The sequence below is a fragment of the Helianthus annuus genome, chromosome 8 (assembly GCF_002127325.2).
Source record: "Helianthus annuus cultivar XRQ/B chromosome 8, HanXRQr2.0-SUNRISE, whole genome shotgun sequence".
Classification (NCBI taxonomy): domain Eukaryota; kingdom Viridiplantae; phylum Streptophyta; class Magnoliopsida; order Asterales; family Asteraceae; genus Helianthus; species Helianthus annuus.
This window is the reverse complement of record NC_035440.2, coordinates 23,239,559-23,311,647: the sequence shown is the minus strand read 5'-3', so window position 1 is coordinate 23,311,647 and position 72,089 is coordinate 23,239,559. Positions and strand designations below refer to the sequence as shown.

General features: G+C 36.8%; 3 protein-coding genes and 1 pseudogene across 5 annotated transcripts; all 4 read left to right on the top strand.

Moving 5' to 3' along the window:
• The first annotated feature begins 6,908 nt into the window (after nucleotides 1-6,908).
• On the top strand, nucleotides 6,909-9,603 carry LOC110869736 (annotated as a pseudogene).
• A 13,525-nt stretch (nucleotides 9,604-23,128) lies between these two features.
• On the top strand, nucleotides 23,129-42,349 carry LOC110872401. Of its 3 annotated transcripts, none has more exons than XM_022121189.2 (25): nucleotides 23,129-23,375; nucleotides 24,876-25,060; nucleotides 25,150-26,847; nucleotides 27,112-27,187; nucleotides 27,506-27,628; nucleotides 27,737-27,992; nucleotides 28,330-28,758; nucleotides 28,861-29,046; nucleotides 29,141-29,434; nucleotides 31,888-32,535; nucleotides 33,277-33,673; nucleotides 33,774-33,916; nucleotides 34,028-34,195; nucleotides 34,302-34,517; nucleotides 34,616-35,170; nucleotides 35,255-35,314; nucleotides 35,407-35,735; nucleotides 36,311-36,740; nucleotides 37,651-38,112; nucleotides 39,124-39,240; nucleotides 39,328-39,449; nucleotides 39,539-40,211; nucleotides 40,341-40,595; nucleotides 40,770-40,952; nucleotides 41,015-42,349. In XM_022121189.2, exons 2-25 carry the CDS (start codon nucleotides 24,886-24,888, stop codon nucleotides 42,104-42,106), a joined length of 9,087 nt encoding a protein of 3,028 aa, XP_021976881.1. In that variant the 5' UTR covers nucleotides 23,129-23,375; nucleotides 24,876-24,885; the 3' UTR covers nucleotides 42,107-42,349. The 3 variants fall into 3 exon arrangements, with proteins under 3 accessions (XP_021976881.1, XP_021976882.1, XP_021976883.1); XM_022121190.2 differs by having other exon boundaries at nucleotides 24,879-25,060; nucleotides 41,015-42,315; XM_022121191.2 differs by having other exon boundaries at nucleotides 25,153-26,847; nucleotides 41,015-42,315.
• A 603-nt stretch (nucleotides 42,350-42,952) lies between these two features.
• Nucleotides 42,953-43,587, top strand: LOC110872403 (60S ribosomal protein L27-3). The gene has a single exon (XM_022121192.2). It carries the CDS (start codon nucleotides 43,012-43,014, stop codon nucleotides 43,417-43,419), a length of 408 nt encoding a protein of 135 aa, XP_021976884.1. The 5' UTR covers nucleotides 42,953-43,011; the 3' UTR covers nucleotides 43,420-43,587.
• Nucleotides 43,588-61,395: 17,808 nt separating this feature from the next.
• On the top strand, nucleotides 61,396-61,979 carry LOC110872404 (histone H2B.3). The gene has a single exon (XM_022121193.2). It carries the CDS (start codon nucleotides 61,460-61,462, stop codon nucleotides 61,871-61,873), a length of 414 nt encoding a protein of 137 aa, XP_021976885.1. The 5' UTR covers nucleotides 61,396-61,459; the 3' UTR covers nucleotides 61,874-61,979.
• Nucleotides 61,980-72,089: the final 10,110 nt, after the last annotated feature.

The following is a 72,089-nucleotide window of genomic DNA, read 5'->3' as shown; positions in this document are numbered from 1 at the left end:
TTGATGTTGGGCAAAGACTTGGGTGTCGAAGAATATGACAAATATGCCGATTCGGTTGAGAAGGTCATTCAAGATGAAGGTTTTCAATTAGTGAACCAATGAATGTTCTTTCATGGAATGTTAGGGGTATGGGTTCGGATTCTAAGGGTTCGTGGTGCAAGAATTTGAAGGTTGCGAATGAGGTGGGATTTAGCATGATCCATGAAACTCCATTTGAGTCATTGGATAATGTTAATATTGGAAGGTTTTGGGGTTCAGAAGACTTCGAGTTTGAACATGTGAATGCGACGGGTAGATCTGGAGGCCTTATTTCTTTATGGAATCCAAAGATCTTCGCTAAGTGCTCGGTTTATAAAGATAGAAACATCTTGGCTGTGTCTGGCTCGATAAAGAACGACGGAAGGAAGCTCACTTGCATTAATGTGTATTGTCCTCAACGCCTTAATGATAAACGGTTGGTTTGGGAGAAGATTAAATCGTTGTTTTCGGAAGATGATGGGTTTCGAATGGTGGGTGGAGATTTTAACAGTGTTAGAGATAGTGTGGAACGTCGTAACTCTTATTTTAATGCAGCGGAGACAAATGAGTTTAACGACTTTGTTAAGGATGTGGGTTTATATGAGTTCTCGTTGAAGGGACGTAAGTTTACTTATTTAGTGGGAGATAAAATGAGTAGAATCGATCGTATTTTTGTGGATTGGGCATTTATTAACGAGTGGCCAAATGCAGAGTATCGAGTTTTAAACCGGGAGGGATCCGATCATTTCCCGCTCTTGTTAAAAGTTGTGTCCAGGAACTTTGGAGCTAAGCCATTCAAGTTCTTCAATTCTTGGCTCCAGAGGGAAGGGTTTGATGAAGTTGTCAAAGAATCCTTGGCTAGTGTGGAAGTTGAAGGCGATCCTGACGTGAAGTTAATGAAAAAGTTCAAGTTTCTTCGATCTAAAATCAGGGAGTGGAAAGAGGCTTCTGTGCGTAGCGAGTTAGAGGAAAGGGACTCGTTGCGTGCTGAAATTAATGACTTGGAACGGGTTTTGGAGGAGAGAGATCTTACTGAAGAAGAAAGTTGGGTTCTCCAGGAAGCGACTTCAACGTTCAAGCACTTGGATTTTTTGAAGTTAAAAGATGTGAAACAGAAATCGAGAGTTTTATGGGCGAAAGATGGCGATGAGAACTCCAAGTTTTTTCATGGTTCGATTAATGCTAGGAGAGTCTCTAATAATATCATGGGTTTATCGGTTAATGGCGAATGGGTGACAAATCCTAAGGAGATTAAAAAAGAAGTTTTACGTTTTTTTAGTCAGAAATTTGTTGAAGATATGCAGGTTAGGCCGAGGCTTAATTGCTATGGTTTGAAGAAATTAAGTGTGGCAGAGGCGGATTTAATTACTAGTCCGTTTGTGGAGAAGGAGATCAAAGAGGCGGTATTTAGCTGTGGTAGTGATAAAGCCCCGGGCCCGGACGGGTTCAATTTCAGATTCATTAAGAGGTATTGGGACTTTTTCTCAGCTGACTTTGTTGTTATTTTGCGTCAGTTTGAAGCCACTGGTAAGATAAATTGTGGGGTTGCATCTTCTTTTATTACCTTGGTTCCAAAAGTTAAGGATCCGGTAAACTTAGGAGAGTATCGGCCTATAAATTTTATAGGGGTGGTTAGTAAAGTTATCTCTAAAGTGTTGGCCAATAGATTGAAGGTGGTCATGGATAGTATTATTAACGAGACCCATTCAGCTTTTGTGGCGGGAAGGTATATTCTGGATAGTCCGTTGGTGATTAGTGAGGTTTTTTCTTGGTCAAAAAGGAGCGGGAAGAAGATTTTTATGTTTAAAATTGATTTCGAAAAGGCATATGATAATGTCAACTGGGTCTTTTTGATATCAGTTATGAGGCAAAGGAATTTCCCGGAGGTGTGGTGCATGTGGATAGAAGGGGTTCTAAAATCGGCTCGGTCCTCAGTTCTGGTTAACGGGTCGCCGACTTTTGAATTTAATTGTGAGAAGGGTATCCGTCAAGGAGACCCGATTTCGCCATTCTTGTTTATCATGGTCATGGAAGCTCTCTCAGGTATTATCAAGAAAGCGTGTTCTATTGGTACGTTTCGGGGGGTTGGGCTCCCAAAGGAGGGTCCGGTTCTTTCTCATTTATTATATGCAGATGACGCTATGGTGATGGGGGAGTGGTCGGAAAGCAATTTTACGTGTCTGAGACGGATGCTTCGTATTTTTCATATGTGCTCAGGTCTCAGAATTAATATCCATAAATCAACGTTATATGGTGTGGGTGTTGACAGGGAGGCGGTAGATGGTATGGCTAGCGGGTTGGGTTGTCGTTCGGGTGATACACCATTTAATTATTTGGGGATTCAGGTAGTCGCTAACATGACGAGGATTAATAACTGGGACCCGGTGGTTAAGGTATTCAAAACTAGGCTTTCAAGATGGAAATCCAAAACTCTTTCGATTAGAGGTAGGTTGACCCTCATTAAATCCGTCTTACAAAGCCTTCCATCGTATTATTTTTCTCTTTTTAAGGCTCCGGTGGGAGTTGTGAATGTTTTGGAAGGATTGATTAGAAGGTTTTTGTGGGGAGGTAGTGAGGATGTGAAAAAAAATGCATTGGGTGGGTTGGGATAAAGTCACTAATCCTATGAACCAAGGCGGTTTGGGTATTAAAAAACTTGAAGATTGCAATAATGCGTTTTTGGTCAAGTGGTTATGGCGGTATCGCCAAGAAGGAGAGGCGCTTTGGAGGAGGGTAGTTGATTCTATCCACGGGTCTAATAGGAAACGGGAAGTTTATCCAAAGAGTTCAACCTTTACGGGTACGTGGACGAAGGTGGTTAATAGTGGGATTCGGTTAAAAGTGGATGATGTGAACTCCATTAGCATGATTCGGGGCCGCCTTGGAAATGGTAGGGACATACGTTTTTGGATTGACCCTTGGGTGTCTCGTAGCCCCCTTAAAAATCTTTTCCCGGAGTTTTTTTGTCTAGAAAGTAATAAGGGGTGTAAGGTGGGGGATCGGATCAATGGTGATCAATGGAACTGGAGAAGACCATTGTCTGCTGATTCGGAATTAGATCAGCTGCAGGCGTGTATACAGATGATTGAGGGGCAGGTCCTGGTGGCGTCGAATGATCAGTGGTATTGGGACAGAGGTGCAGTCGAACATTTCTCAGTTTTAGAAGTTAAGAAATGGATTAATAGTGGTTACCCTAGTGATAATAATGCGGTGTTTTCTTGGAGTAAATGGGTGCCAATTAAATGCAATATATTTATGTGGAGAATGTTGATGGACCGGATCCCGACGAAGCAAGTGTTAGCTAGGTGGAATATAAACGTGGGGGATGGGTTGTGTTCGTTTTGTGAAGATCAAGAGGAGAGTGTTGATCATTTGTTTTCTGCTTGCATCATTGCTAATGGGGTGTGGAGTGGGATTGCAAGGTGGTTGAAACATCAACCGTTCTTTTTCTTCTCTGTGGCCGACATTATTCATGAGTTCACGTCCTCCTCTTGGCCCCCGAGTAAGAGGTTTATTATAAAGGGCATTATGATCATTGCTTGCTGGCGTATATGGAAAGCTCGGAACGAGAAGATTTTCAAGAATGAAAGGCGAAACGTGGCTGAGATTATTGTAGATATTAAAGTTTTAAGTTTTCTTTGGTTTTCTAATCGTTGTAAACAGGGTTCCGTGGGTTGGAGGGATTGGCAGTCTTTTAGTTTTGATGTGATGTAATTTGGTTTGGGAGTCTCCGCCTTGGAGATTCCCGTCGTTTTGTTGTGTGTTAATAAAGTTCGCCTTTCAAAAAAAAGTAAATTTGATTTATCCATTGTAGCTGATTTAAGCAAGACATCTTCAATGGTTACTCCTCTTCAACCATCAAACCATAAAATTTATAGAAGTCCATTAACAGATATTACTAACTGTATGCTATATACACTTTTGTTATTACTGTTAATCATTTATTGAATGTTAATGTAAGTTTGATAACATTTATAAATTTTGTCTTGCAAGTGGATTGTGTTACAGTAAGGTCCCGTCGAAGTGATATTCCAACTCCTCAGAATATTGACAATAGAACTTCTCGACAGCTGCCAAAATGTTCCGTAGTAGTGTTTAGTGGTATGTGTTTTACTTTTAATACAAAACTAAATATAGGTTTCTGAGTCACTATATTTGTCGAATCTATGGCTTATCTTCCTATCTGTTGTAACCGATGTTAATTTGCCTTTTCCAAAATGAAATGGCAGGAAAAGAAAATTCCTACCCTGGTGAGAGGTCTAACTTTGATGATCCCGATTCAGAGGATTGTTTACCATATTCTATCGTAAAAAAGATTTACGGAATTGCAAGAGGTAACTACCCTCCTTAAACTTATCAAAGTATCTTTCCAAATAACAGTTTAATCTCCTAATATTTCACTTATATCATCGTTTTTTTATCTGCCTATATAATTTTGTAGAATACGTTAATCATGGAGATGCTATTTATGTATGTTCTTACTGTCATGCAATGATTTGGAAAGATGAAATGCTTAGGGGTAATTTGGATTCTAAGAAATCTTCTTTTTCTCTTTGTTGTTCGAACGGAGACGTTCAATTCCCTTCCTCACCTGCTCCTCCTCCACTGCTCGAAAGACTTTACAAAAGAGTTACTCCTGAAAGCCGTAATTTCATGAATAACATTCGAGCATATAACATGATGTTTTCCTTCACATCCCTTGGTGGCAAGGTTTCTAAAACTTTTCAAAAAACCAAAGGTCCTTATGTTTTTGGACTGCAAGGACAAAATTACCATCGCATTGGTAGTCTGCTACCGAAAGATGGTGATGAGCCCAAATTTTCACAGCTTTATATTTATGATTCCCAAAACGAGGATTTTAATCGTCAAAAGGCTGTAAGGTAAATTAAGCACTCAGTAAATTCTGATTTATGTCAAGTGTTATATATATATATATCTGATCTATACAATAATGTCGTTTTTTACACAGTGTCGAGTAAGGTTCGAAGACAGACAATAAACAACAACTTGATCTTGCCATCATATCGAGTCTTAAAAAAATGTTGGATTCATGCAATCCACTTGTGAAGTCATTTAGAATGGTACGAGATTGTTTTAAACAAAATGATTGGCAAAGTGTAAGACTCAAGCTCATTGGAATAAGGGATAAGGATGGTAGAGTTTTTAACTTGCCTACTGCTGAAGAAATTGCTGCCTTAATAATTGGTGATTTTGATGGAGCATTTGATAAAAGGGATATCATAGTTCAAACAAAATCAGGCGATCTTCAGAGAATCAGTGAGCTTCATCCCTCTTATCTTGCATTGCAATATCCACTTATCTTCCCATATGCAGAAGATGGATCTAGACTTGGTATTAAACATCGAGGTGTTTCAGTTGATTGTGACATACTTAGAACCAGTACCACAATGAGAGAGTTCTTTAGTTACAGGATACAAGACAAAGCCAACCAATTTTCGTTGTTACTCAATGCCCAAAAGCTATTCCAACAGTTTGTAGTTGATGCGTATACAATGATAGAATCTGCACGGTTAGCTTACATAAAGACACAACAACCCAAACTTAGAAGTCAAACATTTAAGAATTTAAATAAAAGTGTTCAAAGTGGCCAAAGCGATGCGTCAAATTATGGAAAACGAATTTTGTTGCCATCTTCATTTACCGATGGAGCGAGATATATGATGCAAAAGTATCTAGATGCTATGGCAATCTGCAAAGCTGTAGGATATCTGGATCTCTTCATAACAGTCACTTGTAATCCTAATTGGCCTGAGATTTATAGATGTTTAAAAGACAAACGGTTGAACCCTCAAGATAGACCGGATATTATTGCACGGTTATTCAAAATTAAAATCAATCATCTAATTCAAGATTTCAAGAAACATAAATTCTTTGGTGAGATACAAGCAAGTAAGTCATTGTAAATTGTTTTAATTAATTTCTCAAATAATACTTTTACTAACACTTTTTTAGATGTAATATTTCAGTTATTTATACAATCGAATTTCAGAAACGTGGTCTACCTCATGCTCACATATGTTTGTTCTTAAGTGCCGAGAGCAAATTTCCAACGGCTAAAGAAATCGATTTGGTTATTAGTGCTGAAATACCTGACAAAGAGATGGATGCTTCACTGTATGAACTTGTCAAACAATTTATGATCCATGGTCCTTGTGGTACAGACAATCCTCATTCTCCATGCATGGTTAATTTAAAATGTTCAAAGAAGTTTCCGAAAAAATATGTAGATGAGACTTGTGTTGATTCTGAAGGATATCATGTCTACCGACGTCGTCAATCATGCAACACAGTAGAAAAAAATGGCGTCTTACTTGACAATAGGTGTGTGGTTCCGTACAATGCTATGCTACTAAAAAAGTATCAGTGCCACATAAATGTTGAGTGGTGTAACCAAACAGGATCCATCAAATATCTCTTCAAATACATTAATAAGGGTCCGGATAGAGTGACAGCTTCTGTTTACGAAAGTACCTCCACTGCTAATGTGAACCCTCAAAACAAGGAAATGACAAATAATGAAAATCTCTCAAACGAAACAGAAGTAGATGAAGTTAAAGCATATCTTGATTGTAGATATATTTCAGCATGTGAAGCTGCTTGGAGAATCTTTAAGTTTGACATACACTATCGGCATCCATCTGTTGAAATATTACCTTTTCACAGAATGGATGAAATGTAATCAAACGGATGCATTTGCTAGAACTTTGAAGTATATAGAGTTCCCCAGATACTTTGTATGGATACGCAAAACACGAAAGTGGGTACGTAGAAAAAAACATTTTGGTGCAGTTGGTAGGATACATTATGTACCTCCATCACTTGGTGATTGTTATTTCTTGAGAATTTTATTGAATCATGTTATAGGACCAATGAGTTTCAATGATATAAAAATAGTTGATGAAAAAATATATCATACTTTTAAAGATGCATGTTTTGCTCGCGGTCTGTTGGACGATGATAAGGAGTATTTAATGGCCATTAATGAAGCAAGTGCATGGGCTACTTCTGATTTCTTGCGTACATTTTTTGTAATGCTCTTGATGTCAAACTCCATTTCTAGGCCGGGTATTTTCTAGAAGGAAACAAAATCTGTATTATGTGAAGATATATTATATCAGCAACGGAGGATTACTGGTATTCCTGGTAATTTTAAAAACTTAAATAAAATTTCAGATTCCATTTTACTTTAATCAAGTGTTTAAAAAATCTAATTACTAAACATCTGTTGTATTTTTTAGATTTGGTTCTTAAAGAGGAAGAGATTGAAAACATTTGCTTAGCACATATCGAAAAACTGTTACTTGGTTATGGAAGTACGTTAAGCAACTTTACTGACATGCCAAATGTTCCTGACAACTACACTTCAGGATTGAACAATCAATTGATAATGAAGGAACTTTCGTATGATCGGGCTATCTTAAAAAAAGGAACTTGCAGCTTCCCTAAAATCTTTAACTGATGAACAGCGAAAAGTGTATCAAACCGTAATTAGGGCTGTAAACGAACCGAACGAACACGAATAAGGCCTTGTTCGTGTTCGTTCGTTAAGGAAATAAATGTGTTCATGAACGGTTCATGAACACTTACCGAACGAGATTTTATGTTCGTGTTCGTTCATTAAGGAAATGAGCGTGTTCGCGAATGGTTCACGAACACAAATAAATTTGGCGAACGCGACGAAGGATAAAGATAGATGGCCCAGAGAGTAGCACTCGAACTTGAATCCCTTATTGTGGAACGGAGGTCGATCGTATTCGCCGATGTAAATAATGAGAAATGAAAGGGAAATGATGCATAAACAAGGTGAAAGTGGGTTTCCTAGTTTAATTGTTAGGATAATAAAATAAATAAAAGTTTAACAATATAAACAGTACAAATAAAATATAAGAAAGTACAAAGATCTTCAATTAAAACACAAACATATGAATATAAACGAATGCAAATCAATGAATGTTCACGAACACCTTACCGAACGTTCACGAACACAATCAAACGAACGAGACCTCTGTTCATGTTCGTTCATTTAACTAATCGAACGAAATTTCTTGTTCATGTTCGTTCGTTTATTAAACGAACGAACATAAACGAACTTCCCGCCGAACGGTTCACGAACTGTTCGCTGAACGTTCGATTCGTTTACAGCCCTAACCGTAATGAATGCAGTTGTTAAAGGAAGTGGATGAGTTTTCTTTCTATATGGTTACGGTGGAACTGGTAAAACATTTCTGTGGAAAACATTTGCAGCTGCGTTACGTTCCAATGGTGAAGTTGTGTTGAATGTTGCATCCAGTGGTATTGCATCACTTCTATTAGATGGTGGTAGAACGGCTCATTCCAGGTTTGTAATTCCGATAAATGTTAACGAGGATTCTATATGCTCTATTGAACCAAACAGTGAGCTAGGAGGCTTAATCAAACAAACTAAGATGATAATCTGGGATGAAGCGCCAATGACACATAAGCATTGTTTTGAAGCTCTGGATAGAACAATGAGAGATATAGCCTGTTCCTATAATCCGTCCTTGCAGAACAAACCTTTTGGTGGAAATATTGTGCTTTTTGGCGGTGATTTTAGACAAATCCTTCCAGTCATTCCAAAAGGTACCAGAAGCATGATTGTAAATTCTTCATTGAATTCTTCTTATATATGGCAGGATTGTCAGTTACTCAAGTTAACTGAAAACATGAGGTTAAAAATGGGTACCAAATCAAGTAATTTTAACGAGACCAAGGAATTTGCTGAATGGATTTTAAGGCTTGGTGATGGTCTACTTGGTGGTCCAAATGATGGAGAAGTGGAAATTGAAATTCCAGATTATTTAATTTTACTCGATGCCGTCAATCCTATATCTTCATTGATCGCTTTCACATATCCGGATATGCAAAAGTTTTTATGCAATTCAAATTACTTCCAACAAAGAGCCATTCTTGCACCCACAAATGAAGTTGTGGATTCAATAAATACAGAACTGTTAAATAGTATGCCTGGTGAAGAAAAGATATATCTCAGTTCAGATACTTTATGTGAGTCCGAGGATCAAACCGACCTTAACATGGCATTGTTTCCTCCGGATGTATTAAACAAATTGCATCTGTCAGGATTACCTAACCATAAATTGGTTCTCAAAGTTGGAGCTCCGGTAATGTTACTTAAACATTAATCAAACAAATGGTCTGTGTAACGGTACACGACTTCAAGTAACAAAACTTGGAAAACTTGTAATCGAAGCAAAGATTATTACTGGAAATAATATAGGTCATCATACTTTGATTTCAAGATTGAAAATGACACCATCCGATAAAAGAATACCGGTGAAAATTGCACGAAGACAGTTCCCATTATCTCTATGCTTTGCAATGACCATCAACAAAAGCCAGGGACAATCACTTGAACGTGTAGGCTTATATCTTCCAAGGCCGGTTTTTAGTCATGGACAACTATACGTTGCTGTATCACGAGTAAAGAGCAGGAAGGGTTTGAAGATCTTGATATGTGACAGGGGAAAACAAGTGTGTAAAACCACAACTAACGTGGTCTACAAAGAAGTTCTACAAAATCTATAGTCGTTGTAGAAATAGCATTTTGAAGAAAAGTCTTTTAATGTTTGAAGTTATTTGGTATTATGTTTTGCACATCCTATCAACATGTTTCTTTTATCTAATAATAATGGATGTTATTTTACAGAATTGTTTTAAAATATAATATACATTTTTTTTTAAAAAATGATACCTTTAACAATTATAAAATAATGAAAGATAAGTAATAATAACATATATCTAAAAGACAAGAAATAACTAATACAAGTAATACTTTCAACCGTTTGTTTGTGGTTCAGTAACATATGAATTAAAAACTTTTCAGTAGCTAACCCTTCGTACCACCAACATCAAAACTAAACTACCAATCTTTACAAAAGTGTTTTGAGCAAACCAGTAACCACAAACAAAAAACATTGTTTCCATACAAAATAACATTGTCTAAAAAAGCGCCACAACCATTCAGTCAAACAAGAAAATACCTTTACCCATGACGAACTTAAGGGTAAACTCTTCACGAGGAACCAAGTTTTTATCCTTCACAAACTGTTTCATGTTTTTTATGTAAAACCGATGATCAGTAGACTCGATACCAACTCGAACATCCCAAACATTTCCAGCAGCATATAGAATCTTTAAAGTTCTTTTCCTATCCAAGCCAAGTTTTTTAGCAAGAACTTTTTTAATGCGCTGTAACAAACCAAAAATAATGTTAACAAAGATGGTATTATAATATGGTTAACACAATGTAAGGTCCTGTTACTACTTTTTGGTTACAGAAACTTACAAAATGATTGTCCACACGAAAAACTACTGGAATAGTTTCGTTGTTCGTAGTTACAGCGAGCATTTCGGTTTCATTGTCCTTAGTTATGTCATCCACATCTTCACCATCAGAGATACTGATAACCTCTTCTACCACTTCTTCCTTAATAGCAGCATATAATTCCGGTGGCAAGATTAAATCAGCATCCTTGGAACAATTGAAAACATACATATCAAAAGTGTGAAGATCAATCATTTCAAACACGAGAAGATGTTCATCACTTAGTGAAAATTTCTTCTTAATCTGATTCCATCCAGTTGTTATGTAAAGCTGATTGTCACTAACATCCATTCGAACAAAAAATTTATGCTTCCCAGGACCTCTAATAACAACCGGATAATTTGGAATGGTATTGTCCATCTTGTGATGTACAAATAAACGATTGATATGCTATAACGAGAAAAAAAAATATATTAGTAGTTTCATATACGGAACCATAATAAATAAGAAACAATAATAAATATACCGAACCCAGATTGCGAACTACATACCATAGCATCAGGTTTATCAAAATCGCCATTGGGTCTGTAGTAAAAATAATCAGATGGAGCAAATGCAATATTGTCATAGAAATAAAATATCCGGAAACTTTGTAATGCTTCTTCATACTGAAATACGAGCCATGATCCAGATTGTAGTTTCAAAGTTTGAACTACGGAATACCACCCATTGTAGAGATAATAGAAGTTTCCTATATCATATATCTTGACTTCAAAGACTTGCCCATTAGTTGTCCGTACTTTGACAAACCCAACAGGATAGTTAAACTCTTTTATCCATCGTTTATACTTTTTTGGCAGAACCTATGTATAAGTATATTAAAATCAGAACTGTCTAACATGATGTTATAAAGAAAATAAATTCGACATATCTGAGATTAAAATACTAACCAAAGATTTCCTTTGGTTGTCGGTCATGTAACAAGCAAAACCATACATCTTTCTATAAAAAGAGAAAAACGTTAAAAGATGGTAAGTAACTGAGAGAACATGATGAAAGGAAATAGCATTAGTATGCAACCTCTGTTTGACCAAAGTCAACCCACTTTTTAAAAAAAAATCTGTTTGACCAAAGCCTGTTTGACCAAAGTCAAACCACTGTTTGCAAAACTATGACTCTTAGTGGTTCAAAAGTCTGCTTGACCATGGTCAAACCACTGTTTGTCCAATTACAAACCACTGTTTTCTCCTCAAAACACTGTTTAACCCAACAGTGATTTTAAACATATATTTTCATCCATCTGTTAACCAAAGTCAACAGATGTATCAACAACAATGATTTTAAGTTGATGAGCATTATTTATGAAAAACGTTAAAAGATTATTCTAATTAATGCAACTAAAAAGAGTATAACTAATAGACTAAAATATTATATAACGTTAAAAGGTTATTTGGGTATATTCAATGTCAACAATGTGAAATACCAAATTTTGATCCCGAGAGTTTCTAAAGCTTATTAATATGTTTCTATTTTTGACAGTGTGATACACAACCCTAAACATGTGAAATATAATCTGATAAAATCTGTCAAGAACACCAACTGAAAGTTTACTAAACATCATAATCTTAAAAAATGTTTATACAACAACTGATAAACAATCATTTTTAACATAGCCCTAAATATCTACACCTCAATCGAACATCCATACAAAAGTAAAAACTTCAATCGAACATCAATACGAACATTCATATGATGGAATCTGAAGTATAACAAATCAAATAAACAAACATGATCACAACTTACAGTTCATATAAAAGAACAAACCTAAGATCAAAAATCATACATGGAAGCGTGGTATAAAAAATTACATGAAGCAAAGATTTCAAAAAAAACAAAATCGAATCAATACGTTTTCGATTACCTTTTGCTGATAAGGAAAAATCTTTAACACTCCCTGTCGTTGCTTTGTCGCCCTTCGAAGTTCGGAGATGGAAATGGAATGGTAGATGAGTGGTTAGAATTTGGGGCCGGATTTGATATAAGGGTTTTAATGGGCCTACAAAATCTAATCTATTATTAAGCTTAATTGGATCAAATATAAGGGGCTTTATTGAACTGATCAATAACATTTGATTAGTTGTATTAAATACAAACAATATAAATGATGTATTATAATCTATTTCGATGGTTATTAAAACTACCGTGTGGTCACACATACTGTTTTTAACATTACTTTATAAAGATATATAACTAAAGACCAAAATTTAAATGATATATTATAATCTGTTTTTTAGTATTTGATTTCGATCATTACTAAACCTACCCGTGTGGTAACACGGGTGCTACACCTACTAAGATAAATAAAGAAAAACTTGTCATGACCAGAAAGACACACGTGTCTTGCATTGGAAAAAACAAAAAGACAAATAAAAACCCAAATGAGCTTCAAGGGTAAGACATTAGACTTTAAGTTTAGAATAAGACAAATCAAATAGCTGAGCGAGGGTTGGTGGCATTGTAGCCACCGACCATTCTCTTTAATATATTTTCAAACAAAATTTACGACAATACAAGGTGCAACTCAAAACATAAATCCCAAACCAATTACTTTTGTACTTGGATATTTTATACCTGTAACCAAACCTGACCCTACCCGTAGGGTATATGTAGAGTATATATTTTGAGCTCAGTACTCATATTCGAAACCTTATCCGATTTATACAAAAAAAAAATCTGGAACGGGTTATACCCTATACCCCAACCCGTTGTACCCTATACCCGATACCTATTTTTCTAATACCTGAATTTACAAAGCATATGTTTACTTTACAACTTTTATATTCAAAGTTTTTTAAATGCATATTTTAAAGCAAATAATTTTTATTTTAGTGAATTTATGTTATTTTAATTTATTTTAATTATTTTTTACAAATTACAAACCAAATTGAATTTATAAACGAATTTATTTTTGTGTGAAGTAATAAATAAAAAACTTACTTTTTAAAATCTGGTATTAATACTCGAACCCATACCCGATTTCAATACCCAGTTATATCTGAACCCGATCATACCCTACCCAAGTACATAAGGAATGGTTTTTCTCCTTAACACTCGTACCAGAACCCTATCCGCTTTCTCTCGATACCCAATTTTCCAATACTCGATCATACTCGGAAACGAGTCATCAACAAGAAAACCGGTCAATAATTCGAAAATCTCAACAACAATCAAAACCACCATTTTACCTCTCAGGTAGTTAGAGCTTTCGTCACGTCGCCTTTGTCATCAACGCCAGGGGTTTACTATGTTCCCTTCTTTGTTTTTCTCGTTCACGTGATGCATGGTCGCGATGATGCTGAAATCGAATTGCGTTATTGTCTTACAACAATGAATCATTGGGTAAATGGTCAAAAATTGCACGAAGACAGTTCCCATTATCTCTATGCTTTGCAATGACCATCAACAAAAGCCAGGGACAATCACTTGAACGTGTAGGCTTATATCTTCCAAGGCCGGTTTTTAGTCATGGACAACTATACGTTGCTGTATCACGAGTAAAGAGCAGGAAGGGTTTGAAGATCTTGATATGTGACAGGGGAAAACAAGTGTGTAAAACCACAACTAACGTGGTCTACAAAGAAGTTCTACAAAATCTATAGTCGTTGTAGAAATAGCATTTTGAAGAAAAGTCTTTTAATGTTTGAAGTTATTTGGTATTATGTTTTGCACATCCTATCAACATGTTTCTTTTATCTAATAATAATGGATGTTATTTTACAGAATTGTTTTAAAATATAATATACATTTTTTTTTAAAAAATGATACCTTTAACAATTATAAAATAATGAAAGATAAGTAATAATAACATATATCTAAAAGACAAGAAATAACTAATACAAGTAATACTTTCAACCGTTTGTTTGTGGTTCAGTAACATATGAATTAAAAACTTTTCAGTAGCTAACCCTTCGTACCACCAACATCAAAACTAAACTACCAATCTTTACAAAAGTGTTTTGAGCAAACCAGTAACCACAAACAAAAAACATTGTTTCCATACAAAATAACATTGTCTAAAAAAGCGCCACAACCATTCAGTCAAACAAGAAAATACCTTTACCCATGACGAACTTAAGGGTAAACTCTTCACGAGGAACCAAGTTTTTATCCTTCACAAACTGTTTCATGTTTTTTATGTAAAACCGATGATCAGTAGACTCGATACCAACTCGAACATCCCAAACATTTCCAGCAGCATATAGAATCTTTAAAGTTCTTTTCCTATCCAAGCCAAGTTTTTTAGCAAGAACTTTTTTAATGCGCTGTAACAAACCAAAAATAATGTTAACAAAGATGGTATTATAATATGGTTAACACAATGTAAGGTCCTGTTACTACTTTTTGGTTACAGAAACTTACAAAATGATTGTCCACACGAAAAACTACTGGAATAGTTTCGTTGTTCGTAGTTACAGCGAGCATTTCGGTTTCATTGTCCTTAGTTATGTCATCCACATCTTCACCATCAGAGATACTGATAACCTCTTCTACCACTTCTTCCTTAATAGCAGCATATAATTCCGGTGGCAAGATTAAATCAGCATCCTTGGAACAATTGAAAACATACATATCAAAAGTGTGAAGATCAATCATTTCAAACACGAGAAGATGTTCATCACTTAGTGAAAATTTCTTCTTAATCTGATTCCATCCAGTTGTTATGTAAAGCTGATTGTCACTAACATCCATTCGAACAAAAAATTTATGCTTCCCAGGACCTCTAATAACAACCGGATAATTTGGAATGGTATTGTCCATCTTGTGATGTACAAATAAACGATTGATATGCTATAACGAGAAAAAAAAATATATTAGTAGTTTCATATACGGAACCATAATAAATAAGAAACAATAATAAATATACCGAACCCAGATTGCGAACTACATACCATAGCATCAGGTTTATCAAAATCGCCATTGGGTCTGTAGTAAAAATAATCAGATGGAGCAAATGCAATATTGTCATAGAAATAAAATATCCGGAAACTTTGTAATGCTTCTTCATACTGAAATACGAGCCATGATCCAGATTGTAGTTTCAAAGTTTGAACTACGGAATACCACCCATTGTAGAGATAATAGAAGTTTCCTATATCATATATCTTGACTTCAAAGACTTGCCCATTAGTTGTCCGTACTTTGACAAACCCAACAGGATAGTTAAACTCTTTTATCCATCGTTTATACTTTTTTGGCAGAACCTATGTATAAGTATATTAAAATCAGAACTGTCTAACATGATGTTATAAAGAAAATAAATTCGACATATCTGAGATTAAAATACTAACCAAAGATTTCCTTTGGTTGTCGGTCATGTAACAAGCAAAACCATACATCTTTCTATAAAAAGAGAAAAACGTTAAAAGATGGTAAGTAACTGAGAGAACATGATGAAAGGAAATAGCATTAGTATGCAACCTCTGTTTGACCAAAGTCAACCCACTTTTTAAAAAAAAATCTGTTTGACCAAAGCCTGTTTGACCAAAGTCAAACCACTGTTTGCAAAACTATGACTCTTAGTGGTTCAAAAGTCTGCTTGACCATGGTCAAACCACTGTTTGTCCAATTACAAACCACTGTTTTCTCCTCAAAACACTGTTTAACCCAACAGTGATTTTAAACATATATTTTCATCCATCTGTTAACCAAAGTCAACAGATGTATCAACAACAATGATTTTAAGTTGATGAGCATTATTTATGAAAAACGTTAAAAGATTATTCTAATTAATGCAACTAAAAAGAGTATAACTAATAGACTAAAATATTATATAACGTTAAAAGGTTATTTGGGTATATTCAATGTCAACAATGTGAAATACCAAATTTTGATCCCGAGAGTTTCTAAAGCTTATTAATATGTTTCTATTTTTGACAGTGTGATACACAACCCTAAACATGTGAAATATAATCTGATAAAATCTGTCAAGAACACCAACTGAAAGTTTACTAAACATCATAATCTTAAAAAATGTTTATACAACAACTGATAAACAATCATTTTTAACATAGCCCTAAATATCTACACCTCAATCGAACATCCATACAAAAGTAAAAACTTCAATCGAACATCAATACGAACATTCATATGATGGAATCTGAAGTATAACAAATCAAATAAACAAACATGATCACAACTTACAGTTCATATAAAAGAACAAACCTAAGATCAAAAATCATACATGGAAGCGTGGTATAAAAAATTACATGAAGCAAAGATTTCAAAAAAAACAAAATCGAATCAATACGTTTTCGATTACCTTTTGCTGATAAGGAAAAATCTTTAACACTCCCTGTCGTTGCTTTGTCGCCCTTCGAAGTTCGGAGATGGAAATGGAATGGTAGATGAGTGGTTAGAATTTGGGGCCGGATTTGATATAAGGGTTTTAATGGGCCTACAAAATCTAATCTATTATTAAGCTTAATTGGATCAAATATAAGGGGCTTTATTGAACTGATCAATAACATTTGATTAGTTGTATTAAATACAAACAATATAAATGATGTATTATAATCTATTTCGATGGTTATTAAAACTACCGTGTGGTCACACATACTGTTTTTAACATTACTTTATAAAGATATATAACTAAAGACCAAAATTTAAATGATATATTATAATCTGTTTTTTAGTATTTGATTTCGATCATTACTAAACCTACCCGTGTGGTAACACGGGTGCTACACCTACTAAGATAAATAAAGAAAAACTTGTCATGACCAGAAAGACACACGTGTCTTGCATTGGAAAAAACAAAAAGACAAATAAAAACCCAAATGAGCTTCAAGGGTAAGACATTAGACTTTAAGTTTAGAATAAGACAAATCAAATAGCTGAGCGAGGGTTGGTGGCATTGTAGCCACCGACCATTCTCTTTAATATATTTTCAAACAAAATTTACGACAATACAAGGTGCAACTCAAAACATAAATCCCAAACCAATTACTTTTGTACTTGGATATTTTATACCTGTAACCAAACCTGACCCTACCCGTAGGGTATATGTAGAGTATATATTTTGAGCTCAGTACTCATATTCGAAACCTTATCCGATTTATACAAAAAAAAAATCTGGAACGGGTTATACCCTATACCCCAACCCGTTGTACCCTATACCCGATACCTATTTTTCTAATACCTGAATTTACAAAGCATATGTTTACTTTACAACTTTTATATTCAAAGTTTTTTAAATGCATATTTTAAAGCAAATAATTTTTATTTTAGTGAATTTATGTTATTTTAATTTATTTTAATTATTTTTTACAAATTACAAACCAAATTGAATTTATAAACGAATTTATTTTTGTGTGAAGTAATAAATAAAAAACTTACTTTTTAAAATCTGGTATTAATACTCGAACCCATACCCGATTTCAATACCCAGTTATATCTGAACCCGATCATACCCTACCCAAGTACATAAGGAATGGTTTTTCTCCTTAACACTCGTACCAGAACCCTATCCGCTTTCTCTCGATACCCAATTTTCCAATACTCGATCATACTCGGAAACGAGTCATCAACAAGAAAACCGGTCAATAATTCGAAAATCTCAACAACAATCAAAACCACCATTTTACCTCTCAGGTAGTTAGAGCTTTCGTCACGTCGCCTTTGTCATCAACGCCAGGGGTTTACTATGTTCCCTTCTTTGTTTTTCTCGTTCACGTGATGCATGGTCGCGATGATGCTGAAATCGAATTGCGTTATTGTCTTACAACAATGAATCATTGGGTAAATGGTCGATTTGAGATAAAACTAGTGAATTAACACTATGTTCCCGAGTCTCGTTTAACAGGGAAGGGGAAATAAAAGATATGAAAATATAAAAAAAATCATGTTCTCGAGTTTTTTTTAAGGATATAAGGGGAGGGAAAAGGATGGAAAAGAGAAGAAAATTTGTGCATATACTCATCCTCCTAAATTGCAGAGATTAGAAGAGAAAATATTACTAATTACTAAATTGCCCTCATATCTAATTAAAATGTTTTATGTTTAAAGGGTATAATGGTAAAATTGTTTCTTTCTTTTATTTTCCTCCTAACTCGGGAACACATTGATTTATTCTCTTTTCCTTTACTTTTCATTAAATTCGGAAACACGAAAAAAAATCACATCTTTTTTTTCTCTTTTTCTCTCTTAATTTATTTTCCTTTCACTCCTATTAAATGAGAATCAATAACACAGTGTAAATGTTGTATGTTTTCAACTTACGAGTAAAATGAAAGAAGTATATATCAAATATTCAAAAACCTTAAAGCCGGCCACAATTATTTTTCACGTACCTAATACGTGTTATTCTAGTATCGAGGTGGTGACTTGGGCGTTTGTACCCAACCCACGCCACAACCCCCGCCCCATACCCCATATTCTAATATTTCCTAGATCTTTTTTTTTAAACACATAGCCGTTGGCCAACAGCTAGCCTAAACGGCTACTTGTCTTGGCCAATGAGATCCCGCAATGTCATCTTGATAGCCCCGCTCAACGCCCGGGCTGAAACCCCTGCCCAAGGGGCCACGCCGAAACCCAACCCACCCGGGGTGGTGAATTGGGCATTTGTACCCAACCCACGCCACAACTCCCGCCCCATACCCCATACCTCATATTCTAATATTTCCTAAATCTTTTTTTAAACACATAGCTGTTGGCAAACGGCTAGCCCAAACGGCTACTTGTCTTGGCCAATGAGATCCAACCATGTCATTTTGATAGCCCCGCCCAACGCCCGGGCTGAAACCCCCGCCCAAGGGGCCACGCCGAAGCCCAAGCTCACCCGGGGTGGTGACTTGGGCGTTTGTACCCAACCCACGACACAACCCCCGCCCCATACCACATATTCTAATATTTCATAGATTTTTTTAAACACATAGTCGTTGGCAAACGGCTAGCCCAAACGGCTACTTGTCTTGGCCAATGAGATCACGCCATGTCATCTTGATAGCCCCGCCCAACGCCCGGGCTGAAACCCCCGCCTAAGGGGCCACGCCGAAACTCAAGCCCACCCGAGGTGGTGACTTTGGCGTTTATACCCAACGCACGTCACAACCTCCGCCCCATACCCCATATTCTTATATTCCCTAAATCTCTATTTAATTAATATATATTCACTGTTCATTCCTTTCTAATTTTATCAGTATGTAATTGTGATTTATTCGATATATTGATTATTTATAAAATAAAAAAATTGTAAAAAGTACTGATATGCTAACCAAAACCAATGAACAATATAAATTATTATTTTTACGTGTTTTAACTTTAATCTGTCTTTAACAAAAAACTAAGTTTTCTAATTTTTTAACCAAAACCAATGAACGTGTTTTAACTTTAATTTGTTTTTAACCAAAAACTAAGTTCTCTAATTTTTTAACCAAATGTCTTACCAAAAACTAAGTTTTCTAATTTTTTAACCAAAACCAATGAACGTGTTTTAACTTTAATTTGTTTTTAACCAAAAACTAAGTTTTCTATTTTTTTTACCAAACCCAATGAACAATACACATTATTATTTTTATGTGTTTTAACTTTAATTTGTTTTTAACCAAAAACTAAGTTTTCTAATTTTTCATAATACGGGCTAATGTTATAAAAAAAACCCAACATACATATTCGTTTGTATGAAAAAGTTTCACAATTTAATTTTGTTATGTTAAAGTCCTAGAACTTGTTTAAATACATATGTTAACTTGTTTTAAAACGTGCTTGTGCTTCGCCCATATATATTATTCATGCTATTTTAATGAAGATGTAGAAGTTTATATTTATTTGTATTTAGAAAATTAGATATTTGGTTGAATGGAATCTTCAACTTTATGCTCTCTTGTTTTAGAGTAAATTGCTAAATTCGTCCCAGAGGTTTGACTCAAATTGCTAGATCAGTCCAAAATCAAGTTTTGTTGCTAAAATAGTCATTGGCCCTAATTTATGTTGCTAATTCAGTCCACTGAAAGGGAAAATGATTGGACTAAATTAGCAATAATTTAGCAATTAACTCCTATTAATTGGACTGAATTAGCAACACAAATTAGGGCCAATGACTATTTTAGCAACAAAACTTGATTTTGGACTGATCTAGCAATTTGAGTCAAACCTCAAGGACGAATTTAGCAGTTTACTCCTTGTTTTATTATGAAGGGTTGGTGTCTCGTGATATGGAATTTGAAGATGGTGATAGATTTTTCATCCCCAAAAATGAAAAATCTTCAATATGTGGTGATATAGATAAAACGATTACTTAAAAAAAACAATAATAAATTACAAATTATATTATATATATATTGTTAGTGAAGGATCATGAATAGTAATTTTAATTTTATAATAATATATAGCTTTTTATTATTTTTTATTTTTAATAACATATTTTTAATTATTTTTCCTTTTTTCAAAACCATATATTTCCTATACCGTTTTTTTAATAATTCTATTTTCTTTTTAGAACATATATTATCGATTAATTTGATACTTCTTTAATATTATACGTTTATAACTTTTTTCTTAAAACTTAAGTACGTAGTTATGATTCATTTTTTTCTGAACATTTCGTTATAAGTTTTGTTAAAAACGAAATTGTACTTATAATAAAGTATTTATTTGGTATCATAAAAAACTAAACCGTTCTAATGGTTTAGCTTTCTAACAACATGCTTTATTTTCAAATCATGTTGTTTTACATTATCATTTGCTCGGTTTCGCCGCAACGCGCGGCGACAAAAAAACTAGTTATTATTATTTTTGTTATTTGTTAAACTCTAATAAATTTGGAACACATGTTTAAACATTTGTTAGGGGCTCTTTGTTTAGCTACTAATGAGTCTCTTAATGGTTTAGGTCTTTTACTGGTTCAACAATTAATGGTTTAGACTGATTGTTTTGTGAGTGGATGACTGAATGATTCAGACATTTGCCTCTGAATGGTTAACCATTATACAAAGTCTGAATGGTTAAAACTTCTTATATGAATTGGTCAGACATTTGCCTCTGAACGCTTAATCATTATATTGGCTCAGATCTTTATTGATTCATCACTTAATGTTCAGACCTCTTACTGGTTGAGCACTTACACATTTAGAAGTTGCCAAACAATCTTAATGATAAATTGTTACTAAACCATGAATCAAACGAAAATGGTTAAAACCTCTCATTGGTTCAACATTTAATATTCAGATCTCTTAATAGTCTAGCATTTACCCATTCAGAAGTTGTCAAACAGCCTTAATTATAAATTGCTACTAAACCACGAATCAAACTTTTTGTTACCTTTTTTTTTTTAAATCATAAAACGAATAACACAAATCTTAAACTAATTCATCAATTTCAGCTATTTATACACTCACAATCCCTTTCAAGTTAAAACATACATTTTTTCATCAAGAGTAAATTGTTATTTTAGTCCTTGAGGTTTGTCTAAATTTATCATTTTAGTCAAGTTTCAAGTGATGATATATTCGATCTAATCAAATATGTTATACAAAACATTTGCACTTAATCTAACTTATAATAAAAAACTCTAAATAATGTCACGTGCCATTATCTCCTTCAACATCATAAATTTTATTTATATTTATTTAATAAATTACCTTTAATATTAATATTAATTAATAACCTATATATATAGATATCATTTATTATTATCCTTATCTTTATCTAAAATTAATAAATAACTTCAATTTTACAATTTAGACCCTTTGTTTTTTTTACTTTTAACTCAAAGTTTTTCATCTTTTATAATTTAATCCTAACTCTATTTTATTTTCAATTTTGGTTCGCCATACTTTTCATGTTTCCCAAGTTTTTCATCCGTTCTAAATTTTGTGAGTTAACGCACCGCAACGTACGTGTGGGGTAAAACATTTTTTCGTATATTTTTTCCCATTTGACTGGCCCGTCGCGTCACATCTATTTTTATGCGTTTGACAATTTCGTCTAACACGCGGGTCCTGGATGGGCTTAGTTATTTTTTTCTGTGTTTTACGTTTCGATTTAATTTCTCAGCAACGAGTGTGCATGATTCAAAGATTTTACGTCTGCTTTTCGCCCGACTTTATTTTTCACCCGTTTTTATTTATTTTGTTTTTACGAGGAGTAAATTGCCAAAATCGTCCCTAAAGTTTGGGTATGTTTGCCAGTTTCATCCAAAACAACTTTTTGTACTAAATAGTCCTTCACTTTTGAGATTTTTTTTTTTGTCATTTTCATCCAAAAGTCTAATTTGCTTTATTTTTTCTGTCAAATATTTGGATGAAAATGACAAAAAAATCCAAAATCTCATGGACGATTTTGGCAAAAAGTTAGATGTTTGGATGAAAATGACAAAAAAAATCCCAAAAGTGAAGGGCAATATGGTACAAAAAAATTGTTTTGGTTGAAATTGGCAAACATGCCCAAACCTTAGGGACAATTTTGACAATTTACTCTTTTACGAGCTTTTCTGATGTTGGTGGTTGCTGACAATGATATATTATTACTACTACTTAACACAATTTTATGACAACCGCTACAACGCAGGGACATAATACTTGTAAAGTAATAAAACAATTCTCAAGCTAAATAAACAAAGATAAAAAATCCTTAATTACTTAATTACATTTACAATATTCAATAGTTATAATCAACATATTAATTATCATTTTCATTCCTTTTGACTTGCAAAGATAAAATTTAGGTAAAAAAAACATAAATCTACTTATTAACATTTCAATTTTCCCCAATATGAAATGGAATCAACATCAAAACAAAAACAAAATTCGTGTAGCTCTGCAACTCCAGACTCCACTATATCATTCCAGTTTCATCTGCATCGTCGTCATCATCATCAACATCCATCACATATCAATTCATGCTTTCAAATCCAGAATCATCCTCTATTCTATTGAACATCCTCATCGATTCAACGTTCACACCTATTCGGATAAGCTTTTCGCCTCATCAGTTCACAATTACGAGATTTCTATCCGTCATCTTCGAACGAACGGTAACTATCTGTTGACCTAGTTTGTTTTTGCAGAATTATGATGATATTCGTTTGTTTCGATTCGTTTGTTAGTTTGATAGTACCTGTTTGATTCGTTTAATTGTGGAAAGAGGTGTAATTCGATGTCAGATGTGTGACCTAGGGTTTTATTTGATTGAGTATTGATGTTGATTTGTAGTTGATGGTGAATTTAGTGTATATATGGACTGTTTGGTGTTGTTTAGGCTGTTGTTAGTTTAATGTTGCCTAATTAGGTATGATAGTGCATTGAAGGAATTGAACTTATGTAAATAATTGATTAGCTATTTCAGTTTGCAGTTAGATTTGAGTTTACGAGAGTATTTTATTGCATAGCTTATGTTGAATTTATGTAAATAAAGTAACAAATAAATGATACTATGCTTACGGTAGAAGTAAACGTCATATATCTTCCAGAATCCAGATCTTAACCACTTCAGTTTGTGCTTTGCGTTTCTTTCATTTCATGCATGATTTTTAGGCAATGTTTGTGTAAAATGGTATTCAGAAGCCATTGACCTTATTATCTATACCGAGTTATCTTAAAATGTCTTGTATGTTTCTCTTGGTTCAGTTTGTTAGTTTTATAAACGTATCATATTATCATGATAAGAAAAATGGTATCCATTTTAATTTTTAATATCCGATGTGGTGTATAAGAGATAAAACTAACGGCCATCACATATGAGTTACATCTTGTAATTAAGTTATGTCCTTACCGGATAGCTGCAAATTTAAATCCAAGTTTGCAGTTATGTCCTTTTACTTTTGCTCGAAACAAATGTAACACAGTAGGATTCAGGGACATGCAACATAAAGCGGTGGTCCAGGGATCAAATTATGGCCCCGTGTTCTTTGTTTTCACTTTACATAATTTACCTCTTTCATGTTGGCTGTGGGACCAGTCAGTAACGTACTCCCTGGGGTACCAAAAAAACACAGTAGGATCCAACCCAAGGCCTTCAGTTTGAATGTTTGATCACTAATGCCTTATTGTTTCGTCAGTGGATCAATAATCTTCAGCTCCTCTTAGGTTGAAAGTCTGATGCTACAGTCGTTAAGCCTTAACATAATTATGTTGGGTGTCAGCTGTATGCAGTTTGACTATCTCATGCTGTCTCAATTCTTTCAGTTTTAATCAACTTTCTAATGTTTGAAAAAAAAAGGCCAAAAAGTTAAGCCTCAACCATTCATTCCATCTGAAGGTATTAGCACCCATAAACGGTTCTAAAGGATAGATATGCTGTACTTGAACATCTGAAAATTAAATTCTTCAAATTTAAACGGTTTTGCTAAATTTCACATAGAAGAAGCTTGGTATATTTTGCCGAGGTCACCTTTACCGTAAAGTTACGACTTTCGACTGTTTATTTGTTGTTGAACATTCGGAGGCATAACCGCATAAGAAATACCATAACTTGGTCGGCTGGTCTACATCCCCTTCTTTTTTTTTTAATTTGTTTATCTCTTTTGCTTCTCTAGTAGACGCGACATGACTTCTAGCTTTGGTGAAGAGGGCCCCGCTATTGTGCAATTGCACAAATGGGAACCTTCTTGTTTGCAATTGAACTTGACACAGTTCCGTGAAGCTTTCCTTTCCCCAACCAGAGAACTTATATTGTTACTTTCATATCACCATGAAGCTCTACTTCTTCCTCTAGTCAAAGGTCAACATCCTATCTTAATTGTTTAATGCTTATGATACGATCAAATCAGGTTTTTGTAAATTTGAAAATGTGAGTTAATCTTTTCTTAGCAGGTGTAAGGGTGGATGATCATCACATCAATTTCGATCCTGTAGATACAAATTCACTTGTAGGATCTAATAGCTATCCTATGCTTTCTGATATAAATTCACTTGCTTGGGGTATATGTGAGGATTCAAATAATGATCACGAGGGGGCTTCATTTAGAGAACTTTTATTTGTGGTTGGAGACCATGGGTTGACCGTCCATGCATTTTGTCAACCGAGTCAATGCTATGAGTCTGTTGAACCTACGCCAGATCGTCAGGATGACGAAGGGATATGGGTCGAGTGGGGTCCATCTACCTCAAGAGATGCAATGCATCTAGATAAGGATGATGATAATGTTGAAAATGGTGAACCAAGAAAGTGGTTGAAAACGTTCCTTACAAAGGTCAAAACAGTCAAAACTGAAGGTAAACTTTATAGCAGATTTCCCGACAAGTCACAGTTCCCATCCTCAACTAAAGTTGTTTCCTTTAACATTTTTGAAAATGATTCTACACTTCTGAGGTTCATATTAAACAAGAATACTGAATTAGATCCTGAGGGGGATGAAAATGAAATAAACATTTCATACAAATGTTGTAGAGTGTTTGTTAACAATTCACATGACCTAATTGGGTTTGTTTTAACATGTGCTGATGAATCCGATAGAAAGCAGAGAAAAAACGTACTTGTTGGTAAGATAGTCAGCTGGGGCATACAGTGGATCACCTCAGTGAAGCTTGATGAGGATGTATATACGGTTCCCGTTGATCAATGGACAGACTTCAAATTTTTAGATAAATATCTTATATGCCTTAATTCTACCGGCCAAATACATTTTTTCGGTGATATAACTGGTGAATACATGGGATGTGTTAATCTTTTAGAAAAGTTGTCTTATCAAAACAATGATATTGTTGGTAAAAGTGTGTTTAGGACACTTCTTGTTGCTTCGCGTACCTCATTGTTGGCTGCAGTTGATGATTACGGTATAGTTTACGTAACGCGTGCGAGTGATCTTCTTTCAGAAATAAATAACACAGTTGAAAAACCACTGCCACAATTTCAACAACTGAAGTACAGGACATTGGTTGGCTGGGAGGTTGGTGGTGCTGACATCAGCCACCAAAGGCTATACGATAATCTTTCTCCGAATATAAAATTTGTAACGGAAAGAAGTCTTTCTAAGGATGAAATTGAAGATAATGAGTCGGTTATTACCGGTTTCTCTGCTGCTTCACAGATAGTGGGACATAGGACCACCGACAGTACCTTACGAAGTATATTTCTTCCTCCAGATAAATATAGCAAAGATGATGCTATATGTCTTTCTCCATTTGGAATCACCCGTCTTCGTAGAAATAGAATTATTCATTTCAACTTGCATTTAAACTCAGCTGTGAATGATGATACGGGATCAAATATAGGTCGGGAAGTAACTATCGCTGATGCGGTTGGTTGCGTGTTTCATGGATGTTTTTATTTGGTGACAGCAGATTCTCTTTCAGTAGTTCTCCCTTCAATCGCTGTAGCTTCTGGTTGTATTCCTGTTGAAGCCATTGGATTCCGCCAGAATAATTGCCGCTTAACGGATCAAAGTGTAAATCTTATTGAAATAAAAGGATTGAAGCAGCCCTGGCCAACTTGGAAATTGGAGGTTTTAGATAGAGTCCTTTTATATGAAGGTCATGAAGAGGCAGATCATTTATGCTCGGAAAATGGTAATTTTTATTTATTTATTATAATATTCTCTGTTAATGGAAATATCATGTATTTATAGCCTATATATCTTTGGATGCTTCTTTGTAGCTAAATTATTGATATGATTCATGACTGCTTACCAAATAGTTATATTGTTATATGCTCTAGTTTAAAATTATTTAGCCATATTGTTTATGTTCTCGATGTGACACATAGTTACACTTTCTAAAACATCCAAATAGAACTTATCATCTTAACTTAAGATTTTTGTTGATATCTGTCAGGATGGGACCTGAAGGTTTCTCGGATTCGTCGCTTGCAACTTGCATTAGATTACTTGAACTTTCAGGAAATCGAGATGTAAGATTTATAACTTTCTATTTACTCACTTGCATATGTTATTGCTTTATCTTTGGTTTCTTTGATTGACTCAAGCATTTTACAAAATGTAAATACATTTTAATACTAATGAGGAACTGATCATTTCTAATTCTATTTCTTTTATTATTGGCAGTACCTAATAGAATGTAATACATAGTAGGTGTCTTTTATTTCATCAGCATCACATTTTCTCAAAGTCTATAACTAATTTAGTATAATAGAAAATACTTGATTGCTGATTTACAAGATGCATGTTTGTATAGAAATATAATTATGTTCTTTTTCATTGATAATCAGATCATTAGAGCTGCTCGCTGGTGTGAGCTTAGCAGAAGAAGGCATTCTGAGATTGGTCTTTGCTGCCGTTTATTTAATGTTGAACAAAGGTGGAAATGATAATGATGTATCTTCTGCATCAAGGTATGATTCATTTTACTCTGGTTGATACACTTTTTTATGTTGACGTGAAGTGCTATCTAGTTTTCTTTCTTATCTTATTGTCTTACGCTATTTAAGTTTATGATTCAGGCTTTTGTCTTTGGGCACCCGTTTTTCTACCAAAATGATACGTAGCTATGGATCATTGCAGCATATGCAAAATGAGGTTATGTCAACAAGTATTTCAGGAATGAAAGATTCTTCTCATCCGTTGCTTTTAGCAGATAAAGAACACAATGAAACTGAAAATTTGAGAAGGCTTCAGGAAATGGCTCACTTGTTGGAGATTATAAGAAACATGCAATGTCGTCTTGCTACCAAATTTAAAAAATCTGTTACACGATTGGTATGTTGTATTATTATTATTATCGTTGTTGTTGTTGTTATCAGAGTAAAATGCCATTTTTGTCCCTGAGGTTTGGCCAGTTTTGCGACTTTTGTCCAAAGGTTTGTTTTTCCGCATCTGGATCCAAAAGGTTTAATATCTTGCCATCTTTATCCGGCTCGTTAACTCCATCCATCTTTCTCCGTTTGGATCCAGATGCGAAAAAACAAACGTTTGAACGAAAATCGCAAAACTGGCCAAACCCCAAGGATGAAAATGGCATTTTACTCTTATTACTATTACTGTTATTATTTCTTTAATTTACTCGAGTTATGAAATCATATGGATGGTGTCACAGGGGGATGGTTTAAAGCCACTGGAATTTGTGGATTCAGAACTATCACAAGACGATCCAAATGTCTCATCAATTGAAACAAACGAGCAGGAAAGGCATGCTTTGAAATCGATGGAATCACTTGACTCTAGATCATATTCAGATCTGGAGAGCTTAGGGGGGGCATCTATTTCTCAAATAGAAACAAGTCTTCTTGGAAGGAGAGGCATTTCATTTGAAAATCCTAAGGATATGATTAGACGTTGGGATGTAGATAATTTGGATCAAAAAGAAGTCGTGAAAGACGCGTTACTTTCTGGTCGTCTTCCATTAGCGGTCCTTAAATTGCATCTTCATAATCAAAAAGGAAGGGATGACAACCAAGAGCTTCATGATACCTTTGAGAAAGTTCGTGATATTGGAAGGGCTATTGCTTATGATCTGTTTCTTAAGGTGCTTCTTATACCAGTTACCACATTCTAAATGTAAATAGTTTTTGTAATGGCTTTTATTTTTTTGTTAACTCTAATGCTCATTACCTGTTATGCTCAAAAGGGTGAAATCGAACTTGGTGTGACGACACTTCAAAAGCTTGGAGAGGACCTGGAAAGTTGTCTGAGGCAATTGGTTTTTGGCACTGTAAGGAGATCTCTCAGAAAGCAAATAACCGAAGTGATGAAAATTCATGGGTATCTTGGACCATACGAGTCAAAGATATTGGAAGGGATATCATTTATTGAGGTATCTGTCATCTTTAATTATATTTTCCTTTATCCAGTTATGTAATATTGTAATTGCCTCATTCTAATCGTAATACTTGATTGTTTTGTGAAAGAGGGTGTACCCTTGCAGTAGCTTTTCCGGAACATTCCGTGCCAGACAGAAGGAGTTGATGGCAGTTTGTGATGTTAATTCACCAGAAGAAATCAAGCTTTCTTTGTTGCATTCACTATCCGATAAACTTACGATTGAGTGTGGTGAACTTGATGGGGTTGTGCTAGGTTTATGGAGACATGTCAGCAAATATCCAGATGTTTCCGTTATTGATGATGATGATGACACCCATGATTCTTACTGGGCTGCAGCTGCCGTATGGTCTGATGCTTGGGATCAGAGAATTATTGATCGTGTAAGTTTGTATCTTATTCTTTAAACATGCTACACCAGGAATTGAGTTTTACAGATTCTCTTAGATTTAGTGGTTAGTTTTGGTTGAGAAAGTAATTTGGTAGGAAAAGTAAAAACACAGTGGCCTTCACTAAGGATCAGGCTAAGACCAAATGCCGTGTAATCATTAGGGGTGAGCAGAAAACCGAAAAAACCTGGACCTAAACAAAAAAAATAAATAAAATAAAAACGATTTAACCGAACCGAAAAAACCGAACCGCTCAAACAACCGAAAAAAAAACCGAACCGAAATTTACGGTTTTGCATTTTATGAAAACCGAAAAAACCGGACCGAACCTCAATTTTTAACGTTTGTTATATAACTAGTGGATGCCCCGCCCGCGTTGCGGGGCGATGACCGAATAATTCTCAATCAATTAAAAAAAGACTACTATAATTTTGCTAGAAAAAAAAACGATGATAAGACCGTAATTTTGGGCTCAGGGCAAAACTGTAATTTTTCAGGACTAATGAGCCAGTGTTAGGCAGCTCCTTGACACGAAAAAAAAATTAAATTGAGTAAACCAATTAAAACAAAAAACCTTTATAGTTTTGCTAAAAAAACTAAAACGATGGGAAAAAACGTAACTTTTAAGTGAGGGCGAAATCATAATTTTAATTCAGGGATAAATCGTAAATTAAATAGACCAATGGGGGTGTGCCAGGAAGCTGCCGGCATGACTGTAATTTTACACTGGGGGCAAAATTGTAATTTCACCAGGAAAACAAACAAAAACGATGGGCAAAATGTAAATTTAAGTTGAGAGCAAAATCGTAATTTGGCCGTGAGAAAAAAAAAACTAATGGCAAAATTATAAATTTATACGGGGCAAAATCGTAATTTTCAACTGAGGGCAAAATTAGAATTTTTAGCTGGGAGCAAAAGCGTGAATTTATTTTTAAGTGGGGATAAAAACATAATTTTGAACTGATGGCAAAATCATAATTTTAAGGGAAAAAAACTAATGGCAAAATTGTAAATTGAAACGGGGCAAAATCGTATTTTTTAACCGGGGGCAAAATAGAAATATTTAGCTGGGAGCAAAAGCGTAAATTTATTTTTAAGTGGGGGCAAAACCATAATTTTAAAACAGGATAAATTCGTAAATTTGTTGGGTCAATAGAGTAGTGTCAGGCAGCTAGTAGTGCCAGGCAGCTGCCTGGCACTATTAACTCGGCCGCCCATTTAGGCCAATAGAACGCAAGGACTATTGCCCCATATTGAATTTGTAGATATTGAATGATTTAGGCATTTTTAATTTAATCTTGAATGTTAAGTATTCATATGAAAAACAATAGCATGTTTATTTATCTTTGAAACGATTTATTCATTGCCTACAAGAAATAACAAAATTACTAATACTCTTAAAAGACAAAGTCGGTGGAAACCCCACCGGCTTTGCCTCCCCCTTCCCCATACCTTTCACGATGTTGCAATTTTAGCTCCTTGACTTTGGTACCTTCAAAGTTTCATAAAATGACAAATTTAGTCTCTAAACTACTACTCCATTTTACAAATAGTTCGCTTTTGACGCCCCAACTTGGTGGTAGTTTTCTTTTCAGCCCCAACTTTGTTATAGTTTCCTTTTTACCCCAAAACTTTATCAAATTTTATCTTTACCCTTTCTTAGCCCTTAAGTTTAGGAAATGCAATTTTTAACCACTTAACTTTTTATGAACTTTGTAAATGCCACTTTGACCCCCTCGAGAGTTTTTGGCTTGACGGTATAAATTCGAGTTAGTCGGGTCGCGTATAATACGTTATGATTGTACGATACAAATTCGATTTACGTTACGTTTTTATCCAATCACAATGCAACTATAGGATACATTGAGTTCAATCGGATACGTCAAAACGTGCATTTTCATATAGTTAACACATCACATGACGCTTGGACTAATCCGTTTGATATTTGCGAAGTATCCGCGCCGCAACGCGTGCGGGTCTTATTACTAGTTTAACACTAAAATTAAATGATTTTTAAAGTATTATAAAAGAAAATGTCTTAATAAAAACTTTGGAGAATAATAAAAATAGATTAGAAGGTTGGGTTTATGTGAACAATATTAATTAATCAGGTTAAAATGTTAAATATAATAACTTAAATGTAAACATCTAGAAAGATTTTTAAACCTTGGATTATACTTTTTATTTCTGAATCTTATGTAAATTTGTTCAAAAAACCGAAAAAAACTGATAAACCGAACCGACCCGTTGCCAAAACAGAAAAAAAAAACCGAAACCGAACGACTTTTAAAAATCGAAAACCAAACTTTTCGGTTATGGTTTCGGTTTTACCATAAAACCGAACCGTGCACACCCCTAATAATCATTGTTTGCGTATAATCCTTTTTTGATGTAATGAATTGGTTCGTTAATCCAAGTAAATTAGTTTATATGTTTATCATTTACAGATAGTGCTAGACCGACTTTCGGTTATGGATCTCAATGTATCATGGGAGTCACAATTTGAGTACCACATATCCCACAGTAAATGGGAGGAAGCTTCCAGACTCATAGATATCATTCCGTCATATTCATCATCACACGGAAATCTTCGAATCAGTTTGGATGGTATACCAAGCACTTCCGCTGGAATCAAAAGTGAGTTTGGTGATTACGGAAACTACATATATTCTATACAAGATTTGGATGCTGTGTACACGGATGTCCCAGATATTAAGATACTAAGATTCCCATCCATTAATACATCCTCCATATGGTTGAAATCACTTGTGGAATCTCAACTCGCAAAGAAATTCATATTTCTCAAAGAATTCTGGGAGGGTACTGAGGAATTAGTATGTCTTCTAGCGCGGTCAGGCTTTGTCACGAACTCCAGTGATATATCTCTTCCTACTGAGAAGTCAACAAACGAGTCAACCGAGCTGTATTTAATAAACGTTGATGATGTCATCAGTGATGCTTCTTTTCAGGGTCTGCATAAGCTTTTTCTGCACCATTGTATTCAACTTAACTTGCCATACCTACTCGATCTTTACCTTGATCACCATAAGTTGGCTATAGGTCTTGATCTTGTTTCTACCCTTCTTGAAGCTGCTGTAAGTTCACATTATATTTTCTTTCATTTTCGTTTTTGTTATACTGTCTCACTATTATATATGCCTGTAATGAACCGGGCGTTCATAAAGCGTTCGTGAACTTGTTGGCGGGAAGTTCGTTTATTTAATAAACGAACGAACACATGTTTTGCTCGTAACGTTCGTTTGTGTCCGTCCATTTATGTTTGTTTATTTACATCTATTTATGGTCATTCGTTTATGTTCGTTTCAATTTAAATACATAAGTAGTTATATTATATAATATTAAACATTAAAGGAACTTTCTAACTACTTTTATAAACATAAGTAACTGGTAATTGGGCTTTCTAGTAATAAAAATGGGTTTTGCAATGGAATATATCGTAATCAATCACTAATTCATATAAAAAATTATTTAATGTTCGTTTATGTTTAGTCAATTATGTTCATTTATGTTTGTTTAGTTATGTTCATTTGTGTTGTTTATCGTTTGTTAAATAATGTTCGTGTAAATCTATCTGTTTATGTTCGTTTACGTTCGTGAACTGTTTATGTTTTAAACGAACGAACATAAACGAACATGAACATGCCCCATTTTCTTAATAAACGAACATGAACAAAAAATGTGCTCGATTATATGTTCGTATTCGTGTTCGGTTAAAGTTAAATGAACGGACGCGAATATGCTTCTGTTCGTGTTCGTTCGGTTCATTTACAGGCTTACACTACCATGTTTATGTATTGTGTATCATGTCTACGCAGGGAGATTGTCAATGGGCAAAATGGTTACTTTTATCAAGGGTCAAAGGGAGCGAATACGAGGCATCATTCTCAAACGCTCGTGCCGTTGCATCACACAATTTCGCTTCTGGAAATACCCTTGGTGCAGTTGAAATCGATGACATAATTCATACAGTTGACGACATTGCTGAAGGAGCAGGTGAAATGGCAGCTATAGCCACATTAATGTACGCACCTGTTCCTATTCAAGATTGCTTGAGTACTGGTAGTGTGGATAGGAACCGAAGCTCTTCAGCTCAGTGTACGTTAGAAAATCTTAGGCCAGCTATACAACGGTATCCTACACTATGGCGCACGTTAGTAGCAGCATGTTTTGGACAAGATCCAACTTGCAATTATTTAAGTTCCAGATCAAAAGGCAAGTGTTTTTGACTTTTTGTATTTATTTCATTTTGTTTGCTTCTTCTCTATATATCATTTTTGAAATATTACTTGACTCCAATTATTTGTAATTACAGTCTTTGGAAATTCTTATTTATCCGACTATCTGAACTGGCGTGACAATATCTTTTACTCTGCTGGACTTGATACTTCACTTGAACAAATGCTCCCGGGATGGTTCTCTAAGGCTGTTCGGAGACTTGTTCAACTTTATGTGCAGGTTTTGCCACTTGTTATTACTCCTTTCATCTCGAATTAAACGCAACACTGCGTTTTTCTAACAAAGTTATCAGAGAAAGTTACACGTTTGCTCATAATTCACATACTGCAGGGTCCTCTTGGTTGGCAATCTGTACCGGGGATGCCAATGGAAGAATCTTTTCTCCTTCGAGACGTTGATTATGTAGATAATGGTAATGAGCAAATTAAGATTACCACATTATCTTGGGAAGCTGCTATTCAAAGGCATGTTGAGGAATTATACGGTCCTTCATTAGAGGTCAGTCATACTTGTTATGTGAATCTCAATTATGATTCACCATGTCACTTGACACTTGAGAATCAGTTTCTTATGTTCACCCTTCACACATTTTTACCGCTTTCAGGGATCTAGACTTGGGCTTGAGCATCACCTGCATCGTGGACGTGCCTTGGCAGCTTTTATGCATCTTCTATCTTTAAGAGTTAAAAAGCTAAAATTGGAATATGAAACACGCAGAGTGCCTTCAGATACATCAGTAAACGGTCAATCAAATATTCAATCCGATGTTCATACTCTACTTTCTCCAATAACACCAGAGGAAGAATCTCTTCTTTCATCTGTGAGATTCACTACTCAATACTCATATCATCTGTATAACAAGTCTACTATTCTCACTTACTTAAATTACATAATCTTCCGGTGGCAATTTGTGTGCAGGTCATGCCACTTGCAGTCATGCATTTTGAAGATTCAGTGTTAGTGGCATCCTGTGCTTTTCTTCTAGAGCTATGTGGATTGTCTCCTAGTATGCTTCAAGTGGATGTTGCTGCCCTGAGGCGAATATCTTCTTTCTTTAAATCTATCGATCACACCGATAATTCTGTGCAACCTTCATTTAAGGGCTCTGCGTTTCTCGAAGGTGATATCACCGGTTCAATGGCTCGAGCGTTGGCCGAATACTATTTAAAACACTACAACACCGGTGTAATGAGGGAAAAGGATAAAGATAAAGATAGTAGCACTAACGGTAAACAAGCAAATCGTGCACTTGTGCTTGTTCTTCAGAATTTGGAGAAGGCAAGTCTCCCGTCATTGGTTAGTGGAGAAACATGTGGATCTTGGCTAATGAGCGGAAATGGTGATGGAGCGGATTTGAGGGCACAGCAGAAAGCTGCGAGTCAGCATTGGAGTTTGGTAACAGAATTTTGTAAAATGCATCAGATACCCATGAGTACGAAATATTTGGCGGTTTTAGCTAAAGACAACGACTGGGTACGTTATTATCTATGTTAACGTGTTTTTGAATTGTTATCTAACTATGTCTCCGAAAATATAAACTGACATTTTTGTTTTTAGGTTGGATTTCTCTCGGAGGCTCAGGTTGAAGGACATCCTTTTGACACGGTGATCCAAGTGGTAGGCTTCTCGTTGTTATTGTAATTGTATGCTACGATAATGAATTATGTTACATTGTTACCGTTCCTTTAACCATATACGTTGTATTACAGGCTTCAAAGGAGTTCAGTGATCCTTGTCTAAAGGTTCATATTACAACAGTTCTCAAAGGCATGCAATCAAGGAAAAACTCCCCTTCGTCCTCAAACTTCAATACCACAAATAAAAAGAACGAATCTTCTTTTTTGGAGGATAACAATTATATTCCAGTTGAACTCTTTGGTATCATAGCTGATTGTGAAAAGCAGAAAAATCCCGGAGAGACCCTCTTGTTAAAAGCAAAGGATTTATGCTGGTCAGTTTTAGCAATGGTTGCCGCATGCTTTCCAGATGTGTCTGCATTATGCTGCCTAACAGTTTGGCTTGAGATAACAGCAGCAAGGTTAGCCCAAAAAGTATTTCTAAAATTTGAGTAAAATGCCATTTTCATCCCTGAAGTTTGGAAGTCTTGCAACTTTCGTCCAAAGGTTTGTTTTTCCGCATCTGTATCCAAAAGGTTTGAAATCTTGTCATTTTCATCCGGCTTGTTAACTCCATCCATTTTTCTTCGTTAAGTCAGGGGTATTTCCATCTTATTTAACTTAAAGGGCAATTCGGCCTTTTTCGGGGGTATTCGGTCTTTTTACATAAAGTGAAAAAGACCGAATTGCCCTTTAAGTTAGCAAAAAAGACGGAAAAACCTCTGACTTAATGTTGAAAAATGGATGGAGTTAACGAGCCGGATGAAAATGGCAAGATTTCAAACCTTTTGGATCCAGATGCGAAAAAACAAACCTTTGGACGAAAGTCGCAAAACTGGTCAAACCTCTGAGGGACGAAAATGGCGTTTTACTCAAAATTTTCATCATACTAAAATGTATTCTTATCTCTGTTGCTTTATTCTCTGCATTGACCTAGATTAAAGCTTTATATAGAATTCATATAAAAATAAATGTGTATTGTTGGTTTTCTTCACAGGGAGATAACATCCATCAAAGTGAATGATATTGCTTCTCAAATATCTAGCAACGTTGCAGCAGCTGTGGATGCTAACAATTTATTGCCAGTGACTGCTAGAGCCCAAACACTTCATTACAACCGCAGGAACCCCAAACGAAGGCGGCTTATGGAGTCTTGGCCCAATGATACATTAACTTCAAAGGGGTCTGATGCATCTACTGCTTCCAGTAACACTAGCATATTCATTGATCAAGGAATCATTTTTGGGGGAGAAAGCAAAGAAACCACTGATGAGAATAAGGTTTCAACAGAATCTGATAAAGTGTTTAATTCTTTATCTAAAATGGTTGCTGTACTCTGTGAGCAACGTCTGTTTCTTCCTTTGCTGAGAGCGTTTGAAATGTTCCTTCCATCTTGTTCACTATTGCCCTTCATCCGTGCTCTTCAGGTTAGTTCTGAAACTCGAACTTTAATTTTAGAGGTGGAAAAATGGGCAGGCCATCTGCCTTGAACCAATACACTTTTTGTCCAAAATTGTTGATTTTATTTAGAGTAAAAAATGTCATTTTCGTCCCTGAGGTTTGGCCAGTTTTGCAACTTTTGTCCAAAGGATTGTTTTTTCGCATCTGGATCCAAAAGGTTTGAAATCTTGCCATTTTCATCCGGCTCGTTAACTCCATCCATTTTTCTCTGTTGAGTCAGGGGTATTTTCGTCTTTTTACATATATTATTTTGTTTTTTTATTTAGTAAGGGTATTTTGAATACTTGTACATAATGCTAAATGCTTGTACATAAAGTGAAAAAGACCTGATTGCCCTTTAAGTTAACAAAAAAGACGGAAATAACCCTGACTTAACGAAGAAAAATAGATGGAGTTAACGAGCTGGATGAAAAATGGCAAGATTTCAAACCTTTTAGATGCAGAAAAACAAACCTTTGGACGAAAGTCACAAAAGTGGTCAAACCTCAGGGACAAAAATGACATTTTACTCTTTTTTTTCAACGGTTAGTGTGGCAAAGATGACTACAAGCGTTATTGTTCTATTAAATATCATATTTTTTACTAACATGGTTTAGAAGGCTCTATGTGTACTTTAAGATAGAGGTAAGGTTTGCCACTTTGCCTACATCTCACCCTCCCCTGACCCCTACTTATAGCCTCGCTGTGTGTGGGATATACAGGGTATGGTGGTTGTTGTTTGTGTACTTTAACATACACGTTAAACGACTTTTAAGCCGATTAGTCTGTTTTATAAGCTATTTTTTTAGTTTACCTGTTTGACACATTAGAAATAAAAACATATCCCAAACCCATTATAAGCGATAGGGTCAAAGTTTAACAATCTGTGGTATACAGGCCTTCTCTCAGATGCGTCTAACAGAAGCGTCTGCTCATCTAGGATCGTTTTCTGCTAGAATCAAGGAAGAACATAACAGCATACAAACTTCAACGAAAGATGGGCCAATTGGTGGTTCATTGGTTTCGGTTGCTGAAAAAGCTTCTGATGCAATGCTGATGACATGTCCATCACCTTACGAAAAAAGATGCTTATTGCAACTATTATCCGCCACCGATTTTGGTGACGGTGGATCTTTAATGTCGCACTACCGGAGGCTGTATTGGAAAATCAGTTTAGCAGAGCCTTTGTTACGCAAAGATGATGTTTTACTTCTTGGGAATGAATCTTTGGATGATGCTTCACTTTTAACCGCTCTAGAAACAAATGGGTACTGGGAACAGGCACGCAATTGGGCCAAACAGTTGGAGGCTAGTGGTGGACCATGGAAGTCAGCTACACATCATGTGACTGAGACACAGGTTTACTGTTAAATTTTTTTTTCCAATATTGCATGGTTTTATATGTACAGATTAATCTTATATACTGTATATAATGCATAACACAATGGCTTTTTAAGATACCCAAAAGTTAAAGAACCTCTTTTTGCTTTAATGCATAAGGTACAACCTAAAATGAGTGTAAAATGGTCTTTTAAACACTAATTACATTTTAAGCCCCTCATCTTAATTACACTTTAATCCCTCATCTTTAACAAATTTTAGAAAATTAGTTAGTAGTTACACTTTATCCCCTTATAAAAAACTAACTACCCCCACGATTTTTAGACGGTCATAACTTTTTTGTACGAAGCTAATATTTTTTTTTAAATTTCACTATAAAAACTAGTATTTTATTCTCTTTAGTTTGAGTGTAGTATTGCTATAGTTTTTTTTAATTAAAATATTGATATGTTACGTGATTAATAGTGTCTAAGGGTGAGCAATAACTGAAGCGTTAACCAAAACTGAACTGAAAACAGACAAAACCGAACCGAAATCAACCAAAAACTGAATTAATTGAAAACCGATCAACCGAAACCCAAATTAACCAGAACCGGTAATTGCCATTTTTTTTACCATCATTTAACCAAAGTTAACCGAACCGAACCATTCATATTTTCATATATTTCTAGCTTTTATACCTTCAGTTCATGTATTTTTTATACCTCCATTTTATGTATTTATACTTCCTTTTCGCATATTTATGCGTATATACACATCCATTTCATGTATTTCTAAGCAAAAGTTTTAGCCCAAGTTTGGTTTTGTATATTAAACGAATCAAACAAAAAACCGTCAATCTAACCGGCTAAACCAAACCGATTAACTGAAAACCGATTGGTTAATAAAATAGACTAATCGATGACTTCTGTTTCGGTTGAGGATAATAACCGAACCAAATGAACAATGCACACCCTGGCAATGTCTGTTTCCCGCCGCATCGTGCGGGCACCATTTTAGTGTTATCTAAAAGCAAATCTCCATTTATAGGCTGAATCAATGGTGGCTGAGTGGAAAGAGTTTCTTTGGGATGTACCTGAAGAGAGAGTTGCTTTGTGGGGCCACTGCCAGATGCTTTTTGTCAGATATGCTTTTCCTCCATTACAGGTTCTGTTCAGAGCTTGATGTGTGTAAATAGTTATTTAATTTTTATTTTTTGTAGTTTATAAAAAGGTTACGTCTTTTCGGTTGTAGGCTGGATTATTTTTCTTGAAACATGCAGAAGCGGTAGACAAAGATCTTCCACCAAAAGAACTCCATGAGTTGTTGCTTCTTTCTCTCCAGTGGCTAAGTGGGATGATAACTCAATCTGCTCCGTACGTATTTTTTCAAGTTTTTTAATATTTTTCAAGTTGACATCTTACTAATTTTTCAAGTTTTTTAATATTTTTGTAATGACTTCTAGAGTTTATCCGTCGCATCTGTTGAGGGAGCTTGAAACTAGAGTATGGCTCCTGGCGGTAGAATCAGAAGCTCAGGTTAAGAGTGAAGGGGAGTTAACGTTAAACACTACCAGTAGAGATGCTGGATATGGAAAGGGGTCAAGTATTGTTGACCATACTGCAAGTGTCGTATCAAAAATGGACACTCATATTAACACAATGAAGACAAAGAACGATCATCACAGAAGCCCACATGTTATAGAATCAACAACTTCCACTAGCACAAAGTCAAAACGTAGAGCTAAAGCCGTAGTGTCATCAAGAAAGCCTTTTGTTGATGCTGAAAAAGTTTCTGAATCTGAAGATATTTCTGTTCCTAATAATCTGGAAGTTGACTCAAAGTCAACAGAAGTATCTTTTTCGAGGTGGGAAGAAAGCATTGGGCCTGCTGAGCTGGAGAGGGCTGTTCTTTCTCTGTTGGAGTTTGGACAAATATCAGCTGCTAGACAGCTCCAGCATAAGCTATCTCCTTCACGTTTTCCGTCTGAATTCACTCTTGTAGATGCAGCTTTGAAGCTTGCTGCCATCTCAACTCCTAGCAATAAAGTAGCAATTTCCATGTTAGATGATGAAGTGCGTTCTGTGATTCAGTCATACAACCTGCCAACGGACCATCAATTTGTTGATCCCATGCAGGTACAGTTTTTTTTTATTCGTACTTCATAACCACTGAGATAATGTTTTACACTTAAATTAATGATGGTACACACAGATATATGTTTCACTTTGGCACTGATATTTACAAATAATTTTGTGAAATTATAGGTATTGGAGAGTTTAACGACCTTTTTCGTCGATGGTAGAGGGCGTGGATTGTGTAAGAGATTGATATCTGTTGTAAAGGCTGCAAACGTATTGGGTCTCACATTTTCAGAGGCATTTGATAAACAGCCAATCGAACTGCTACAATTGCTATCTCTCAAAGCTCAAGATTCATTTGAGGAAGCACATCTTTTAATTCAAACTCATTCCATGCCAGCTGCTAGTATTGCTCAGATTCTCGCAGAATCTTTTTTAAAGGTGCAATTTGCTTGCTAATTTCATACATTCGTCTTATATCTTCAGTCTTATATTAGTATACTAGGTTGTAACTTGATGCAGAGGTGGCAAAATGGCATTTGCTCTTAAAAATAAAATGGTTTAGGGGGTTTCAATAGGTGAGATTGGCCCGTGATGTTTTGTTATTAATTTCAGGGCTTATTAGCAGCACACCGTGGTGGATATATTGATTCTCAGAAGGAAGAAGGCCCTGCTCCTTTATTGTGGAGATTTTCAGATTTCCTGAAGTGGGCTGAGCTGTGTCCATCAGAATCAGAAATTGGTCACGCATTGATGCGTTTAGTGATTACCGGACAGGAAATTCCACATGCCTGTGAGGTAACATTATCATCTTATTATTATTAATTAATCTATTTAAATATTAATACATTCCTTTTCAGGTTGAGCTTCTTATTCTCTCACACCACTTCTACAAATCATCTGCTTGCCTTGACGGTGTTGATGTTCTTGTGGCCTTAGCAGCGACCAGAGTAGACGCGTATGTTTCCGAAGGTGATTTCCCATGTTTAGCTCGTTTAATAACTGGTGTCGGCAATTTCCATGCCCTTAATTTCATACTCGGGATCCTTATCGAAAACGGGCAGCTGGAACTGCTTCTTCAGAAGTACTCAGCCGTCACCGACACCCACACTGGCACCGCTCAGGCTGTCAGAGGATTCCGTATGGCTGTTCTTACATCACTGAAGCAATTCAACCCAAATGATCTTGATGCATTTGCCATGGTGTATAACCACTTTGATATGAAGCACGAAACCGCTTCCCTTCTGGAGTCACGTGCTGAGCAATCGTATCACATGTGGTTCTCTCGTAACAACAAGGATCATACCGAAGACCTCCTAGAATCTATGAGATACTTCATTGAAGCTGCTGAAGTTCATTCTTCCATTGATGCTGGCAACAAAACCCGAGCGGCTTGCGCAAGCGCGTCTCTCGTTTCACTTCAGATCCGTATGCCTGACTTCCAGTGGCTCAGTTTATCCGCCACTAATGCCCGACGGGCTCTCGTCGAACAATCCCGTTTTCAAGAAGCTCTAATTGTTGCTGAAGCGTACGGGCTTAACCAGCCCGGTGAATGGGCCCTGGTGCTTTGGAATCAAATGTTGAAACCCGAGCTTACGGAGCAGTTTGTAGCGGAGTTTGTGGCAGTCCTCCCTCTCCACCCCACCATGCTTGCGGAAATCGCGCGGTTTTACAGAGCTGAGGTGGCAGCACGTGGGGACCAGTCGCAGTTCTCTGTTTGGTTGACAGGTGGAGGATTACCTGCAGAATGGGCCAAGTATTTAGAGAGATCATTTAGATGTTTGTTAAAGAGGACAAGGGATTTACGGCTGAGGTTGCAGTTGGCGACAGTTGCCACAGGCTTTGCTGACGTCATTGCGGGCTGCTTGAAAGCATTGGATCGAGTCCCGGACAATGGGGGGCCACTTGTGTTGAGGAAAGGGCATGGCGGGGCCTACCTTCCTCTTATGTAAAGATGTTGTAAACCGGGACGGGAAAAGACAAACACAGATATAGGAGATAGATCAAAATCTTTGTGATGATTGGTTTTCGTGTGTTTTTTTGATTGAGGGGTTGTGTTTGGTTGGTGTAATTCTTTTTGTACATCAGTTTGAGGAAGTTTAAGAAACATCGTGTACATCAGTAGTGATGTTGAATATACCATTTTTCAATGCACTATAAATACCCTTGCAATAAAAGCTGAGTTACTTTGGGTCTCTAGCTTGATGCAAACTTCAGTTTACTGTAATTTCCTAGCAATTATGCTCATTTCTAATACACAGAAAAATGTCAAAACTCTTCAAAACATACTTCACAATATACGCATCCATTGCACTTACCAAATTGAGGCAATAGTAGAGACGACTTATATGTTGCACTACAGAAACAAAGAAGAAAAATAAGTAAACATAGTTGAGCAAAAGAAAGAAACAAGGAAGCCCATCCCGTTTAAAAAGAAATGAAAATTGATGATTTTATCTTCTGTAAAAAAATCATATGAGATGATTTAACGTTAAAAACAAACATGCATCCACAATTAAGACCAATCGTGTTACAATCTTGCTAAATATAAGAATCGAATCTGTAACTATCAAAAGTAAAAACTAAAACTTATTATTTAACCTAGAATATAAACTCAAGGGTCTCAAACCAAAGTATGGGACCTAATTTAAATAACTTATAAACTCCAAGGGTCTCATCTGCACCACAAACAACCTACAAGGGCCCAAACAATCAAACTCCACCACACTTAACGCAAAAACCTAATGGCAATCTCGTAATTCCACCAACTCCCCCTTATAAAACCACACACTTCCCCCATTTCCAAAACCCTAATTTCACCAGTCACCAGCGGCGGTTACAAAACCCTAACTCCACAATGGTGAAATTCCTAAAACCAAACAAAGCAGTGGTGGTTCTCGGCGGCCGTTTCGCTGGCCGGAAGGCCGTCATCGTCAAGCAGTTCGACGACGGAACTCGCGACCGTCCGTACGGCCACTGTCTGGTCGCTGGAATCTCGAAATACCCTAAGAAGGTTATCCGTAAGGATTCGGCGAAGAAGACGGCGAAAAAGTCGCGTGTGAAGGCGTTTATTAAGCTGGTGAACTATAACCATATTATGCCGACGAGATACACGCTGGATGTGGATCTGAAGGATGTTGTGACGGTTGATGCGTTACAGTCGCGTGATAAGAAAGTGACCGCGTGTAAGGAGACGAAAGCTAGGTTTGAAGAGCGGTTTAAGACAGGGAAGAACCGGTGGTTTTTCTCGAAGCTCAGGTTTTGAATGCGATATGAGGTGTTGTTTTTGGTTATATTATTGTTATGATAGATTCTGTTTACTTCGGTAGTTTTTTGTTATCTGTTGCGAGTTGGAATGAGTTTTGGAGGATTAATCTTATGAACTACATGTTTTTCGCCTTAAGTTTGATTAATTCATGCTTATTTATTAGCTTTCAGTTTGTTATAGATCAGATGCCTACATTGCAGAATTGCCTAATTATGATCAGTTTATAGGAATCCGATCACTTACATGGTTGTAAAAATCCCGACTAGGCGCTGATTAATCCCCGTTAATCGTCGACTAATCTCGATTTTTGCCGATTAATTACAATTAATCCTGATTAATCGTTAGTCCCCACCGACCGACTAGCGATTAGTGATTTCTACAACCATGCTTAGGATTAGTCTGTCCGGATAGGAAATCTGTTTAAGAGTTTGCTGTTATCTCTAGTATGTAGAGGAAAGAAGTGTTCTTTGATTTTGACATATGAGTTTTGGTGTCTTATAGGATACTTTGTTTTAAAATGCGCATAATGCGTGCCGATGCACTGATGAGAGCGCGTCGTTACAGCTGATGCGCTACGTTTACATGAAGCGAGATTATTTCCGCTGATTTCGCTTAATGCACTGATCGCATAATGTTGTCTGAAGCATGCATCATTGTCTGTTATATTCTTTTTTCAGATTTTATGAAAAGGGTTAGGTTTTTTCCAACAATTAATATCTTAGCATGCTTGATTTGTACCATTGTGATACCCAAACACTTTTTGTGGTTCTAAAAACGTTTTAATATGCTTGATTTGAAATAAAAAGCACAACTCATGACTTCTGATTACGTCAGTTTTTTTAGTTTATGTTTTTTATAAGTTATGTATAAATAATTTTTAGTCGGCATCGCACTTGTGAAGAAATTAGCCTTTATAAAAGAGTGCATCGCACACGGGAATAGGGGATGCGCTCGCATTGCGCATCGTGCATCAGGTTTTTGGAACAGATGCATTGGGGCGCATCACGGAATTTAAAACCAAGATAGGATATACGATTGGTGAACTATGTGATTTTATTTAGTTAAAGAGTAGAACAGGGATGAAAGGACATGCCTCTATTGTATCATACCAGGTATATTATACGGCCACCTATACGTGTATGAATTCTCTTGTTCACCTCTTGACGCTAGAGGAGCATAAAAAATTCTGTTACTCCAATCGTATCCGGTTAGTAACAAATTTACTAGGAACGAGTTTGTGTTAGTAAGTAACCTTATGTTATAAACCGGTTTGGAGATTTGAAGTAAGAACTGGTGAAGAATAAACACTAAGAAGACAACGAGTAAGATTCTATGTTTTTTAAGAAAATTATGTTTTGTTAGTCATAAAATTTAAAATAAATAGAAAGTTAAAAGTTTATTATGTTTATATTATATATTTAGTATTTATTTGAATTCTTTTGGTTTTATTATTTAAAACTATTAGTTTGGTTAACCAGATCGGCAAATAACCTGTTTGGTTATATAGATTAGATTTTTAGGCACCCATGAAGCTATGATGGAGTTGATGGTTAATCTGGTTTTGAACAACTCAGGCAATAACCGGTTCCATTAATAATTGATGTGAGAAAACATTTAACCGGTATGCTGGTTGCGCACCGACAACATTTAGTATAAGGCTATCTCTAATGGGCCCTTAGAGATCAAGCATTCAAAGCATTCAAGCCCTTGTTGGATGCCCTTACCATTGAAGCTCATTCATCGTTAGAGACCCTTGGGTGAGATGCCCTTGGACAAGGGCATGTGTTTGTCTTGGTTTATGTGATGAGGTAGGAGGCCCAAAGTAAAAAAAGAAAAGTTTTATTAAGGGTGTCCGGTGTGGTGCGGCAAAGGGTGTCGGCAAAGGCTTTTGCCGCGCGGCAACACCGCCGCCGACCCCTTTGCCGCTGCGGTTTCGTTGATCACGCGGTGAAGGGATGCCGCTCGGGAATCATGAGAGAGAGATGGTAGTGTGAGAGAAAGGGGATGGTGTGGGGTGGGGTCCATTCCAATCTCAACCAATCACACATTTTTCCTTTTTTTAAAAAAAATAGTTTACCACTTCACCTAAGTGTCCAACCATTGCCAACACTTTTAAACATAGTTTACCACTCTGACATGGCACACTCTCATTGGTTGATTTTTTAGTTTGCGACTACCACTCCTTTCACCCTAAAATATTGTGTGTAATTGGTAGTTGATGAGGTGGAAATTAAAGAAGGTAAGGATATTTGTAGGGTTGGGGATGAAATAGAGGTTTTTAATGATTTGTAAGGATATTATGTGGCAGATGACGTGGCAGCTAAAGGCGTCTAAGGACGCCTTTAGCATTGGAGATAGTCTAATAGCCAAACTCATGCATAAACATTTTCTCTAACATGAACATGCATCGTAAAACTACCACGTGTTTCTAAAATTGAAATACCATGAATCGACATTTTGAATGTACCTTTCAACTTGTGTTCGTGAAATTTCAAGCTTTTGATTACACTATGTTCTCGAGTTTTATCTATCGAAGGAAAAGAAAGGATTTGGAAGGATGTAAAAAAATTGTGTTCTCGAGTTTTTTAAGGAAAGAAATAGAGAGAAAATGAAGGAAAACTATTTTAAATCCTTAAATTTGGAAGGAAAATGTTTTTTATACATAAAATCTTACTTTTCTTTTCATTTCCTTCGAACTCGGGAACAAGTTAGCTAATTAAAATTTTCTTTTCTTTTCTCTCTTTAATTCATTTTCTTTTCTTTCGTTTATTAAACTCGGAAACACAGCGACTCAAGTCATTAATAAGTGTGTATTTATTATTCAACCTGCCAGCAAGATGGTTATGTAATGCTGTTAATTGTAGCTTAGCGTTAAATTACCGGAACGAGCGTTGGTGACAACGGTTAAATTTAAAAGTCTAGAAAGTGGTCAATATGTTTGGATTAACATAAAATAATATATTATAAGTTTCATTTAAACAGGAAAAATGTGTTGTTGGAAATTTCGTGTGTTACAGATTTTAATCAATTTTTAAGACGCGATACGTCATGTAGCACCTCATATAAATATTAATTTGCTAAATTTTATAATATTTGATGGGTAATATAGTTTTTTTGGTAAATTGGTGTAAAAATTCCCAAAAAAGGCAGCAAACTTTTATAAAAAGCGTACAAGATTTTATATAAAAGATGTGTTTTTATAAAAATAAGAGGAGACTCCTCTTTTCCCCTCCTGAATGACCAACGCATAGCCTTGCCTCCATCATCGCAAATCTTCTAATATCTCACAAATCTCTCATATAATCGTTCAGGCTCATCTCCGAGAGCTCTTGGGTTTGTGAGGGCCATGTTCAAGTTATACAAATGGGTCCCAAGAAACTAAAGTTACATATAAATCTAATATCTCTTCATAATTCATCAACGCATAGCAATTTTTGAAGCAAAGTCATTCATCAACGCTTCATAATTCATAATATCTAATATCTCTTTCTCAATAGCAATCAACGTCAATCCATTAAGTCTTTCTTAAGACATGTAGTAGGACTTCAACAACTTTAATTTTGAGAATCTTTCTGCAGATGCCACCGTAACCGGAATCATTGACAAGACTGTATGTGCAATTAATGCATTAGGAAAATAACCGGCTTTCTTCGCATATTTCAAAGCATCAATAGGGGTACTTTCACTAGGTAGAAACGGTTCCATCAACTTCAACTCCATGTAAAGTTCTTTACCATCAAGATCCGATGTTCCTTTATACTTCAACGCATCAACATGAAGAACATTACAACATTTCAAAAGATCATTATCATCAAGTTTCTTCAACTCTTGAGGAAACAAGAAACCGAATAGGTTTTGGCACAAGATGTATTGTTCAAATCTTGTTTCAAGAGATGCAATCGCTTGATCAACAACACATAAAAAGATTGTATACCCTAAACGGGAACTCATTAAATCTATTCATCAAGAACACATAATCCCATCACACATGTACACCCTAAACGGGAACTCGGCCAAGCTAACGAGATGTCGTCTACAACCCTCTCTATAGCGATTACTGGATTGTCTAGCATATCAAGTATTAATCTTTTATCATGTTTTTCATACAATCATTACAAAATCGATCAACAACTGATGAACTGAATCTTTACAAGTCAATGAGAAACAGCAAAGATTGTCAACGAACATTATTTAATATGTTTAAGATGTTATTCCTGACTTATTGTTCGTAGAATCTGAATTACATGAACATTATCTAGTGCATGTCGTGGCTATGGTAAAGCCACCTTTTTTTATATCAAATAACATCAACAAATTGTGAGGATATGAACATTCATTAAGATTGCGAGTCTTACATATGGTTGATTTGTAAATTCGACCCATATGGTTGAAAACTTGAGATTAAAGAATGTCACTGACTCTGATAAAGACCAAAATTTAAATGAGAGCGAAGTCTAATAACTTAACTTATTTGTTTGAAAAGCATATGTATAGATATCCTTTACAAACACATGATGAACTTATGAGCATAGTAGGCACTAATATTTTACGTAATTGAAGAAACACCAAGTCTAAACCGTAAGGTTTATCCTTGAGAGACTGGTCTCGTCAAGAAGGTTAATCTTTAATCTTTCCTCGAGCAATGGCTGAAGGTACGATCTGCAAAACAAAATACTGTGACTCATTACAAGGTGGAGAGGCAAGGAGTTTTCCTTGTAACCACCCTCCGACGTGAAAGTAAGTATCCTTTAGAACATTAAGCGAGTGTGTGTTAATAGTAAGAGAGGGAGAGAGTCGATGCCTCAACCTTTGGTAGAAGTCTCGTATTATAGCTGAATGTGGGAGAGGAGAATGGTGGGTTGATGGGCCTCGGTATAATTGTCATTATTGGGGAATGTCTGTTTGGTCTCCTCCGACAGGACATGTATGTCTGCAGAAGGGAGCCTGACGTGGCGTTGTGTGACCGGTCGTTAGTGGAGATCGTGCGACAAGTTTTGCACTGGCGACGTCATGTTGGTGCCACGTGTCTGTCCTTTGTACATGTTGTCCGCTGCATTATTCCTCCAACAACGTAGGTGAAATTGCAAGTTCTAGTACAAGCTGATAGGTTGCGGCTGCCAGGTGGCGCCAAGATTATTGCTTGTCGCTTGTGTGAGTTGTCACCATGTATGTTCGCGAATGCTCCCATGTAAGAGCATTCACATCCATTCCACCAAAATACGTGAGTGAAGTTCTTATAATATAAAGAGTATAAAAAGTGGTTGTGAGTGAAGGGGAGAGAAAATGTTACTGCTCAGGGCAAAACTGTAATTTTTCAGAACTAATGAGCGAGTGTTAGACAGCTCCTTGACACGGAAAAAAATTAAATCGAGTCAACCAAATAAAACAAAAAAAAAACCTACTTTTGCAAAAAAAAAAAAAAATAAAATAAAACGATGGGAATAACGTAATTTTGAACTGAGTGCAAAATCATAATTTTTATTCAAGGATAAAATCGTAAAATAAATGGAGCAATGGGGGAGTATCAGGCAGCTGCCAGCATGACTGTAATTTTACACTGGGGGAAAATTGTAATTTAACCAGGAAAACAAACAAAAATGATAGAGAAAATGTAAATTTAATTTGAGAGGAAAATCGTAACGTGGCTGTGAGAAAAAAAAAAACTAATTGCAAAACTGTAAATTTAAACGGGGCAAAATCGTAAATTTGAACTGAGGGCAAAATTGAAATTTTTAGCTGGGAGCAAAGTCGTAAATTTATTTTTAAGTCGAGGTAAAAACATAAATTTGAACTGATGGCAAAATCGTAATTATAAAGGAAAAACTAATGGTAAACTGTAAATTTAAACGGGGCAAAGTCGTAATTTTGAACCAAGGCAAAATTGAAATTTTTAGCTGGGAGTTAAAGCGTAAATTTATTTTTAAGTGTTAGTAAAAACATAATTTTGAACTAATGGCAAAATCATAATTTTAAAACGGGATAAAATCGAAATTTGTTGGGCCAATAGGGGAGTGTCAGGCTGATGCCTGATACTATTCTCCACCGCCCTTTGCAGCCAATAGGCCAATAGCACTACTACCGCCTATGTTTTTTGTATATGTCGAAAATATGACGAAGAGAGGAGCGACAATTGGATAACACAAATAACAACCGACGTGGATTTGAGATTTTGTATCCTTTTTAAAAGTATTTTAGGTATTTCACATAATTTAACACAACATAATAGAACGATTATTCGTAAAAAAAATGTATAAACTGGTCGATTTATATAGCTTCTTAAAAGGCATTATCGGTGGGCCAATCCGACATAGCCAAGTATCATGATATGGTTGGTCACAACGATTTAACTCTTTTTATCCTTTAAACTTAGACTGCTCGGTGTGGGGCGTCCAGATGCGGCGACAGGCCGGAACACCCCCCCCCCCCCGGTTGTCCCCGTCGCAACCATCAAGCCCAAGACGGGGCTCTTTCTTTTTATCTCTCTCGTGACACACACACACACACACATATATACAGCGGCGGATCCAAAAACTTCTATCAGTGAGTTCGTTTTGATAAATTCTCTCTATTTTTATTTCCAAATCATATAAAGTTCTTATTATTTTTTTCCAAACCGAGTGGGTTCATGTGAACCCACAAAAAAGGTTGGATCCGCCACTGCATATATATATATATATATATATATATATATATATATATATATATATAGGGGGAGGTTCATTTGATAAGAAAAATTAATTGAGAAGAAAAAGAACAAAGGGTAATTTTGTAAAACATTAAATAGTTTTTCACTTATCTCATTTATTATCATTTTTGACTAATTAATTAGTCATAAAGACTATTATCCTCCACACTAACTTTTTTTGTCTACACACATCAAAAAGTTGTCCTACATATTTCGAAATTCATCCTACACGTTGAAATTTATCTTACACAACTCGTAATTTATCCTACACAACTTCTAATTTATCCTGCACTTTAAATTTTTTATTTTTTTAAAAAAATATACATTTTGAAGATAAGTTACAAAAAGTTTAATGTATTAGCTATTAAAGAGGAAGACTACAAATTAATGACCTATGTAGATTTACCAATGTACCCTTATAGTAACATTAAATACTTATATTAAATGAAGTAAAATAAAGAATTCTTATTGATTGAAATTTGTTCTTTTTTCTTCTTACAACAAATTTATTCTCATTTGAACTCTCCACTATATATATATATATATATATATATATATATATATATATATATATATATATATATATATATATATATATATATATAGGGGTAAGATCAAATAAAAAGTTTATTTTGCCTAAGTGGGATGAGAAAGAATTTTAACCATTCATTTTTCAAATCAATGGTTAAGATAAAAGTGTGAAATAAAGGATGAGTGTAAGGGTATCTTGAGAAATTTCTATTTATGAACTTTCTCTCTCTACATGCATATTTCACCCCCATTTTTTAAACGTTCATAATTTTTTTGTACGACACTACTTTTTCATAAAAATTTCACCGTAAAATCGAGCGTCTTTTTATCTTTAATTTGAGTACCATATTGCTATATAAAATATGAAGACTAAAAAAACCCACTAAAATGTGTTGTAGTTCTATGTTGTATAACATTTTTTTGTGCTGGATTTTTATATACTATATTTTTGTGCTAAATTTTTTGTGCTAGATTTTTTGTCTTAATTTTTTTTCTAAATTTTTTTGAGCTGGATTTTTTGTACTATATTTTTTTTGTTGAAATTTTCGTGCTATATTTTATTGTACTATATTTTTTTGTGCTATATTTTTTTGTACTACATTTTTTGTACTAGATTCTTTTGTACTATATTTTTTGTACTACATTTTTTTGTGCTATATTTTTTTGTTGTATTTTTAAAAAACAAAGGGGTACCACATGTCATTTTCATTCCTATTTATAAGGACCAAAATGCCCTTCATTCCTATTTATTAGGAGTGCCACATATCATCATCACAATTCTTCTTACGCTACTTAGGCAAAATCCACTTTTTAGTGGATCCTTCCCCTATATATATATAGGGTAAGGTTATTGTAAAAAAGACCAAAAGTGTGAGAAATGTAAGAAATAATCTCAGCCATTAGATCGAAATTAATTGAGAAGGGTAAACAAGTAATTTTATCATTAATTCAATTAATTAAAAACTTCCCATAACTGCCACCTTAATTATAAGAAGTATATAACACCATTCAGCAAGTATATAACACCATTCAGTAAGTATATAACACCATTCAGCATTCAACAACTATATAACACCATTCAGTAAGTATATAACACTATTCAGCAAGTATATAACACCATTCAGTAAGTATATAAACCATGCAAGTATATAACACCATTCAGCAAGTATATAACACCATTCATTGACTAAACATCTGATCGAAACATATTTTTTTCTCTATATAAGTATAGCAATATGGTACTCATATTAAAGATAAAAAAACGTTCGATATTATGGTGTAATTTTTTAAAAAAAAAAAAAAGTTACGTATAAAAAGTTATTGACGTTTAAAAAAGACGAGGGGGAAGTTACATGTGCATTACCTAATTTCTAGTGGGTTTAAAAGACTATATTGCCCCTAGATATTTCAAATCAGTCTAAATTAATGAAAATATTTTACAATTTGGTCCCTATTGATCTCAACCATTAGATCAAAAGATCTAATGGCTGAGATTCTTTCTTACCCTTCTCACACTTTAGGCCTTTTTTACAGGATCCTCTACCTATATATATATATATATATATATATATATATATATATATATATATATATATATATATATATATATATATATATATATATATATATATATATATATATATATATATATATATATATATATTATATATATATATATGTATGTATATAGAGGCCGGTTATCATACAAATACACCAATCGTACATTATGTACGCTACAACAACAACCGTCCAACCATCTCATTTAAAGTGCGTGTTTAAAATTAAATTAATAAAAGAAATCGCCAAGGTTAAAATCGTCCCTAGCGAGAACAAAACCCCTGATAATCAGCACACAATAACTCAAAATCATACCGTAAACCCAAAATCAAAACATTGCATTCTCCTTCTCCAAAACGTTCCCTGCTACTCTCCATTGCGATTTCAACTACGATTCCATGAATATTGAGAAAAGAAGCAAAGCAAACAACGACAGACCACAAGCGAAGAAGATGAATCCAGGTATCTATTGACATTTGCGATTTTATAGTGGAATATACAGGAGCTTTAAAGTCAAATGCGATTTTGTTTGTTTATTAACGTTTTAACTGAAACGTATAGTTTTATAACATTACATATTGATAACAACTTCAATTTTGCTAGGGTTTATTACTGGTATGTTTATTTATTAGGTTTTGCATTTTTATGCAGTTTTCTTAATGATATCTGATAGATGTGCGATATCGTATAGGGTTTTGTGGTGGTTTTATGACATTTGCGATTTCATATGATAAAAAAAAGTATGTCAAGGTTTTTTGTTTTAGGTTAGATTAAACTTGCGAATTGATATAAAGGCACATGCGATTTTATATCATAAGTTTGTTGTAGTGTTTATGATTTATAATGATTGACTGGTTTAGGTAATGCTTATGTAACAAATGCGAAATCATAACTCATATATGCGAATTGATAAATAACACATGCGAATTGATACCTAACACATGCGAATTGATGACTGTTTTACATGATTAACTGATAAATGCGATTTTGTAAGTGTTTTTAACTATAGCATGCGATTTTGTAGAAATAGAATCTGATGATGACTTTGAAGGACCAATATCAACTCTGATAAAAATTAACAAGAATAGAAAGAGATTGGTGGTTGAAGAAAGTTCAGAAGATGATGACTTTGTTAAGCCACCCCCAAAAAAGAAAAAAAGATGAGAAGAAAGAAGATAAAAGGAAATCAAAGATACAGACAAAAAAACATTCAAAAAAGGTGCAACAACCTAAAACAGAACATAGGGAGTTCTTCAAATACAGCAATGAAGCAATACTGCTGAGATGCCAACCTAACTCATATATGGATAATGTTAGAAGATTTTAAAAAACAGATCGATGATGTGAGGGATATGGGATTTGGAGCTATTCTGGATATCAATATCAACCATATTTCGACAAGATTAGCATATTGGCTAGCGAGAAACTTTGATGAGAAGTTCGATAAGCTAAACGTAGGAAAACACCAAATAAAAATAACATCGGACACAGTTTACGAGGTATTTGGAATACCAAAGGGTCCAAAGAAGGTTGAAATAATAGCCGATAAGAGAAAAGTCATAAAGCAAGAGAAAATTGAAAAAAGTCAAGAACCGGGAAATGCTGTCCGGGATACATTCATCCGCCAGTGGGGGCAAAACGCGAGAATTACCCATGGCTTAATTGCAAATACAATGGAAAATCAAAGAGACGGAGGGAGTCTGTTTAAATTAAATTTCCTTGTATACTGGATGACCTTCTTTGCAGAAATTACAAAGGCAACACTTGCAAATGATAGATGTTTGCTCGGTGTAGAAGATGTTGAGGAAATAAAAAATCTAGATTGGTGCTCATATCTACTCGAAACCTTGCGTCGGACACGAGCGGGCTGGAAGAACTATAAGATACAGTTCGTGGGACCTGTTGCCTTTCTTACGGTATACATTACTACATTCAATAACATATTTAAAATACTAGTTTGTTCTTTTATATAATTAAATGATCTTGCGATTTATACAGCTTCTATACACGCATGAGTACAACAAAAGGCTTAACCTGTTTGAGAAAGCCGTGGAGATACCGGTTATTCGTTATATAACATCTTCGGAGATTGATAAAGTCGAAGATCATATTTCGGATAACGGACCTCTATGGATATCAAGTGAGAGTGAAGAAGAAGAAGAAAATGCAGAAGAAAATGAAGAAAAAAATGAAGAAGAAGAAGAGGGTCCTCCGACGGATGATTATACACTACGACCACCGGTTGACACCACGATAAGCTACAAAAGAAGGACTGCACGCGCAGTACAAAACAAAGAAACCGGGGCAGAGCCAAAAGATAATGAGATCATTGATGATTTCATGGATTTCAGTTTTGAAATCCATGAAATGTCTCAGTTGAACATTGACTTTGAAGTTGGAACGCAGACACAGAAAATGATGGATTATTGCAACACTCCTGCTCAACTTTCACCATCGGTATTCTATGACACAGCCCACGAACAACAATTAGAGGCTTCGAGAGCAAACAAAAAGGTAAGCGTAAAAAAATATTAATTTAACTTATTTAACTTAATCAACTATGTTTAACTTCTAGATTGATAGTATCTTAACTTGAAAAATATTACAGAATCTGTTGAAAAAGATGAAAGCAAATGTCAAAAAATACCTTAAAATGGTTAAAGATGTTCAAGAGATGAACAACTTAGTGTCAGAAGCAAAAACTAAGTGTTTTTGGGATCCGGATGTTATGAAGGCTTGTAAGGAGTGGGATCAGACGTTTCAGAATAATCCCATTTGTGTGCCACCTGATCCGGTTCAAGAGCATGAAACTGCAGCCTCTCCTGTTCATCAAGAACCTGAAACCCCAGCTTGTGAAGTTCATCATGAAGTTACTACAAACGAAGAAGGTAGAGAGGATGAAGAAGCTCAAAAAGTAAAATCAACAGTTTTGGTACAAATGGCATCAGAAGGTAAAACATGTGAACTCAATATTAACACATGCGATATCATGTAAAAAATCACTACATTTATGCACATGCGAAACCTACAAAAACACATGCGATTTGTTAAAAAACTTCAAAGTTTGATTTCGCACAAATATGTCATGTATAACCCTGCGATTTTGATTCTACTGTATTAAGTTAAATATTTTGTATCTATAGGTATACTGCAACCAGATGATGGAGGAGTCACAGACACCCTTATTGCAAACATTCAAACTGTGGAACCGGATGTATATGCTTACCAAGCAACTACCAAGGGTAATAAAACCCTTTACTTTAGGAGAAAAATTAAACATCATAAATTATTGTATATCTTAAATTACGCTGGCATGCAGAAACTGGTGAAAATGAAACTGTTGTCGAAGAGACAGTGAACTTGGCAGAATCTACACAAAAAGTCTAGGAAGAAGTGCCAGAAAAAGACCCTCGACAACTCGATACGGACATTGAAGTTGAGAAGGAAAAGGAACCTGAATGCCCTCAGGTAACTGCTGAAGAATTGCATTCAGTTGAGTTGGTTTTGAGCCTAAGACCCATGTTGGGAGAAGATAAAGAAAAAAAGCAAACTAAGGGGAGAAAAACCACAAAGCCAAAGCAAGTTCCAAAACAAGTTATCCCAAAAGGGTTAAATGAACTGCTTTATAAGACAATAGAACAAGCAAAAACAAGAGCTGAGAAAAGATGTGCAGATCTTGGAGACAAATTTTGTTCCCCTTACTGCAATAGAGTGGTAAACATGCATGAAGCACTCTTGAACCAAGAATTGAGTGTGATCCGCTTCACATTTGCTACATTTGCAGGCTTGCAGTAAGTAAAAAAAAACATATATCAACAAACAAACATCTAAAAAAAATACACACAAAACAAAAACTAATTATTTATTTTATGACTTGCAGAGAATAATTTTACCGATCAAAAACTGAGGTTGCAACATTCAAAGTTGTATTTGAAAGCTTCTACAGGGAACAATACGTAGCATCGAACGGAATAGATGCATTTGTAGATATTCTAAACCTTGAAGAGAGGAAAAGGGATAGAAAATCATCACCACACAGATTCTTCTTGTATTCCACAATGATGGTATGTTTTCATATACATTTTGCCATTTTGAAATTCTAAAAGTAAATGCATATTAAATGATTTCGCAAAACTAGTTATATCTAAATCACATGTATTATGGTAGAATTTTTGCTTTTGAAACATTTTCATACTGTTGTAATTTCGCATGTGTTATATATACTATTCGCATGTGAAAAAAATCCATTGTTTGCATTTCCCATACTGTTGTAATTTCGCATTTGGTATATACACTCTTCACATGTGGAAAAAAAACCATTGTTTGCATGTCTTTGACTCTGGTTTACATAACATACAGCCGGATATCTTTTACGACGAGGAGAAATACACAGACAACCAACGACTAAAAATATTTGCCTCAAATTTTGAAGACATGTTACTGAGATATGAGGTAAAAAAAACTTGATTCGGTTGACCTGGTGTTTATTCCGGTACTTCAAGGTGACCACTTCTATGTCTTGTGCTTCAACTTGAAATCCGGCAAAATTGAGCTGATTGACAATTCAGCAGCTGAACAAAACTTCAAGGATAGATACAAAGGGCTTCCAGACACACTGGTAATAGAAAAAATTATTCATATACATGTTATGTTTTATGTAAAAAAGCTACTAACACAAATGTTGCTATGTTACAGAGAAGGGTATTGGTTTTATACCTAGAAAAGGCTTTAAAACCAACACCGGCTATACAAGAACTTGGAAGCTTAGTTATAGAAAGAAAAGAAATGGATTGGAGGACGAAGAATAACAGCGTAGACTGTGGAGTGTTTACGATGCGTCACATGGAAACGTACAAAGGAGACCAAAAACCATGGGTGACAGGATTTGTGAATGAAAATGAAGTAAACAACAGACAGAAAGCACAACTTCATCTCCTAAGGACAAGATATCTCAGCAAAATCATTCTATCAGAACACAACATGCATCGTCAAAAAATAATTAAAATGGCCAATGCTTTCGACAAAAGGCCAGACAAAGAGAGGTATATGAAAGATCTGGATAAGATAATCCCAGAAAGGATGAGTACATATTTTGGAAAGGGAAAGTAAACTTCATTTGATGATGTATTTATGTTACATATTTCAACTGTTTCAACTGCTTTAGTCCCCTTATTAATTTCGCATATATTGGTGTTTCTGAATTGGCAATTGTGTTTTTATTTCGCATGTGTTTTGTTCGAAAATCGCATGTTTGACATTGAATTATTAAAATTTGCGAAATACAAGTCCATTACATAACAAAACATGCAAATTTATTGGAACATACACCAAAAAAAAGTTCATTCAAAAGATGAAAGAAACTCTATTTTCATCTTCATTGAGCATCTTAATACAATTATTGCACCGGCCAACTCTTTCAACTGTTTCTCATCCCTCTCACCCAAATCCACCATAAACATAACTGCAATTTCTTTAAGACTACTCACTTGCATCTGGGATAACAAGTTCAGAATTTCTTGTCTTCTCTTCATGTTTTTCTTTACACGAGAAATGTTGGCCTCCAACATCTCTTGACAAGATTGATCCTCTTGAATCTGTTGCTGAATCCTTTTCCTCAAAACCTGCTTGATACTTGGTTCAGAAGAAGAAGAAGTGGATGTTGGTAGATCTGCCATTTTTTAATTGGATGTCTGCAATAGTGATGAAAACATAAAATATATAATAAAAAACAATTGTTGATATGAATTATTGAAATCAATTATTGAACTGAATTATTTGATTTCAATTATTGAAAGACACTGTGCGAAAATAAAAATAATTACTCATAAAGATTGCGAAATGAAAAGCTACAATTGATAAATACTTTAAGGTTTGCGAAGTCTCGAATTAAACTTGCGAAATTATATATTAACCTTCATTGTGTGCGAAATGACTATTTTTAACATGCGAAATTATACAACAGATCGCTTCTTTACTAATTGGATTATGTTAAAACATCACATGCGATATATAAAAACAACACATGCGATATAGTAAGACAACAAGTAAACCCAGGAACAGTTATCTTCAACCCTGATTACAAATCTAATAAATTAAAAAAAAGCTTCAAATCAAATAAAACCAAAAACTAAAATAAATGACGAATCAAGCATTTTCTGAAATGGCCGTTCTGTGAGGAATCAATCAAAAACACTACAATCGAATTAAAACGAAGAATACTTAAATGGAACGCTTAGGAAACGAACTCCATAATTGACGGGATTCCATGATTAGCAGTCAAAAATGTTAGAATAGAATGTCTGATATACCCTTATTTATTAAAATTGAATCAGGACACGTGTATGGCTGTGGTTGTAGCTTACATAATGTACGATAGTGAGATTTGTACCATACTCTTTACCTATATATATATATATATATATATATATATATATATAGGGGGCTGCTAGAATGAGAACCACCCCGAGTTGTAAGAACCGCGAGAACTACACCCCACGTAGCGCCGTTCGCCGCGATTTTTTTTTACAAGTAGATGTGTGCATTATAAACACGGCCGTAAAAAATCACGGCGAACGGCGCTCCGTGGGGTGTACTTTTTTACACCTCAAGTTTGGTGTTTTTTAATTTTTTTTCTTTTTTCTTTTTTTTTCACCAAACTTGAGGTGTAAAAAAGTACACCCCACGGAGCGCCGTTCGCCGTGATTTTTTACGGCCGTGTTTATAATGCACACATCTACTTGTAAAAAAAAAATCGCGGCGAACGGCGCTCCGTGGGGTGTAGTTTTTATATATAGAAAAAAAATTTCAAAAAAAAAAAATTTGGTTGTACTGCACATGTACACTAATACGGAAAGCCTAAACCACTTAACCCACCCCCCACCGACACCCCCCAAAAACCTAACCCCCCCCCCCAAAAAAAAAAAAAAAAAAAACCTAAATTCACCCTCCCACCAAAAGCCTAACCCCCCCCCCCAAACCTAAACCCTCCACCCCCCACCCTCTCGAAAACCTAAAACTAAACCCTAAACATAAACCCGAAAAAAACCTAACCCCCCACCCCCACCCCCCCCCCCAAAAAAAACCTAAACCCCCCTCCCCCCCCCACCCAAAAACCTAATCCTAATCCTAAACCTCCAAAAAAACTAACCCTAAAAGCTAAACTAGACTCAAAAAACTAATTTTAAGCATGTAATGCACATTGTAGTACATGTTATATTGCACATGTGCACTACTATAATAATAGTATTGAAAACAAGACGGCACCATAAATCTTTTTTTATGTCATAAAAAATATGCTCGAATATACTTGAATGAAAGATAAGAAAATTTGTGATCTTATGGTGCCATTTTTGTTTTAAAATGATAACGTATGGAGAAATGGGAAATGTTTGAAAAGTTATATATTTTTTGTTCCAATTTTACCCCTCCTTCATTAAAAGTCTTCCCCCCTCCTTTTTAGTGGGTTTTTGTTAGTTTTCTAGTTTTCACAATAACTAGTGGTATATATATATATATATATATATATATATATATCCAGGCCTATCCCCACACCTTAGGTCCATCCCCTTTAGGGTCATCCCCACACTCGCTTACATGGACGCCTACGTTGCGGATTATCCTTTGAGGACTACCCTTCTCCACACCCCATAGTCTTAAAAGGCTATGTCGGTGGGCCAATCCGACATAGCCAAGTGTCATGATATGGTTGGCCTCAACGTTTTCACTCTTTTAACCCTTTAAACTTAAAAGGCTACGTCAGTTGGCCAATCCGACATAGCCAAGTCTAATGATATGGTTGGCCACAACGATTTAGCGTTGCTTACTCTTTAACTTTGTAAATACATATGATTAGTTATATTATAACTTTGTCAATGTTAATATACATGTTTAGTCTCTCCACTTTAATAAAAGGAAAAATTACCAAAATGGCCAAAGACCAAAATGACTTGCGAAAATAGCCAGCTCATGACCCCTTGGAACAGGGCATCATGCGTGGGATGAGTCTTTTAAGCATGGGATGCGTTTTTGGAGCGAAACCTAATAAAAATGGACACGTGGCCGCGGGATGCGTCATTGGAGCGAGGCATCATGCACGAGATGCGTTCGGAGAATTTCAGAAGCGTCCGACGAGTTGCAGGTTTTCCGGTGAGTTTCTGAAATGTTGTCCGGCGAGTTTCCGCTGCAGCATTCACTATTCGCAGTGCATGTTTTCTCCGTTAGTTGTGGGTGGTTGTGATGGCAGTTTTTGTGTGTAAAACTCGTAGCTGGTGAGTGTTGAGATGAGACTGTGTGAGTTTTAGGCGTTGATGGTGGAGTTGTAGAAAGAATTTGGCGGTAAACAATGGAGCTGTCAATGCCAGTATGCCACTAATGGTGATTTTGATCTATCTAATTTGATTTTTTTTAATCTCGATTTTGTACAATTTTGTGACCAGAAAAAAAAGAAATCATGTCTTACACGTAACGATAAAGAAACACACGTGCAACTCGCCGGAAAACTCGTCGGACGCTTCAAAAATTCTCCGGACGCATCCCATGCATGATGCCTCGCTCAAAGGACGCTTCCCGTGCTTGAAAGACTCATCCCATGCTCCAAAGACTCATCTCACGCATGATGCCTCGTTCTAAGGGGGCATGAGCTGGCTATTTTCGCAAGTCATTTTGGTCTTTGACCATTTTGGTAATTTTCCCTTAATAAAATCTTCCACCCATTAGTTAACTTTGCAAATATGCATGTTTAGTTTATTTACTTTAACTTTGTTAATATACATATTTAGCTCATCTACATTTATTCTTTTTAGTATATTCATCTTTTAGTGTTTTTTTCTCGCTAACATGAGGAACCAAATCGAGCAATATTGTTACCAGTATTAGTATTATCAGAACCAATATTCTTTTTGTTTTTAGTATTTCATTTGTTTAGTAATTTTTCCGATACGTCTGTTGATGTTTCGATAGAATTCTAGTTATCTCTTTATTTTCAAAACTTAAACCGAAAGTCCCAATTTTCTTTTTTAATTAAAAACACCAAACGTGATGCTGCTGCCACTGTGGCAATCCGCCTCATGTAACCAACCCAACTCCAATCTCCACCGTCAAATCATCATCAAACCAAATCAACGGCCTACAAACCACAATCCACACCAACTCATCTCCACCAATCAAAACCCAAAACCCTCTTCCTATATAAACAAACAAACAAACCCAGACATCTCACAATACCACCGCAATCACATATCAACAACACACACTCCACATCAAAAAATGGCACCAAAGGCAGCAGAGAAGAAACCAGCAGCAGAAAAGAAACCAGCAGCAGCAGAGAAAAAACCCAAAGCAGAAAAAAAGCTACCAAAGGACGCATCCACCACCGACAAGAAGAAAAAGAGGAACAAGAAGTCGGTTGAAACATACAAGATCTACATCTTCAAGGTTCTGAAGCAGGTTCATCCGGATATTGGAATCTCAAGCAAGGCTATGGGGATCATGAACTCCTTCATCAATGATATATTTGAGAAGCTTGCACAGGAAGCTTCTAGACTGGCCAGGTACAACAAGAAGCCGACGATCACTTCCCGGGAGATTCAGACCGCGGTGAGACTTGTGCTTCCTGGTGAATTGGCTAAACATGCTGTTTCGGAGGGGACTAAGGCTGTTACTAAGTTTACTAGTTCTTAAGAGGCTGGTTTTTGTGTAAAGATTTCGGTTAAGAAATCAGTTAGTTACTTGAATTAATTTGATGGTATGAAATTAGTTTTGTTTAAAGAATTAATTTTCTTCTGAATCGTCTGTTTCGATGCTTATGTTTGTTGAATCATTTAGATATAGTTCGGGAAATATATTTAATTATATCGTATTTTTTGAAATAGTTGAGTGGGGTTTATGGGTGGGTGAAGGTGTGGGTTCTGTTATTTGGTTAATATATTATATAAATATAAATATAATTAAGAAAAAGTATATCGTACATTACGGATAATGTACTTCATGTACAATAACGTGTGTGATTTGTTATATAACATGTGTGATTAATGTTTTCAATATACGTGATTATTGTGTTTCAACATGCGTGATTTTGGATTTTTGAGTTATAACGTGTGTGATTTTAAAATGAATGTGCGTAATTACCTGTTATACGTGATGTACGTTAAGCCGTAATGTACGTTAACCTTTCTTTATAATTAAAAATAATTAGAGTTTATAATCGTATCTTTAGTAGTGATTTAACTTGAAGCATCTTCAAGTTTCATTTTCGGATGACAGTTAAATCTTTAGGTCTAGAGAATGGGATGTTTGGAATTTCAGACTTGTTGATGGATAATGAGGGAAGAAAGGAGAGAAAAGAGAGAATGAGATATGTGAATTTTAGTGTTCAAGTGGATATATAAATGGAATAGAGGTGCTCTTATTTTAACCTTTTCTATAAACTTAACAATTTTATTAATAGATTATAGTTCGCGGGTTGGGTGATGTTCCCGTCACCTCACTCATTTTGGCGTCCCATGGCGCCTCCATGCCATCCCGCCTCCGCCAAGAGGGTGGCCTCTGCCAAAGTCATAGCGGGCGTGAAGAGGAAGAAGGGGAAAAAGCCCACTGCTTGAACAAATTAGACTTGAGTTTATTTATTTCTTTAATTTTTTAATATAGTTAAAAATAGCTTTATAAAAGGGCGTTGTTTCACACCGTGTAAATTAACGATAAAGCTTCTTATTTATCTGTCGTATACGTGACGTTTATGTAGCGTGATAAAGCCCCTAGAGGCTTGAGACCATACCACCCAGCCTTAAGAACTTGATATTAACTAATGTGTCTTTTTCTTTCATTGTGTATAAGGTATAAACTATAAACTATTGAAGAAGCAGCAAAGTAGGCTTATACTTGTTTCATATGACACCACATATGCTTGGTCCCCAAGCTTTGTTTTTCCAAACTCGGTTATCACTTTGATGCAGTTTCTAACTAGGCAAAATCACAACATAATGCATAATGTATTTTGGGTAAGAACACATAACATCAACGGGTTAATTTTATATCATAATTATGGGTGGACTTAGTATATATGGTGTGGGGTCAACCAACACTTTATTTATATGTTACGTAGGGTAAAATTTTTCAACCGACTCTTGAGATTTTTATACTTACTTATAAAAGATTAATCTATGTATGTAGCATTTCAAAAACAAAGTGAAATGAAAAAAGATGAGTATCAAATTCGATTAAAGTTTTCAATTATTCTTTTTAAGTGGTTATTAGGGTGTAAGGGGCGTTCCATTCGAGTGGAGTAGTCCCTTCTCCATCCCAACCAATCATACTCTACCATTTAACTTCTTTCTCAACTCCCCATTTAGCACTCAAACTTGAGGGGTGTTCCACTCGTTGACAATCATAGCTATCCGTTTGAGATCCCAACGCCCGAAAAAAAGCAACATGGCACAAGCGATGACTCCTCCCCGTTCCATTAAAAAAAATCGTTATTTACACTAGTAGAGTAATTATGTAATTTGTAGAGTAATTATAATTTCCCTACAAATAACATAATTACTCTATTACTGTAAAAATATTTATTTTTACAATTTGCAATTAAACATCATTTTTAAGTAGTAGGGAAAAAAAAATTCTTCACTTCTTATATTAATGGTATTTTGTATGTTAAGACCTATTTGTATTTGATTTTTACACAATAAATGTAATAAAAGAACTAAAGGCAATTCGTTTATTTATTTACTTTTGAACACAAAAAAAAATATATATATATATATTTAATCTCTGGTTGATGCTTCATTAGAGAACTTAAATTTGGTATTTCAATTGGTTTCATGACCATTCTTTTTAAAAGAAACGTGATTCACAATTTCAATAGTTTTCAAACGAACCAACCGACGGTGGTTTATAACCCAAATATGCATAAGATTATCGAATATACAAGGGCCACTTTCGTGACAATTTTTGTTTCACTTGAAAAAGCAACTTACAGTGATTGGAAACGAAAGCAGGGAACACAAATGGGAGTTACAATTTTTTTATTTCTTTTAGAAAAAAGTCCGGATAGCCCTTGTGGTTTACCTATTTTTCACCTTTAGTCCCTAACTTTCTAAAATTACAGCTATAGTCCTCAACTTTTGCAATTTCGTTTCCCGGATAGTCCCTGAGGAGAATGATGGAGTTTGTCCAGTTAAGTGGGTGTTAAATGACTTATATACCCTTACTGTAAAAATAAAACATTAATTAATCATTTATAAAGACAAGTGGGGGCCACAACTATTATTTAAATATAAAAATTGGGACCCACCATCCTCTTCTTCATCTTCTTAACCCAAACTATTATTTAAATATGTGGTGATGGTGGTTTGAAGATGGGGGTTCAGACGTGGGTGGCTCAAGTGGTGGTTTTGGTATGGTGTGACGGTGCTGGATAGAGTAATGATGCGGTGGTGAATGGTGGTCAGATGTCGTGGTCGGGAGAAAGTTTCCTGGTTATAGAGGTGGTGGTGGACGGTGATGCTTGAGGTTGATGAGATGAAGTAGGAGGTAGGGATGACAAAAAAGCCCAAGCCCAACGGGTATACCAGAAACCCAAAACATACGGGTCGGGTATACCCGAAGCCCAATGGGTATGGGCCGGGTACGAGCTTAAAAAAAAGAAAAAATTCGGGTACTGGTACGAGTATGGTATTTAGTGATACCTGCCTGATACCCGTCCCATTTACCCGAATAATACCCGAAAGTATCATATTATAGATTTCCCTATATATAAACTTAGTACATGTACTTATTACATTCTCTATAGCCATATGTGGATATGTATTTGGCAAGTGTTTAGTGAACATAAAATTTATTTTTGAGCATGTATATTGGATATGGAAGCTATCACCCTTTATTATGTGTATGTTTATGCAATTAGGTGGTCCTGATACAATTACTTAATTAAGTAATCGTTTTGATTTATTTTGGTATATGTGGTCTGAATATGATATGTAAGTTATTAACCATGTTTTCATTTGTTATAGTTATTAAAATAGTAAATTATATAAACATCAAAGTAAAAATTGCACATTTGTCCCAACGGGAATTTTTAAGAAATTAACAGGTATACCCGATACCCACGTGAAGGGGTATGGTCCCAGATCTCGCGTCAGCATTGACCGCGAGTGACCATTACCCTTATCAAAACCCCCACCAGCTAACAACCTACTTGTGCCCATGCGAGAACGCGTCGACACAAGGGTTGAATCCAATCTATCTAGTAACGAAGGAGGACTTACATGGAACATGAGAACGGTAGAGTGATGCGACATAGCATCACATCTGGTGTATGAAAACGGAAGTATTCACAGCAATGCGGCCTCGCACCGCGTCCAGTGAACACTTCTATCAATACAAGGAAGCCTTACCTTAGGCGTAGAAGAAGATGAACCTAACGATGTGGCTGGCACCGCATCATATGGGCATTTTCGTCACGATAAGGGATGCAGGCAAACAGTCTCCGCGGACGACGATGCGGTTAGCACCGCATCTCGCGTATTTCTTGATCACAAGCAGGAGACACGGTAACCTCAGACGTTACCGCATGCAGCGATGCGGCTTGCACCGCATCCTATGCACTCAACAAGTGGGACTGACACCACAGTGCAAGTGGCACCAATGGCAGTTACCTGTCAGAGCTACGTAAGCAATGGACTGACGTGGCGTAACCTCCACAACCGACAAGCCTGACACACCTGCAAAGGTGCAGCACGTCGTCAGTCCATCCATCATCCTCCTCCTTCACTCCTCGGCTATAAATACCAACCCCAAACCAGGTTTGAGGTATCTCTTCACGACTCTCTCACTACTACTACTATCTTACTTTGCTTCCCAAGCAAACTACTGATTCTCACGCCGGAGAGTGGTAACAAGGAGCACCCCCCACCCCATCCTCCTTGTTACGAGTCACGGCTTGTTTCCTTGTGCAGGAGATCAACCACCGGTGATCCAGCCAGCGATCCTCGAGAGGAAGGGATTAACCCTTCTTGACGAGACCAGTGTGTTAACCCTGCCCGGTTAACCATTGTTTCATCATTGGCGCCCACCGCTACTCTTAGCATTTTTTCATCTATCCTTTTCCCTCTCTCAAGATCATGACTGATCACCAAAACAACACTGCGGATAACCAAAATCCCCCAATCCCACCTCCGGTAGGGGTCAATCCCTCGACCTCCCAACCCGGACACATTGGCACGTCCACACAAAGGGGTCCCTCCTTTACGTTTGGACATGACTTATCACAGTTCACATCTGTGATCCCACCAGGCATGGACGTTCATACCTGGTATGAACAGCAGGCCACCCTGCTGGCCGCAACATACAACCGCGCTTGTGCGGAAGCGCAAATACAAGCTGGGCCTACCCCAGCACCGCACACCCCTGCTGAACGTATTCTACAATACGAAGGCAGGGGACATTCACGTCCAGCTTCAAGAAGCAGACATGAAGACCGCGGATCATCTTACTGTTCGATCCACACAATCAACGAGGATGATTCCGCATACGGGTCCCGCACCAGGGGATCAGTGCATACCCGCCTTGGTCCTTATGGCGAGGACAGGCGGCGGTCTACCTCCCGACACGGCCCAGGTATTCAGAGCCGGTTGGGCCCACTACCATACACCGAAGGGTACGGTCATACCGACCCTGACGACTATACCTACCGCGGGGATTCGCACGACACCAGCAGCAGACCGGGAGGGCGCAACTATGTTCCTCCCAGTCACCCCCGCAACACATACCTCAGGGCGGCCAAGCGCCCTGCTAATGAACCATACAGGCCAAAGGCAGCGGCCGAAAATTCCAAGTTCGCCCCGCGGATTGCCCACGCCCGGGTCACAACTACAAAATTCCCATTCGGCATCGGGAAATACAGTGGTTCGACCGACCCGGACGACCACATGAACGTCTTCATGGGCGCAGGGTGCAACGGCCAGTGGGATGAACCCACGTGGTGTAATTTTTTCCCCCAGACCCTCACGGGCCTGGCCAGGGCATGGTTCGATTCTTTGCCAGTGGGATCACTAGAATCATTCGAGGACTTGCGTACCAAGTTCCTCGCCCATTTCAGCCAACAACGACGCCACGAACGCGATTCGATGGACGTCATGAATATCTGGCGAAGGGACGACGAATCTATCGAAGCATTCGTTGTCCGTTACAACAAAGAGTGCCTAGAGATAGGTGACGTGGCAGACCAAATGGCACGTAACCACTTCATCAAGGCCGTCAGGGACAAGCAGATGGTCATGACCATCTCATGCAAGGAAGGCTTGCCTAAAAAATAGGAAGATGTCATGACCGCGGTCAAGACATACGCCCAGACGCAGCGGTCTCTTGAACCGCATCTGGCGAAGGCACAGCCCCAAGCCGAAACCTCCCACCAAGGGTCCAAGCGTAATAATAAACGCAACAGGGACGCGGGAAATCGTGACAACATTTCCAAACCATATTTCCCGCGAACCAACACGTTCGACCCAAGGAACCACAACCCCGCCCGAGACAATCGGGCGTCAAAAAAAGATTCTCGGGATCGCAACTGGACCGAGATCACCATGTCGCCAAGTGAGGTCCTTCTTGCGGACCCACAGTTCTTGCGACCGGCCCAACCAATGAAGTCCAAGAAAAATCAGGACCTCACACTCTACTGTGAGTACCACAAGGACTCGGGCCACACCACCAACAACTGCATCAATCTCCGGCTGGAGATTGAGCGGGCCTTAAAGGAGGGGAAACTGCAACACCTTTTGCCAGGTGGGCAAAAACCCACCAAGCGCATCACCCCTCATGGCGAAGGTACCTCCTCCGGGAAGAGGACCATGTACGTGGCTTCCACCCACATGATCCACGGAGGCAAAGGTAGGCCGCGTAAAGCGGCGAGAAGGCCGGACAATGACTGGAAAGATGAGCAAGTCGTCTTTCCAAAAGTCCGAGGCGGACCGCGCGATAGGCGCGCCGTCGTTATTTCAGGCCAACTGGCACACTACTGCACCGAGCGTCTATTCATCGACCCGGGCAGTACTTCTGATATAATCTACGAACAATGCTTCAACCAGTTCGACCAGGAGGACAAAGATCGGTTGCAAGCAGTAGATTACCCGTTGGCTGGGTTCGCAGGGGAAACTGTCTTTCCCCTAGGCCAGATTACTTTTCCTGTGCGTCTTTCCAACGGAAGACACACAAGGACAGAAGAGGTAAACTTTATGGTTTTACCTCACACCTCCAGATATGACGTACTCCTCGGGAGAGAATCCTAAGGAGATTTCAATATGATTACATCCGTCCCCCTCTCTGCGGTCGGTTTCCCAACCGAATCGGGGGTCGTGATAATCTATGCCCGCAGGGACGTCATGATGTCGGACGAAGTACGTCCGACCAAGGTCGCAAGGCCCACTCCCAACGACCAACCAGAAAAATGGGTTCTCAACGCGAGATACCTAGAACAAAAGGTCACATTGGGTCACGCCTTGTCCCCGACCAACAAAGTGCACCTGAAGCAGCTTCTCTTCAGGAACCAAGACATCTTCGCATGGACACCCGCGGACATGACCGGGGTCCCACGTGATATCGTGCAACATCACTTGAATACCTTGCCAGGTATTAAGCTAGTGATCCAAGGCCAACGCCACCTTGGGTCCGCTAAAAATCAGGCGATGCAAGAGCAGATCGAAGAACTGCTCTCCGCAGGCATCCTGCGGGAAGTTAAATACCAGACTTGGTTATCCAACCCAATCATGGTACAAAAACCGTCCGGGGGCTGGCACATGTGCGTCGATTACAAAGACCTTAACAAAGCCTGCCCCAAGGATTGTTATGCGCTTCCAGAAATCGACGAAAAAGTCGATAATCTCGCACCATTCAGGTGGAAGTGTTTCCTCGATTGCTACAAAGGGTACCACCAAGTACAAATGGAAATCGAGGATGAAGACAAAACGGCATTCCGGACTCCCACCGGAAATTACTGTTATACAAAGATGCCGTTTGGGTTGCGCAACGCGGGCTCAACCTATCAGAAGTTGATGAACGACACTTTCCGCGGGCAAATAAGCAAAAGTGTCGAAATCTACATGGACGACCTGGTCGTCATGAGCATGGAAGAGGATACCATGCTCACAGATATTGAAAGAACATTCCAAACTCTGCGAAGCGTAAACATAAAGCTCAATCCAGGGAAATGCTCGTTTGGAATGGAAGAAGGCAAATTCCTTGGGTTCATCGTGACTAAAGATGGATTCAAGGTAAACCCGGAGAAAGTTCAGGCGATCGAGCGCATGCCATCGCCTTCATCGATGAAAGATATGCAACGACTAGCCGGCAGGCTAGCAGCACTCAACAGATTCTTAGCCAACCATGCAGCTAAGTCTTATCCTTTCATCAAGACCCTGCGGAGCTGTTCAAAGAAAGAACAATTCCAGTGGACCGCAGAGGCTGAAAAGGCCTTCCGGGAAATGAAGGAGTGTTTGATACAACTCCCAACTCTAACCGCACCACGCAAGGATGAGCCACTCATATTATACCTATCCGCCGCGGACAACGCGGTGGGTGCGGTATTGATAGTGGAGCGAGAGGGGGTTCAAACACCCATCTATTACATCAGCAAGATGCTCAACGACCCAGAGACGAGATACTCAATAATGGAGAAGTTGGTGCTAGCATTAGTGCACGCTTCACGACGGTTGCGACGCTACTTCGTAAACCACGTCATAACAGTGCTAACCAATTACAGGATCGGCCCGATCCTATCCAAACCTGACATCTCTGGGAGATTAGCAAAATGGGCAATCGAGCTGGGCGCGCACACGATACACTACAAACCGCGCCCCGCGATTAAAGGCCAGATCTTAGCTGATTTCGCCGCCGAAGTACCGGTTAATCGCATCCAAGAATGCGAAGAAGCACAAACTCCTGCACCAACGCCATCCTCCTCAGAAACATGGGCACTATTTACCGATGGTGCCTCTAACGAGGAAGGTGCGGGCGCAGGTCTGTGACTCGTCAGCCCTGACGGCCAAGAGCTTACATATGCAATCCGCCTCGATTTCAAAAGCACAAACAACGAGGCAGAATATGAGGCCCTGTTAGCGGGACTACGTTTAGCAGTCAAACTCGGCGCAGCACCTGGAAGCGCACGTCGATTCTTTGTTGGTTGCGGGACAAATACGCGGTGACTGTGCCGCAAAAGGGGACATCATGATCCTCTACCTTGAACAAGCCCTGCAACTAACATCCAAATTCGCTTCGTTTAATATCCGACATATTAATCGAAGTGAAAACAAGTCCGCAGATGCACTATCAAAACTTGCATCTACCAGCTTCCAACACTTGGCAAAGGAGATACGCATCGAAGTTCTGCAAAATCCTTCGGTACCCCTACGCCGAGTCAACGTCATTCAATACGGTACAACATCATGGATGACACCTATTATCGCATATCTGCAATCAGGTGTGACTCCCGAAAGCAAGTCCGAGGCACGCAAGTTACAACATAAAGTGTGCCACTATCAAATGGGAGACGGTATCTTATACCGAAAATCATACCTGGGGCCACTCCTGCGATGCGTCAACCCCCAGGATGCCACATACCTCATCCGAGAGATACACGAGGGCATATGTGGCATACATGCCGGACCGCGCATGGTAGTGGCCAAAATCATGAATGCTGGGTATTACTGGCCCGGCATGCACCTGGACGCCGTCAAAGAGTTGCGCAAATGCATTGACTGTCAACGTCATGCTCCAAAAACTTTGCGGCCAAAGAACAACTTAGTCCCCGTCACAACCGCATGGCCCTTTCAGAAATGGGCAATTGACGTTGTGGGACCTTTCCCTGACGCTCCGGGTGCAGTCAAATTCATCATAGTAGCGGTTGATTAATTCACAAAATGGGTAGAAGCAAAACCGCTCGCCTCAACCACTGCTATGATAACAAGAAAGTTCATTTGGGAGCACATCATCTGCCGTTTCGGTTTACCAATGTGCATTGTCACCGATAATGGCACCAACTTCGCGGCCGACGAATTCCAAAAATGGCTAGAAGAACTACATATTGAGCACATATTCTCATCAGTTGCACACCCGCAAGGGAACGGCCAAGTTGAGAGTATCAATAAAAGTCTAGTCGAAGGGATCAAGGCACGGTTGGGAACGGCCAGGCATGGCTGGGTCGATGAACTCCCAAGTATCTTATGGGCTCACCGTACTAGCCCAAAAACAAGCAATGGGGAAACACCCTTCAGCCTAGTCTACGGTTCAGAAGCAGTGATCCCCACGGAAGTAGGTCTCCCCTCTCCAAGAATGTTGGCTATTGAAAACTAGACAACATCATGGAACGCGGGATCGATTTGGACCTCTTGGAAGAAAGGCGCGAAAACGCTGCCATCAACGAGGCCAAATATAAATCCAAACTTGAAAAGTACTACAACGCGCGCGTCCGCGTTTGTACTTTCAATCCAGGAGACTACGTCCTACGCGACAACGAAGCATCTAATCCTGAGCGCCCAGGCAAACTTGCCCCCAAGTGGGAAGGACCCTACCTCATCAAAGAGGTCTTAGGGAAAGGCGCATACAAACTACAAACGTTAGAAGGCGAACCTATCGCACGAACATGGAACGCACAACAGCTTCGATGCTGTTATATGTAAGCCATGTTCCTACATTTTCTATGTAACCCATCGGGCCGCAGGCCATTTGCAAATAAATAAATAAGCAATTTTATACATTATTGTTTGTTACTACTATTACAAATGCGTGTTCCACTTTGCGGTATCCCAAAAACAGATTGGCAAAATCTTTATTCGCGATACCCATACAAAGTGGTAACCACACACAAATATTGTAATAGGCCAGCAAAAGGCAAAAAGACTTGCATATTTAT

Bases quoted from the DNA above. Each gene is read 5' to 3' on its own strand.
- LOC110872404 (XM_022121193.2), top strand. From the start codon at position 61,460: ATGGCACCAAAGGCAGCAGAGAAGAAACCAGCAGCAGAAAAGAAACCA.
- LOC110872403 (XM_022121192.2), top strand. From the start codon at position 43,012: ATGGTGAAATTCCTAAAACCAAACAAAGCAGTGGTGGTTCTCGGCGGC.
- LOC110872401 (XM_022121189.2), top strand. From the start codon at position 24,886: ATGACTTCTAGCTTTGGTGAAGAGGGCCCCGCTATTGTGCAATTGCAC. The intron at 27,629-27,736 runs GTATGATTCATT...TTTATGATTCAG, and splicing joins GATGTATCTTCTGCATCAAG to GCTTTTGTCTTTGGGCACCC. The intron at 40,953-41,014 runs GTAACATTATCA...ATTCCTTTTCAG, and splicing joins AAATTCCACATGCCTGTGAG to GTTGAGCTTCTTATTCTCTC.